General features: G+C 33.3%; 6 protein-coding genes across 12 annotated transcripts in view; 3 read left to right on the top strand and 3 right to left on the bottom strand.

Moving 5' to 3' along the window:
• Window positions 1-1406: 1406 nt before the first annotated feature.
• LOC123886939 lies at window positions 1407-1760 on the bottom strand. The gene has a single exon (XM_045936205.1). The coding sequence runs from the start codon at window positions 1758-1760 to the stop codon at window positions 1407-1409; it is 354 nt and encodes a 117-aa protein (XP_045792161.1).
• Window positions 1761-6525: 4765 nt separating this feature from the next.
• Window positions 6526-12927, top strand: LOC123884199 (septin and tuftelin-interacting protein 1 homolog 1-like). 2 transcript variants are annotated; one of them, XM_045933245.1, is made up of 3 exons: window positions 6526-6691; window positions 6877-9530; window positions 11847-12927. In XM_045933245.1, the coding sequence occupies exon 2, from the start codon at window positions 6902-6904 to the stop codon at window positions 9488-9490; it is 2589 nt and encodes an 862-aa protein (XP_045789201.1). In that variant the 5' UTR covers window positions 6526-6691; window positions 6877-6901; the 3' UTR covers window positions 9491-9530; window positions 11847-12927. The 2 variants fall into 2 exon arrangements, with proteins under 2 accessions (XP_045789201.1, XP_045789200.1); XM_045933244.1 differs by lacking the exon at window positions 11847-12927 and having other exon boundaries at window positions 6877-9795.
• A 2196-nt stretch (window positions 12928-15123) lies between these two features.
• Window positions 15124-29029, top strand: LOC123884212. Of its 2 annotated transcripts, none has more exons than XM_045933262.1 (20): window positions 15124-15328; window positions 16247-16478; window positions 18090-18171; window positions 18323-18400; window positions 18489-18548; window positions 18640-18744; window positions 18959-19069; window positions 19481-19522; window positions 19928-20041; window positions 20200-20312; window positions 20460-20584; window positions 20651-20757; window positions 20852-20894; window positions 21022-21113; window positions 26966-27014; window positions 27376-27446; window positions 27697-27816; window positions 28040-28125; window positions 28540-28585; window positions 28772-29029. In XM_045933262.1, exons 2-20 carry the CDS (start codon window positions 16402-16404, stop codon window positions 28802-28804), a joined length of 1554 nt encoding a protein of 517 aa, XP_045789218.1. In that variant the 5' UTR covers window positions 15124-15328; window positions 16247-16401; the 3' UTR covers window positions 28805-29029. The 2 variants fall into 2 exon arrangements, with proteins under 2 accessions (XP_045789218.1, XP_045789217.1); XM_045933261.1 differs by having other exon boundaries at window positions 20155-20312.
• A 7744-nt stretch (window positions 29030-36773) lies between these two features.
• LOC123885666 (chromo domain-containing protein LHP1-like) lies at window positions 36774-40677 on the top strand. Of its 4 annotated transcripts, XR_006801216.1 has the most exons (7): window positions 36774-37324; window positions 38116-38141; window positions 38244-38330; window positions 38893-39717; window positions 39805-39834; window positions 40166-40226; window positions 40362-40403. XR_006801216.1 is itself a non-coding variant. In XM_045934965.1 (6 exons), the coding sequence occupies exons 1-5, from the start codon at window positions 36983-36985 to the stop codon at window positions 39812-39814; spliced, it is 1290 nt and encodes a 429-aa protein (XP_045790921.1). In that variant the 5' UTR covers window positions 36774-36982; the 3' UTR covers window positions 39815-39834; window positions 40362-40677. The 4 variants fall into 4 exon arrangements, 3 of the variants coding, with proteins under 3 accessions (XP_045790921.1, XP_045790920.1, XP_045790923.1); XM_045934965.1 differs by lacking the exon at window positions 40166-40226 and having other exon boundaries at window positions 40362-40677; XM_045934964.1 differs by lacking the exon at window positions 39805-39834 and having other exon boundaries at window positions 36775-37324; window positions 40362-40677.
• A 2688-nt stretch (window positions 40678-43365) lies between these two features.
• On the bottom strand, window positions 43366-46125 carry LOC123885033 (NFATC2-interacting protein-like). 2 transcript variants are annotated; one of them, XM_045934257.1, is made up of 9 exons: window positions 45969-46125; window positions 45018-45167; window positions 44834-44926; window positions 44532-44681; window positions 44372-44452; window positions 44144-44293; window positions 43958-44038; window positions 43682-43831; window positions 43366-43591 (listed from the first exon to the last, which is right to left on the bottom strand). In XM_045934257.1, the coding sequence occupies exons 1-9, from the start codon at window positions 46008-46010 to the stop codon at window positions 43535-43537; spliced, it is 954 nt and encodes a 317-aa protein (XP_045790213.1). In that variant the 5' UTR covers window positions 46011-46125; the 3' UTR covers window positions 43366-43534. The 2 variants fall into 2 exon arrangements, with proteins under 2 accessions (XP_045790213.1, XP_045790212.1); XM_045934256.1 differs by having other exon boundaries at window positions 43387-43591; window positions 44834-44929; window positions 45969-46101.
• A 3187-nt stretch (window positions 46126-49312) lies between these two features.
• LOC123885002 (small ubiquitin-related modifier 1-B-like) overlaps window positions 49313-51167 on the bottom strand; it is a 2943-nt gene continuing 1088 nt past the window's right edge. The window contains exons 3-5 of the mRNA XM_045934236.1: window positions 50554-50637; window positions 49623-49772; window positions 49313-49500 (exon numbers count right to left, since the gene is read on the bottom strand). Of these exons, the coding sequence (XP_045790192.1) occupies window positions 49441-49500; window positions 49623-49772; window positions 50554-50637 (294 nt within the window). The 3' untranslated portion in view covers window positions 49313-49440. The remainder of the gene's footprint in view (window positions 49501-49622; window positions 49773-50553; window positions 50638-51167) is intronic.

The following is a 51167-nucleotide window of genomic DNA, read 5'->3' as shown; positions in this document are numbered from 1 at the left end:
ATAATATATAATTTTGTCCGGTAACTATAACTTAATGATTGTAAGCAGACAATGTAAAGCAAGTTTACACCAAATTTTATTTATTTGCCATGTCAGGTTAAAACATATAATTAACTAAATTAATAATTATAAAAATATAAATCATCTTTATCCCGCATTCCCACGTATCATGCCAGTTCCCACTACCACTCTGTTTTGTTGTTATTAATGCAAGGTCATCACTATCACCGATTAAGAACTTATCTCATGGCAAAAACTACAAGGAGGAGAGGAATTATAATCCTATGTGATCTTAAAGGATGTTTTGTGGGGGTGGCCGAAACAGAATTCAGGGGGTTGGGGTTTATGAAAATAGTTGCAGAGAAGATGTAGGAGGGAGCACCAAGCACTGCAATGATGAATGTTTGGAATTGCAGTAGTAATTATGCATGAGAAGATGATTTATAGGAGCAGTTACATATATTTTTTAATTTAATTAAATTATTTTAAAATTAATAATATGATGTGTCAAAATAAATAGTGTTAATTGGTTGCTAGTGTAATATCACCATTACATTGATGATGTATTTCCTTTGTCTAATTCATATTACAAAATGTTGTATAGATATTTGATATGTTGAGACTCATATTCAAATTTGCAACCTTAATGTTGTTATGTAGGATTTTTATCGTAAAAAGATATATATTATTATGTAAGATTTGGATCCTCTAAATATAAAGGGTTTTGGTTGTTAGGAGTCTCACTTAGTAGACTAGTCTTTTGAGTTAGGCTCTCCTCATTAAAAGCTTGGCCACATAAAGGACTATTTATATGCTAAATTAAGGTGTTTTACCGAATATTGATAGGTGAGTGAAGCCGTCGAAAAGGATGGGATAAAATCTATTGCATCATATTCCATTCGATTTCATTATTATTTTTAAAATTTAAACAAGGGAACATTATTCTAGTCCATCTTTTTTCATCTTATTCTATCAATCCAAACATCTTAAGAAGAAAAAACAATAACATACTCCCTCCGGTCCTTTTTATAAGAAACACTTTGAACAAATCACACAGACCAATAAAGCACATTTAACATAGTTATTTTCATTTAATACTCTTATAAATTTAAATTTATTCCATGTATACCCTTATTTAACTACTCTTTATTCAACTAACTTACTTATTTTTAAATTCTCTCTCATAATAAACTAGATGGCTACCCGTGCGTTGCACGGGTTCGGCGGAGCATCATGTGTATATCAATCATGAATGCAACGTGCCAATGAAATTAGTCATAAGCATACGGAAATCATTTCGGGGGAGCATCATTATATATATCAATCATGGATACTATGAGCAAAGGAAATTAGTCATAAACATATGGGAATTAGGTAATTTAATTGTAATATCATTACCAAACAAATCAAAGCTCAATTGGATCAGTCAAGTTAGAACCAACCCGGACATTTTTTTTGTTGTCGACTATCTTTCCTTTCATAAGTTTATCAAATTTAGCCTGCCGAGCAACAAAAAATGACTCCCAAATAATAGCTTCCGCAGAACAATGGCTCTTCCACTGAATGCACGTCGGAGGTATCAGACAATCATCTTTCAACTTGACATAGATATAATGACCGGGGATAGCTCCAAGACAAATAATTAGTGAAGAAGGGTTAGATGATGGGAGGCCACGCAATGGGAAAAATGTCTCAGATGCTCCTTGTTTCGTCAATTTCACGACAACTTTACCTAAAACAGTGGCTACAATATGCCCCATATCCGGAAACGTTAACCATTTTTCGATTAATACAAAACACTGTGCCTCCTAGTCTTTCTCTTTGATGGCAACAGTGCATTTGTGATATAAGTCAAACGATCCTCACCCCCATACAATTTCAAGTAGTCATTCCTATGGAGGCTCAACTCATTAATTATCCTCGCTTACAATTTCATTAATTCTGAAACGATATGATATAATATTGGTGTATGTGATATAATATTGTTCAACGCTTACAATTTCAAGTGAAGAATCACATCGAATTTTATGGAGCTTTCAAGACCCATGATATGTATAAAATTAAATTTTTGCCTAAGAGCACACTTGATTTAATTTTCTAATGTTTAGATGTGCATCTCAAATAATATAAATTAAGTTGGTCAAATTTTTTCATGAGTAGTATGTTAAGATGATGAAATTTAAAATCATTCATATAATCATTGATAATAGGATCAAGAAGTACATTGCATAATCGTTACATCCTCAGTCACATCAAATTTTGTAGTTGAGCCTTCATAGACCCGTGACATGTATAAAATTTAATAGAAATGTTTATACTTCAATCTCTACTTATAGAAAGGTTACATCCAAAAGAGCAAACAAACTTAAAAACCAAATCATAATAAGTACAATACAAAAGCGAACCACCATATTGTTGGATGGCTCATTCACATCAAATTTTGTAGTTGAGCCTTCAAAGACCCGTGACATGTATAAAATTTAATAGAAATGTTTATACTTCAACCTCTACTTATAGAAAGGTTTATAATTTTTTCACGATACTTTGACCTTCGAGTATTGATAGAGATATTCATAATTTACGTGCTACTTATAATGCGCCACTTGTAGAGTTTTTTAATTTTTGCGCGCTAGGTCAACCTCTACATATCCATAGGTGGTTGTTAAAAATGGGAAGAAAAAATTGGCCATCGATAGTTTTCATCTCTTCCTAAAAATTTAATCCTCATTGCAATCATTATGATGCACATGAAGTCTTCCTTGCATGCACTATATTGTTTTTGCTATTAATTGGTGGGTATGATATTTAGGTGTAGAAAATGTTAGATGCTAATTAAAATGTTGCATGCAATTTTATTGGGTAGATGATTTTTTTTTTCTATTTAGTATTCCACATTACATGTGTGATCATGGTTGCTTGATATGACGAAGCTTATTGTATTTTAGAATTGTTTATGGTGATACATCAATCTTTTTTCTCTATTTGAAGTTGCAAGTTTGATTTTCCTTCATGCATGATGATCTTTAGTTTGGTAAGTTGATAAAAATACAAACTTGCTACCAAAATAAAACATTTGCACTATGAGCTTCAAACTCATAGGTTTGCATCTTGAAATGTATGCATGACTATGGATCATTGTGGAAGAGGGGATGGTTCAAAGCCATGAGAGATTAGAAAGGTTAATGAGGTGGGGAGATGGAGAAAGTTAGAGAGAAGTAGTGGAGGTGGTGGTTTTGGGAAGAAGATGAAGATTTAAGGTGATGTTGGTTGTGAAAGGGAGAGAAAAAATTGATGTGTGTGTGTGCGAGAGAGAGAGAGAGAGAGAGAGAGAGAGAGAGAGTGGTGGTGATGGTGGTGGTTTTTAGAAAGAAGATGGAGATTTAATGTGATGTAGGTTGTGAAAGAGAGAGAAAATTGTTGTGTGTGGTGTGTGTGGGTGAGAGTGAGGGTGGTGGATGAAAGGTTAAGCTAGTGTGTGTATTTGATGATTGAAAAGGGTTTATATAGGGTGTTTGAAAGTGAAGATGATAGATGGATGCTAAGTGAAGCTTTTAAAACCAATGAAATTCTCACACTTGCAATGCAATGAGGACATGAGAAACATAGCAAATGGTATTATGCAAAACCATGAATGAATAGTAGAGAATGAAGTAGAAGCACTACACTTGTCACTTAGGGTGTCATTTGACTTGAAGAAGATTGAGTGATCACCAAGGCACAATTGTCACATAGTGTGATAGTTGACTTTGTGAAAGAAGTGAAATAAGTAGCAACAATTTCCAAGAAACCTACAATGACACATTGACTTTGTGAAAGCTTCTTGAGTGATTACCAAGACACAATTGTCACATAGTGTGATAGTTGACTTTGTGAAAGAAGTGAATGAAGAAGCAACAATTTCCAAGAAACATAGAATGACACATTGACTTTGTGATGAATGCAACATGGATGGATGATAAGCTATGGTGGAGGAATTCATGTTTCTTGATTGGCCATGGACACATGGATGATATGATAGACCAATATATACATCTATACATGACATAAATGGGATGATGGATACATGTTGCATATGATCATCTAAGCAATACATTACACAAGTCTTTCTATGTATACAAATGGACTATTATCATTGGGTAGAAATTGGTAGCATATAAGTGGATCAAAATGGCGAAACATGGTTGGACATTATGCATGGTTGTTGGTCACCAATTGGGCAAATCAATTAGGGTTTCATTAGGGTTTTCAAATTTGGTTCCAAACTCCACCAACCTTTAGTATAATAGGTTAGGATAGGATAGGATAGGATAAGGGCATAAGTGAAATTGAACATTTTAAAGCATTTGAAAATTGGTCAAAGTTTCTTATAAAAAGGACCAAATTTTTTGCCCTAAGTGTTCCTTTTAAAAAGGACCGGAGGGAGTAGTTTTTTTTTTTAACAAGCCAAAATGAGATATATATTAATAAAAAGCAGTCTCCCCAACACGAGGTGTACCAAGGTAGACTACAAAGAGTCAGGGAAAAAAACCATAAACAAATCATACAAGGCCCAAACAAAGCAAATGATTATACCACCAGCTATGATAGTTTGAAACTAAAGTCACACTCATCATCTTCAACCACCTATAGGAAAATAGTTTGATCTTATCCAACAATTGATGAGAAGTGCATGTTGTGCCTCTGAACAATCTATGATTTCTTTCCGTCCACACAACCCACATGCAGGCAAGCCAAATGAGCGGTAAAAAAGACCGGCGTAAAAACAATACAATAAGTATACAATCTTATCTGATAAATATAATTCATATTATAAAATGTTCTATAGATATTTGATATGTTGAGACTCATTCAAATTAGGCAAGAGCAAGTTATTCTATAGACACTTTTATTTTTCAGCTTTTTTCTCCAATATTCAATAAAAACAAAAATTTGGTAACAAAAGGAAAAAAAGAAAAAAAAAACTAGTAAAACTAAAATTGATAAAAGAGAGTCCCTACAACAACTTTAATGGATGATCACCTAAAGCAAATTTGATAAATGTACAAAAACAAACGAATCTTCTAAAGTATTTTCACATGCCACATTTTAATCCTTTGATGAATAGTTGATTGATGCAAAAAGTTACTTAACATTAATAAAACAGGAAGGATGATTTGGTGACAGAGAATGATGAGTTAGAGAGTAAAATGATAATAAATGAGTTAGAAAGTAGAATGATAAGGAGGTAAAAAACTCAATTTTTGTATGCAACAAAAATATAAGGCAACAAACACCAAATAAACCAAGTCTTGGGTGTTAGAGTTTATATCTTATATATTAGTATGTTTTTGGGTTTTTCTTTCCTCCAATTATGTTTTTTAGAAAACTTTAACCCAACTTATTTGAACTTTAAATTTGTTCTCTTCAGCTTCATCACACATTTTCCAATTCTCCATTACAAATTTATAGCAAACTCTAACACCCAAGTTGGGTTAAAGTTTCCTAAAAAAACATAATAAGATAAGCCTTTTACTGTAAAAAAAAATATAAGATATAAAATATAAAACCGAAGAAAAAAAGTATCAAAATTATTAAAAAAAATGCTATTTAAAATTGCAAGTCAACATGTTAAATCCTAGTCACTGTTGTCACATAATTTAAAATTGACCACATCAGCTAAAAATTCAAGTTAGAGATTTTTTAAAAAAATTATAGGGACTAAAATTATAAATAAATGTTTTTGTTTAAAAATAAAATAAAATTATAAATAAATGTTTGCCGTAAAATAAAAAGGTTTAAATGCAGTTTTGGCCCCTCAAGTTTCACAATTGCTTGATTTTGGCCCCCCACATTTCAATTGCTTGATTTTAACCCTCTAAGTTTCACAATTGCTTGATTTTAGCCCTCCAAGTTTCAATTGCTCGATTTTGGCCCTCCAAGTTTACCCCATTTTGCATTTGCTAGCCCCCCGTTGACTTTTTTGACTATAAATTACTTATGTGACATTTTAAAAAAATTAAAAATATGTTTTAATTAAAAAATAATAATATTTGCTTTTATAAAAATGTATTAAAAATTGTTTTTTTAATAAAAAGTTTAATAATTATTTTTTATTTAAAAAAAAGTTTACAAAGTTTTTAAAAAATAATTCATAAAATGTTTTTTTTACTTTTTTATATAACAAAATTATTTTACAAACTACATATAATAAAATAAAAATTATAATTTAGTTTGTAATAAAAAACAATTTGTAATTTATTTATTTATTTTTAAATACTTATTTAATTTTAAAATGCCACATAACCAATTTTTAATCAAAATATTCAACGGGGGGCTAGCAAATGCAAAAGGGGGTAAACTTGGGGGGCTAAAATCGAGCAATTGAAACTTGGAGGGCTAAAATCAAGCAATTGTGAAACTTAGGGGGTTAAAATCAAGCAATTAAAATGTGGGGGATCAAAATCAAGCAATTGTGAAACATGGGGGGCCAAAACTGCATTTAAGCCAAATAAAAAATATATAAATAAATGTTATTCTGGCAGAACCGTGTGACTTTCATTTACACAACAAAAAAAAAACTCTCCTTGCGACGCCGTTTCTCTCAGCCGTGTTTCTGACCTAACCAAATCACCGTTGCGCACAGAGACAACAATCCGCCGCCACACCGTCCGCCGTTCTCCACCAATCATCAGTCGTCGTCGTCTTTTTTAAGGTAATAACTCTCCCATCTCTTTATACACTACTTTCAATATTCATTATCTTTGTCAATTTTATCGCAAATTAAACCCTAACAACTTAAATCCCCAATTTTATTGCGTGCAACAAGTTCGAGTTTTTTCTTTCCACAAAGAAATTCATTTTTTCTTTTGAATTAACAATTTGTAGTTTTAATTACAGGTTTAATTTTTTGAGCTTTTAGAAGATGGATGAAGATCAAGAGATGGAGAAATTCGGAATGGAGAATGATTTCGAAGGTGGCGAATGGGTTGGTGGTGAATTCTACTATCGAAAGCGTAGAGAGAAACGACATCAAACCAAAGAGGATGTTCTCTATGGAGTTTTTGCTGATTCTGAAGATGACGATGATGATGAGTATTCTAGTAGGAAGCGAAGAAAAGACCGTGATTTTTCGAAGAAACAGGACTTCACTAAACCGGTGAATTTCGTTTCCAGTGGAAATTTTATGCCTAATCAAGATAATGTTAATGAGAATTTGAAAGAAAAAGATGAGAATGATAGTTATGTTGACGAAGATAGGCCTGGTTTAGGTGCAGGTCTTGGTTTTGGATCTGCTAGCACGTCCGGGTCTGGTTTAGGTTTTAATTCTGGTCCTGTGAATGGTTCTCATAGGAATGATGAATCTGATGATAATGATAACGGTGATGATAAGTTTTTGCCTACTGCGTTTGGGAAGAAGATTAAGGAGGGAGCAATGAGGAGGGAGAAGGAGAGATTGGAGAAGAAGAAGGGGCAGAAGCAGAAGCCTGGTCTAGGTCTGGGGGGATCTGTGGATGTTGGGACTTTCGAGACTCATACAAAAGGAATTGGAATGAAGCTGCTGGCGAAGATGGGTTATAAAGGTGGTGGTCTTGGGAAGAATCAGCAGGGTATTTTGAATCCTATTGAGGCAACATTAAGGGCTAAGAATAAAGGTCTTGGATTTGATTCATCAGAGAAGACTACAATGCCGTTGCCCACTTTGCAGACGGAAAAGAAGAATACATCGGGAGGAGATGTGCAGCCTACAGTTGGAAGATCGAGAGAACGTTCGTGGTTAAAGCAGTTGAAGAAGAAGAAAAAAGAAGAGTATGTAACTGCTGAAGAGTTGTTGGCGAGCAAGCAAGAAGAAGATTCAGAGGTTGTTCAGAAGATTTATGATATGCGGGGCCCGCAGGTACGAGTGTATACAAATTTGTCTGATTTGAATGCTGAGGAGAAAGCAAAGGAAGAGGATGTCCCAATGCCCGAGCTTCAGCATAACGTAGCACTAATAGTTCGGTTGGCTGAGGCTGACATCCAAGAGATAGATAGTGATTTGAGGAAAGAGAGGGATATAGCACTTAGCTTGAAAAAAGAAAAAGAGAACTTGGAAGCTGAGGCATCATTTCAAAAGAATCAGCTGGATAATTATGAGAAAATAATGAGTGTGCTAGACCGAGTTGGAGAAGACAACACCTTAGGAACATTAACATTGGACTCCCTTGCTCAATGCTTTAGAGACATGCACAAAAGATATCCTGACGACTATAAGTTGTGTAACTTGTCATGCATTGCTTGTTCATATGCTCTTCCTTTGTTTATCAGAGTGTTCCAAGGATGGGATCCTCTTCGAAATCCTTCTCATGGTTTGGAGTTGGTATCACAGTGGAAGGCATTGCTTCAAGGTGATGATTGTTTTGATATTTGGGACACATCGTCACCTTATACTCACTTGGTTTCAGAGGTTGTATTATCAGCTGTTAGAATATCTGGTATAAATACATGGCCTGCACGGGATCCTGAGCCGATGCTAAGGTTTTTGGAGTCATGGGAAAAGTTGCTTCCTTCTTCAGTTCTCGCTGATATATTAGACAACATAGTCATGCCAAAACTATCAAATGCAGTAGGTACTTGGGAACCACATCTTGAGACCATTCCTATCCACACATGGGTGCATCCATGGCTACCTTTGCTAGGGCACAAATTGGAGGAGATCTACCGGACGATTCGTTTCAAATTGAGTACTGTTCTTGATGCGTGGCATCCAAGTGATGGTTCTGCATATGCCATATTGTCCCCTTGGAAGACTGTATTTGATAAGGATAGTTGGCAACAACTTATGCACCGTTTTATTGTACCAAAGCTGAAGGCTGTATTTGTATCTGATGAATTTCAAGTGAACCCGGCAAGTCAGAAACTTGATCAGTTTTATTGGGTAATGAACTGGGCTTCAGCTATCCCAGCTCATCTGATGGTTGACACGATGGAAATCTTCTTTACCAAGTGGCTTACAGTTTTGTATCGTTGGTTGTGCTCAAATCCTAACTTTGAAGAAGTTACGAAATGGTATTTGGGCTGGAAAGAACTTATTCCAAAAGAACTTTTGGCAAATGAAACTATTCGATACAAGATCAATTGCGGTCTTGAAATGTTGAACCAGGCTGTTGAAGGTATGGAGGTTGTGCAACCTGGTTTGAAGGAGAAGATAAGCTATATCAGGGTAAGTGAGCAGAGGAAATTTGAGAATCAGCAGAAAGCAGCGGCCTCTGCTCAGCCTGTCAATGCAGATGGTGTGAATGAAATGAGCATGAAAGAAATCATTGAAACCTATGCTCGGGAGCATGGTTTACTGTTCAAACTTAAACCTGGTAGAATGCATAATGGCCATCAAATATATGGGTTTGGCAATGTCAGCATAATAATTGATTCTCTAAATCAAAAGGTCTATGCCCAAAATGAGGAGACATGGTCTTTAGAAACTCTTGCGCGATTGCTAGAGTTACATAATAGATCTCTTAGTAAAAGACGCTGAGTTCTGTGTTGGTTATGTGAAGTAACATCTCAGTTCTCAGGTACTCTATTTCTTTAGGGTTTTTGTATGAGTTATTTTCTCTTGATTTGTTGGCTAAGGATATTGTAGTTTTCGTATGTTTTGTCTCGATATCCAAAACGTTGTGAAATTATAGGCAGATAATACAAGCGAAATGAAGTCATGTTTTTTCTGTTAACTGTTGTTTTGGATGTGAATGTATTTAGAGATTGAGGGAAGGCCATTCTACGTCTTCTGGTTGCATTGGTTCCATAACCAGTTAATTTAAAGCTTACTGTTCCTAGAAATTGGGCAATCTTCATGTGATGTTACCTGCTGCTTTAGTTACAATATTTGTTTTTCAATAATTAAAGACAAATTTCACAGAAAATACTATCAGAAAATAATATAAGACACCCTCTTAAATGTATGGTGCTTAAATCGAAACAATGAATAACGAGAACTTATAACTGAAAGAATTTACTTAAGTTTCCTATTTCCATGCTTATTAATAAACACACTTCTATAATAGTAGAACCATACACTGAACACCAAACACAGTTAATTTTAATTATCCATTACTTCTTTTTCAAAATTCCGTGCGAAGCACGGGTCTCACACTAGTAGTAATACAATGGTATAAATAGGTAAAATCCTTATACCCTTCTTTTTGGTGAATAAAATCCTTATACCCTTGATGCAGGAACAGTTTGTTTATTATTCTGTTTTTATGCTTTTTCCTTATGAACTTTCATCTGTTTTATTGACTTTTTTTTAAATGTCTCATAACTTGCACTTGAGAGCTGGGGGTTTATTTATTACTATGCTAAATAACTAATCATCTTAGAATAAATCATCCTAGAGATTTCTGTTTAGCATCTTTTAGGCTTAATATTGTAATTTCAGATGAGATTGCTAAACCCTAACCACCCCTTTTTCATTCCACTTCAATCTGCCGTAGTTGGTAGTTCTCTTCCCAAATTGCTTCTTTCTTCCGTCTCCTGTTGCATCAATCCTCAAGCACATTTAATATGCTCACTAATCTTATGCCTTGACAAATATGTGAAGGAAACATGATGCAATTGAAAATGTAGGAATTTGATTCTGACTAAATACACTAGCAAAGCAACATCAAAAAAGTTTTATTTTCCTTACTCTTATGAGTGTTGTTAAGTATTGGCCATGATGGAGTTTTTGACAACTGCCATGGCCAATTTGTGAGGGATGGCAATGCCATGGCGTTCATGGTGGATTTTTGGCTTCCAGCCATCGATAACACCAACTTAGATTAACACCAATTCGGATTCTTATTATTGAAACATTTGAACGCCAGTCATAATTCTCCATAAAAAAGTAGTTGCTTGACTACAAAAAGTAAATGGTTGTGTGTTTCTTAGCTAGCCCTGTGCTAGAATTGCAACTCTGCAGTTTGTTATTACTATTAATAATCCTGTTACGTGCTGCTATCCATAGTAAAAGTTCTGATTTCAGAAGGATCTTAAGACCAAGGTTTTAAATTGCAGTCGAGGTTGCGGTTGTTGCGATTGCAGTCATTGCAGTTGCTGCAACGCAATCGGCTGATGCACTATTTATCCACCATTGCATAGTCTTAGTTTATTCCATAAACACTGATTTGAATGTGCTTAAAATACACGGTTGAGAGATTGTTAAAAGTAAGATTTGACACAAATTAGGATTTGAAGTTCATAAAAAAAAAATTGTGAGAAAATTTGAACGAACATTGACGAAAACGTATGATGCTGCTTCAGATGCGGTTATGATGCGACTGTACACGTGAATTAAAATCACATCGCAGTTGCGGTGCGATGCGGAGGCTACTGCATCAGCAATACTGCGGCCGCAATTGCGGACGCGGACCGCAATTTATAACCTTGCTTAAGACTACTAAATGGCCTTAAGAATGTTGTAGCTCTTAGTCAATGTGGGATATTTTTCAGTTAAAACTTGACCAAATTCTAAGAATATCCATTAAATATTTTGTTCGAGTTTTGATGAAGCTTACAATATATATTATGTGATGAATATGACGCTGTTTAATATTTGCATGGTACTAAGGAAGATGCCATTTTATGCTTCTGTTTGTCAAATGTTCTATCGTACAATTTTCATCCAATACCTATTTAAAACGATGCTGTATTTTCCATTTTTCCATGTAGCTAACCAGCTTCAATTCCTCCTGTCAATAAAATGAAATGATTAAATTAGCTCATAGAAATACTCTCCTTGTGCTTGATTGTTTACTATAGGATCCAAATTTCATATCTAGATTTTCGTATTTGATGTAGTCAGTCATCTGTGCAATACATACATGATCATTTTCGTTTTACTCGATGTGCAGGGGATTTTTTTCTTGCTTTCTTAAGTTTAGCTTCCGGACTATGTTGGTGCCACGAAAATTAGTTTGCAAGAGGTAGCCATAGGAAGGGCAATGTTCCATATAAAGTCATTAAATCCGGGAGAACTACTTGTATCCCCCACTCATTTATTGAAAATATACCTGTTTGATCCGGACGGAAAAAAAACAATTATTTTTTCTCCGGATGGATAAATCCGGAAAAACGGTGTTTTTCACATCCAGATGGGTAAATCCTGACCCTAACGGGAGCAGGTTTTAAAAACTATAGGGTGGGAAAAAAACCTCTCATACCCTTGTGCGAACTAGGCCTGTTCAAAAATCATTTATGAACCAAACTGAACCATGAACTGCGCCCAATTGCACGGTAAAAAACTGAACCATTTACCACAGTTTTATAACTGAGCCAGTTTTTTATTTAACAGTTGAAGAAACAAACAGATTTACACTTCAGTGTGGTGAACTACCAGACTCGCACCTTGCGAGAGGCACCAATGCAATTTCTAAACCGCTGGCACTCTAATAATAGTCGCTGAGTAAGTCAGTAAGATATATTTATTAGTTAAAAAATTGTTGGTGTGATGATAACACGCCAGGAGAACACTCCGGTCAAAAACTTCTCTAATGTGTGTGTGTGTGGGTTAGTTTGGAAAGCTAGAAATGCGTTTAACTTCTCCAATGTCTTGTCTGGGAGGAGGTATTGAAGAGTAGCTTCTGATGAGATATTAATCTGCATTTCTCAATGATTTGGTCTGTTGTATTGATATCAGTGCAGCTAGCAGGTTGTTTTATATCCTGAGGGGCGTTTTTCTTTTTATCGGAATCTAGTTCCATTCTTTTATCCTGGCATGTTGTTGACGGATTTTAGTCTGTCAGTTGTGTCTCGAGGTTGGAATTAGTTTTTGGTTATGATTGATTTCATACCTGCCAAACTGAAAGTGCCAAACCGAAACACAACTGATGTGCAGACAACTAAGTGGTGAATGTATATATTTTGGGGTGAAAAAACTAAACTAATTGTGTGATTAATCGTTATGAATCCGAATAACAAACGTTATTAGTAAAATTATTCTTTTTTCTAATCGAAAATCCTTTCCGCACAAATCTAATCTCTTGCTCTGTGTAAGACCACAATGAACACCAAAATTCCTGCTCAAGAGAAACGATAGAAATAAAGCAACATGAGCAGGTTTCATTGAAAACATACCTCTCATTTCTCAAGCCCCATCTTTGACATCAAGCACCATGAATGAGACTCATGTGATAAGTGAGGTGAACTAAGCAAACTAAGGAACCCCCCTAAAACAAATTTTGTTCCTAAATACAAATTTATCCTCCTACCACACCCCCTTCAAAGCTCCCCAACTGAGTTTGAGAGGTGTGACTATCACTTTTTCAATGATACAAATAAATAACAAAACAAAAACAAAAAAAAAATCTTTTTAGTGAAGAGAGAGAGATGTCTAGCCTAACATCATATCAAAACATCAAACTCCATTACCAATCTATTTCCTCCATCTCAAAATATAAGCTAAAAAATAGTTAACAAAAATATACGTAAAGTGTATAAATTATAAAATTTAAACTAAACACAAAAAAAAAAAAAAAAAAATTAATCAATTTTGGTTTAGGTTTGGAATGGAAGGAGTGCTTAGAAATATTCGTGAGAAATTAATCATTTCTGGGCACATGTCGTTTTCCTATCCAATGAATATATTTCCGTCTGTTAGAGGAAAGTAGACCCACCCCACCCACAATTTGAAAAATGGATCAGCTACGGTAGACTATTTTGTAAAGTCGTTAGATTGGACGGTTTAAATAAATGCGGTCGATAAAAACAATTTTTAAATCATGACCGTCCGGTACGATTGCATGACTACATTGAAAAATTGACTGCATGGAATTCGAATCCTACAATTTGAGAGTGTAAAAGTTTATATTTTGATAAGGTCTCCCTAACATGTGCTCTTGTCCTAATGACATATGTTAAAGAATTTTAAAAAATGAAGTTTTCTATTTAAAAATAAAATAAAAATTGACTTTGAAAAGATTCGATGTACAACTTTTAACACTAATATTCTAGTCCCTCCGAGCATATATATATATAAGAAACATTTTATTTTTTAAATTCGTTGTAAAATTTATGTATTTAGACTATATTATTGTCTAAATACATTAATTCTACGATGGATCTAAACGGTGAGGGAGTATTAAATAAGGGCACATGTTACCTTTCTTCTTTTGGGAATAATTTCTTCTCCTTTAAAATTTTCTACCAATTTTTCTCAACTTCTTGACCATTACACTCGATATAATATTTTCTTTATAGTTTTATCTCGTTTTTCTCTCTTATGTTTGATGGTTGACATAAAACAATTAAAATTAACTGAAAGAATTGTAGAGAATGTCAATTTATTATTCTTCATTTTGCATTTTCCGTAATGAGAGCATGTCAATAGGTAAATAAAGATAAATTAAATGAAGACATTGAATTCAAGTAGTTAATGAATCCCTAAAACGAATCGTTCAAGAGAATCCATAGAATTAAAAAAAAAAAAAAAAAACCTAGAAGAGGCATCAACAATTTTTTTCATTTATCATATTTTCTTAATATGTGAAATGGTCAAATAAAAAAATTTACAATGAGGACATAGAGGCTCTGTTTGGTGCAAGAAAAATAAGAATTTAGATAAAAATAGGGTTAAACAGTGACAAAATAGAGTATTCTATCATGTATTCTATGCATATCCCGTGAAAAGAAATAAAATGACATTTTAAGTTTAAAATTAAATACTTAACGTTTTTGTTTTAAATAATGACATGATAAATTATTTATTATATTTAAATGGCAAGATAACCTTTGTGACACAATTATTTTAAAATAAATTTTAAATTTTATATATTAACAAAAAATGCAAAAAATTAATTACTCATTAAATAATTTTATATATTTATTAAAAAAATTCATTAACACTATTAAATAAATATTTTTTTAATAAAAAATAAAAAGTAAATAATTATATTGTATATGTTAAATAAGCTAAGAAAATCGTATTTAATTTGTTAAAAAGTGTTAAATAATGTTTTAATACAAATTATAATAGATTTATCATATCTTGTTTATATTGTCTATCAAATGAATTGTATGGTTCAAAAAAAAAAAAAAAATCAAATGGATTGTAAATGTAAACATTAATTAATAGTGCAATATACATAGTATCATAATTAATTAGTTAGTTAGAGTATCATTAATCATTATGTTTTTTCTTTTCCTCTCTCTGAAAGAGTCTATTTTTCCAAATTTCTCTTTTCTATTTGACTCTTCCTTCATTTCCTCTCTGCCCCCATTACAACAACAACAACATCACATCTGGGTTTTTTCCTCCTCACTTTTTCTCTTACGATCTAGCTTTTTCAGCTCCAACAAGGTTGTCTTTTTTTTGTTGCCAACGTTGTACTTGCTGTCGGTGAGTCCCTGCTTTAATTATGTTTTTTGTTGTGTTGTATATTAATTTTGTTTCATTTCGATGTTGTGATTCATGTGTATCCAAAAGATTGATTTTTTCATTCTGTTATGTTTTGTGTAGCATTATAGAGTTCTTAAGCTTGTAGAAATGGAATAGGGTGGTCTTGTATTGATTCTATTGTATAACTTCTTTAGAATTTTGTGTATTCAGTGTGGTGAAATGGATTAAATTTGACAATTCTGCAAGTTTATGTGGATGTCTTAGTTTTTGTTTTTATGTGAACCGGGTATCCTCCGCTCGTAACTGCAGAGATAACTCCCTCGAGCCTTAGTGGAACTTAAATGGGGGGCAAAATCTTCCTAAAAGTTTTAACTTTGTTGTGGATGTCATAGTTTTTTTTTATGTGAATTGGGTATCCTCCGCACGTAACTGCAGAGATAACTCCCTCGAGCCTTCATGGAACTCAAATGGGGGGTAAAATCTTCCTAAAAGTTTTAACTTTGTTGTGGATGTCATAGTTTTGTTATTTATAGTATTTAACTTTGGGTTGTTTGTTTGTGTATGCCAATTAAATGATCAATGTCCTTCAATTAGCTAGTTTTTTTTTTTTTTTTGTATGCATCTATGAAACACTGACAAACAATGACATGACACTCACATGTAGACACCATTAATAATTTTAGAAAAAAAAATTATTAAATGTAACCATAGCAGCAATGACACATGTTAAACACCATACACACCTTCAATCTGAAGTGTCGGTGCTACATTCGTATAGACTGCTGCTTTGGTGTTTTCTAGTCGAATAAGAAATTATATCTACATTTTCATATGCTAAGTAGCATATTTTTAATCAAGAAATTTGTCGTTGGCCCTTTGATAAGTTGTTAACTCATTGGCATCTATTTCTTCTTGAAGCATTTCTTCGTAAGAATCGGCTCATATAGGAACACCTTGATTTGGACTTGAATAAGGGGATGATCAAAAGAGACAAAATGCAGAATTTTGTTGGAAAGAATCAACTATGATTCATTTACAGGTTGTTTTGAAGAGGACTTTGTGCAAGCCATTCTATGTCTTCTGTTAAAAGCCCTTCACAGGGGCTTAAAAACGATGATATTCTGGGTCAAGCCTCTGAAATTCTAGGCAGGTAATACATACAAAATGAAGTCGTGTTTTTCATAATGTTATCTTTCATTTTGGATGTGAATATATTTAGAGTTCGAAGGAAGGATATAGAATTGAACAATCTTTACCCTTGTAAATTTTTTACCTTAGTCTCCTGAGTAGTTTAGCAATAAAGTAATCATGTTGTCCATACTTCATTTACATTTGTAAAGGCAATGGCTTGTTGGGAGCCTTAAGAGTTAAAATACATGTTACAACATTTGTTCTTCCAGTTTAGGAGGAAATTGATCTGCGTTGAGTTTACAATGTTTCTGATATATTTTACGCTGGCCGATATTCTCTAGTGATCTCATTATAAAATTCAGTGCTATAGCAGCCGTGACATCTGCTCTTTTGGCCACTACAACTGCTACACTAACCTGCTCTGCTACCTCACCATAGCACAATTTCGAGTAACATAGACTATCTGTCCGGATTGATTTCCATATTTTCTTAAACATCTTGTTTTGTTTCTTTACTAACTTAGGATTAGGATTATATATTAGTATAAAAAAGTTACTACTTTGTCTTTTGAAATAACACCCAATATATCACTCACATAAAGATTAATATGATTTTATCATTTTAATAATTCACTTTCTTCCATGGAAACCTGTAACTTCAACACGTGTTATAGATGACAGTTGTATAACCCTATATATTTTTTCCTCCATATCCATTTGATTATTGGAACATAAACATCTCTCCTTCTCCGTATATCTGCTCATTGCATCAACATATAACATTTTTCTAGTATATTTATGCTGCAACTGTTACTTTCATATAATCGTCTTACCTTTATGACTTGATCTTCTGGTCCCTCTGCCTAATTTCTTGTTTAAGTTTGCTGCATAACAGAAACCACTCTGTCAGATTATCCATCTAATAACCTTTATGTACCTTGAATGTTCACATGCCAATTTATATGGCTTTTAGACGGCATGCTTCAAGCAATTATCTTTTTAGATGTAGCTATTACAAATACATTTTCAGAGGGTTACGCATCTTGACTCTAGTTCTTGCTGGTAAATTTGAAGCAACTAAGCAATGCATTAAATTGTCGCTGTTTCTTATACAAGTAGGATATGTTGAAAAAAATGAATATAGTATTTCAACATTTTGACGTCTTTTTGACTGTCACTGGATATCGATTTTCTGAACCGATTAAGCTAGTTATATAAAATTAAGCACTAGTTTTTTAATGTTCTGCTTTTGCATATTCAATATAATTTTTTCAATGACAAAAGCAGAAAGTCTTCACAAAGAAGAGAAGACTTTAGGGATCCTACAAAATGAAAGTGGCGATGATGTTTTTCATTAGAAAATTCTGGCCTGCAATATTTTTATTATTATTATTATTATTATTATTATTATTATTATTATTATTTAGATCTGTTGGAGATCCCACATGTACTAGTGACTGGCCAAAATAGTCCATCATTGTACGAGCTAGCTTTTAGAGCTGAGTTAGGCCTTGTCCAAATTCTAAGAAGATGGATTAAATAATCTGCTTGAGTTATGTTGAGTTGTTGATTCTTACAATCTTTTGTGTTTAAGTTGTGATGTGATTAAGTTGATACTACTTATGTTGTAGGCACAATCTTGAAAAACAACTGGCTCAAAGCAATTTCAAAGGCAAGGATGCACTTAATCACGCTCAGGACCTAGACACTATGGTAATAAAATATAATAGTATTTTTCATGTAGCACATTCTTACCTGTAATTTTTTTTCTAGATAATGCAACAATAAATTCTCGCATGTGATTTTTCCTTGGAAAATGCAAAAAACATCATACAATCCCATCAGCTTATAAGTTTATTTGCAGGAACTTTATTCACGAGCAAAGGGGCAAGAAAAAGAAATCCTCTCCCTTCGTGAACAGATTGCTGTTTCCTGTATGAAGGTATGAAGTGCACACAAGCATTATGTTATATCTGCTTCATTCTGCTTCATTGGCAGTTTAGGTAATCAACTAAATTTGACGGCTGCAGGAGTTGCAGCTTTTGAATGAGAAATGCAAACTAGAGAGGGAATTTTCGGAACTAAGAATGGTTAGTCGATGTCTTTGTAGGTTGTGCATAACTTATAGCATATGACGAATATAACTTCATTCCTAAAAGTTACATACCATATTTTTATTAGGCAATTGATGACAAGCAAAATGAAGCCATCACAGCTGCCTCTAATGATCTGGCTCGAAGGAAAGGTTATCTAGAAGAAAATTTAAAACTTGCCCATGATTTGAAGGTAAGCCTAGTTTCACGAAGATATCAACATTTTATATCTACAATGGATATTATAGTTGTGAACCAATTTCTTTAGTTACTCATTCATGATGATGTGAGGACCTTTACTTATATTTCAATACACTCGAGTGTTGATGCATCATCTCATACTCACCTGACTGTATATATCATCATGTACTTTTGGTTACTGCTATTGATATATGTCATCATTCTAGGTTGCAGAGGACGAGAGATATATATTCATGTCATCTATGCTAGGATTGCTAGCAGAGTATGGTCTGTGGCCTCGTGTTATGAATGCCTCTTCAGTGTCTAACTATGTAAAGGTATGAAAATCCAGTGCTGGATAAATGATAGATCCCTTGCTATGTATTGTAAACATGTCACCAGTTACATGAACTCTGAATTGACCTTGAATGCCAATTTTTGTTTGAGTTGACAACAACATAGTCAAGGTCAAAGAATGAGTTGAACGGTCACAAGTTATTGGTATACGGATTATTTGGTGTAGTGGGATTAGTGCATATTAATTAACAACAGAGATAAAATTGACCAAAAAAGGAAACTTGATTTTCACCGTACTAATATAGACTTTTAATCCTAACTAAATAAGTGTACAAATAACTCCTAAAGATAAGATTAAATTTCGTAGAATGAGACATGGTTCCTAACAAGACAGCATCCGTAAACAGTAAACACAAGTAGATATTCTAACGTTTTGTATGGTCCTTGTCCAGCATTTACATGATCAATTACAATGGAGGATTCGGAATTCGCATGTAAGTTTCCAACACTTCTTATATCTGCTAAATCTTCATAGTGAAATTTTTGGTGTTAAAAAATTTGAGTGAAAATGTTATCAAGCCGCATGTTCCTAGTAAAAAACAAGATGCTATACACAGAACATTGCTTATATTTTTTATTATATGTTCCCTGCTTCATCAATTTCTGGCTGTCTTACTTTATCTCAGGTGGTTTCTTTACATTATATATCGTTAGTAGTGCATTCTAGTTTTAACTACCATGAAAATTTTCATTTTTTTATTTTCTTATATATATATATATATATATATATATATTTGTATTGTTGATCTTGTACTATATTTTCTCGATTTGATAAGTCACTCTTGAAGTTAATGGTTGATTGGTTATTGCTAAAGATCGGTGAATACTTTTTCGGACAGGATAGAATTGGAGAGTTGACTTCCGGGCAAGAAGGCCATGCAGATAATGGTAATCATATTGTTGAAAGTCCGGGTTCTGCAAATTTGACAAATCAAATTCATAATGAATTCATGGTGCGGTACTATTAGCTTGTATCTTCTTGTATGCCATGTCCTTATATTATTTGTGTCTATCATAGTAGACTATCTCTCATTATTATTAATTACAATTTGAGTTTACATTTCAGTTTCAGCATAACTTTCCCCAACAAAATCTTATTGGCAATGAACAGAGTCATCAACCAATGAGCAATATGACAGGATATATGAACCCAGGTGTTAGTGGTGATGTAAATGGAGCATTCAAAAGGGCCAACTATCCGGAGATTTCTAATGCTGCTGATAGGTTGGTATTGTTAAGATCCATAATGTCTCGACAAAATTTAAATAGATTAATCTTATGATTGATCAAAAGAGAAACACTAATAAGAACTCCTCTCACTATTTCGCCATTTTTTAATATGTGTACGTATCCATGGAAAAACTTGAGCAGAGACCTATTTGATCAAATTGGTGCCCAAGAGAGAACTGGAGATAGAAATTTTGTAAATGGCAATGGCGGCAACTTGTATCAACCTTCAAACGAGCATGATGAGACCGCTTCCAACGTTTCTGAGGGTAATCTATGTTTTTCACTATAATAGATATGATACCATTTTATACTAACAAGTCACATCTTTCTAGATGGCCCTGGCATTGAGAATTTTCAAATCAGTGGTGATGCTATTCCTGGAGAAAAACTTCTTGGATGTGGTTATCCAGTCCGTCGAACTTCTCTTTGTATGTTTCAGGTAAAATTCTTTCAATCGGTATTTAAATTTTCATCCATATTAATTTCCATCTCTTCTATTACTGAAATCATCATAATTCTTGGGTTCATGTCAGTGGGTTCGGCATCTTCAGGATGGCACTAGACAGTACATTGAAGGTGGTTGAACATTTTACTTCTCGGTTTTTCTTTTTATTTTAAGTAATTATTTTCTTGTTTTTTGAGTAGAGTGGTATGATACAAGTTCAATACAATATTTATTTTACGTGCGTTTTTCTTGGTTCAGGAGCTACAAATCCTGAGTATGTAGTTACAGCTGATGATGTCGATAAATTGATAGCAGTTGAGTGTATTCCAATGGATGACAAAGGCCGTCAGGTTTGAAATAAATTAGTTATACATATCATGATCTGTCATATTTACTGCATATATTATAAAACATAATAAAAAGATGCTATACTTTAACAGAAATTTATTATTTTAATTTAGGATATGTTTGATAAAACCGAACATGTCAGCAATCTAAGTTAAATACGGATATATATTAGTTTAACCACTTGTATAATGGTTACTGAGCTCTGACACCATAATAGAACTCAGTGATGTATAAGAAACAGAAAGTGAAGTTAAAAATGAGAAAACATTTAGAGCATTTCTAATTAAGTAGCTTCTTAACTAACCAATACTTGTAACAGTACTGCTGACTCGGCACGAATCTGGTAACAGACTCTAATAACCAATATGTGAATCATTATTCACTCAAATTACATATATAGCAACAGAAAATTATGTAATGTCCTAGCTAGTGGGATAAGGATCTTTTTATATGGAATTGTTGTTTGTAGTGATTTCATCTTCTGTGTGATAGGTTCAATTCAGTATCAAAAACAATTAAAAGCAATCAACAGTAATAACAGAGGGAAATTGAGGAAATATTATTATAATATTGTCAACTAGAGTTCAAACGGGATCTAGCTGATAGTACAAAGGGAAATTTTGAAAGAAATAGTACTGAAATAAGGGAATGGCACTTCGAGAGGCCAAATCTCTCCTAGTAGTAGTGACTACAGAAAACTATGCATAAAAACAATGACAGAGAACATTCTGCTATTTAATCAATTGGATCCAGATCTATTTTCTCCTCCTTCGCTGAATAAGGAAACATTCCTACAAGGGAATGATTTGCTGTATTCTTATCCTTTTGCCCACGTTTCCTTTTATAGAATCTGTCATAACTATCAATACCTCCCCCTTCAAAATTCTCCTTGACCTCAAGGAGGAATCCAGGAAACTCTTTTCTCATTTTGTCAGCTAACTCCCAAGAGTTCTCAAATTCCGGCAATCCTTCCCATTTGATTAAAACTTCCACTTCTCCTTGGTCATTCCTTCGAGTATCTAAAGCCTCTGCTGGACCAGGTTCTAAGTGCCAATCTTCGTTCATGCAAGCAGGCAAGGGTTGAGGCTCAATGTTAGGAGTTACAGCTTTCTTCAATAATGATGCATGAAAAACTGGATGCACCTTAGTGTCTTCTGGCAACTTCAACTTATAGGCTACAGGTCCTATCTTCTGTATCACTTCATAGGGTCCATAGTATCTAGGACTTAGCTTCTGATTAAACCTCTTAGCTAATTTCTTCAATTTATATGGTTGAATTTTCAAATAAACCATATCACCTTCAGTATATTCCACCTCCCTTCTATGCTTATTTGCTTGAGCTCTCATAACGTCTTGGGCCTTCAATAACTGCTCTTGCATCTCCTTCAGCATTACATTCCTTTCAGCTGTCAATCTATTCACTTCTTCCACTGCTGACAGACTTACATCTCCCTTCACTAAGATTGGTGGTGATCTTCCATACAAGGCTTCAAATGGAGTAGTTTTTAGTGACGCATGGTAGTTGGTATTGTACCAGTACTCTGCCCAAGCCAACCACTTAGGCCACTGCTTTGGTTTCAACCCTGTCAAACATCTCAAATAAGTCTCTAAGCACCTATTCACTACCTCAGTTTGGCCATCTGTCTGAGGATGATAAGCACTACTGTACTTCAGCCGTGTTCCTGCCTGTTTGAATAATTCTGACCAGAAATGACTCAAGAAGACCTTATCCCTATCCGACACTATGGAGCTTGGAAACCCATGCAACCTTACCACTTCTCTGATAAACAATTCTGCAATATCTCGAGCAGTATAAGGGTGTTTCACTGGTAAAAAATGGGCATACTTGGTCAACCTATCAACCACTACCATAATTGTATCAATTCCTTGAACCATGGGTAAACCCCCTATGAAATCCATAGAAATATCACTCCATGTTTGTGTGGGTACTGGTAAAGGCTGTAACAGTCCACCTGGGCTTAAGGTTTGATACTTATTCCTTTGACATACTTCGCAGGCTTGCACATAGTCATGTATCTGTTTTCTCATACCTTCCCAATACACCAACTTTGAAATTTTTTTATAAGTCCTGAGAGACCCTGAATGCCCACCAATGGAGGTATCATGAAATTCATGTAATAACCAAGCAATCCTAGGTGATTGTTTTGGAATGACCACCCTACCTTCATGAAATAATCTTCCTCCTTTCAACTGATACCCTGGGTAACTCAAAGGATCACTTATCAAAGCTTGTACCATAGCTTTTAACTTAGCATCAGCTTGTACCTCAGCTTCTAGCCCCTCCCAAGCTTCACACTGAATAGTGGTGATGGCGTTATATTGCATTTGCCTAGACAAGGCATCTGCAGCATTATTTTCTTTCCCAGGTTTATATTTAATTTCAAAATCAAACCCAAGTAATTTTGAAACCCATTTCTGCTGATCCTCCCCCATAGTCCTCTGCTCAGTAATAAACTTTAAACTTTTTTGATCAGTGTGTACCTGAAAATGCCTTCCCATCAAATAGGGTCTCCATTTTTGGATTGCTATTACAATGGCCATCAACTCTCTCTCATAAACTGATTTCTGTTGAGCCTTATCAGATAGTGTCTGACTCATAAAAGATATAGGTCTACCTGCCTGCATAAGCACTGCCCCTATACCTTTACCAGAAGCATCTGTCTCCACTACAAATTCCTTAGTAAAATCTGGCATAGCTAACACTGGGAGTGTTGTCATAGCCTGCTTCAAACACTCAAAAGCCTTCTGAGCCTCATCATTCCAATTAAACCCATCTTTCTTCAACAATTGAGTTAAAGGCCAAGCTTTCTTTCCATAGTCCTTAACAAACTTTCTATAATATCCAGTCAAACCCAAAAAACCTCTCAAACCTTTGAGATCCTTGGGAACTGGCCATTTCAACATGTCCTCAATTTTCTTTGGATCAGCTGACACTCCTCTTCCCGATATGAGATGGCCCAGATATTCAACTTCATCCTGGGCAAATGAACATTTCTTTTTGTTAGCAAACAGCTGGTGTTTTCTTAAAACCAACAGAATTTCCCTCAAGTGAGTCTGATGATCTTCCTTACTCTTACTGTAAATAAGTATGTCATCAAAAAACACTAGACAAAATTTCCTCAAATAGGGTCTCAATACTTCATTCATTAAGGCCTGAAAGGTTGAAGGAGCATTGGTTAAGCCAAAAGGCATGACCAAATACTCATAGTGACCTTCATGAGTCCGAAAGGCAGTTTTAGCTATGTCTTCCTCCCTCATTCTGATTTGATGATAGCCTGATTTTAAATCTAATTTTGAGAAAATTACAGCTCCCCCCAGTTCATCCAGCAACTCTTCAATAATAGGAATAGGAAATTTGTTTGGAATAGTCACCTTATTTAAAGCCCTGTAATCAGTACAAAATCTCCACCCTCCATCCTTCTTTTTAACAAGCAAAACTGGGCTTGAAAAAGGGCTTGTACTGTGTCTCACTATCCCTGCTTGCATCATATCCTTTACTATCTTTTCAATCTCATTTTTTTGATAGAAAGGATATCTATAGGGTCTTAAATTAGGAATGGCAGCATCAGGTTTTAACTGAATAGCATGGTCATAATCTCTGATAGGAGGCAAACCTGATGGCATGTTGAACACATCGTGAAATTCTGCAATGATGTTGTCCCATTCAGCTAATTTCTCAGCATCTGAACCTTCACCACTGTTACCAGCCACAGTATGCACATAGAATCCCACTCCATCGTTGGACATAGCTTTTATCATAGCTTTCCAAGAAGCCTGCCTATTACACATAGTAGGGTCACCTTGAATTAAGTGCTTCTGACCATCCTTCATCCATTTCAAGCACAAATTTCCAAAATTAGCTTCAATATTTCCCAAGCTCGCCAACCAATCCATCCCCAACACCATTTCAGACCCTCCTAAATCCATTATAAAAAAATGTTGACTGAATTCAACATCTTGTAATTTGAATTTTAGGCCTTCGCATACTCCTTGATTTCTCACCTTTTCACCATTCCCGACTTCAATCACATAAGTGGGAGTGTTCACCACGTTCAACCCTAATTCCTCAACCAGCTTGGTAGTTATGAAGTTGCTTGTTGCTCCAGAATCAATGAGGGTCAGCACTTGTCTGTCACCAATCTGTACCCACACCTTGAAGGACTTGTTGGAAGTGAATCCTTCCTTACTTTGTAGGGATAATTTCAAGGTTTTCAATTCAGTTATCTCACTCTCATCCACCTTCTGTTCCTCGTCTACCTCCTCAATCTCCTCTTCTTCACTACTGCCCTCACACAACCTCAACTGCATATGCTTGAATTTGCATATGTGTTCCCTATTCCATTTGTCACCACATTTAAAACATAAACCCTTCTTGCTTCTCTCTTCTAGCTCAGCAGGATTTAGATTCCTACCCCTCCATTTCTCATTAGTGCCTGTACTTCTTCTTTCCACGTCCTTCTTTGCCCCACTAATTTCTCCAGGGTCTTTAAATCTAAAAGTCCCTCCTCTGTCCTTCCATCCTGACCCTCTTCTCAGCATCACCTCATTCCTCTCCTCAATCAACAGTGCACGATCCATTACTGCATCTAGATCATGACTATCATGTAGCTTTAGTTCTGCTTGAATTTCTTCCTTCAGTCCATTAATAAAAATGGAGTTCAACATGAACCTATCCTCCCTACGCAAGGGTGCTACCATCATCTCAAACTTCTCTCTATACTCCATCACAGTCCCCTTTTGTCTTAAACTTAGCAGTGGTCCTAAAGGGTTTTGAATCAACCCTGGTTGGAAACGACGAATCACTGCTTGTTTGAATTCCTCCCAAGTTCGTAACAGTGTCTGCTCCTCCCACCATTGGAACCAGTTCAGGGCCTTGTCTTCCATGGCCAGAATTACTGCATCAACTTTATCCTGGGTACGTACCCCATTCAAACGAAAGTATCGTTCGATTCGAACCAGCCACCCATACGCATCCTCTCCTTTAAACACCGGAATCTCCAAACGTCTCCTTCCTCCAAAAAATCCCGATCCATTTCCACCGTTTTGATGTCGGTGTCGTGGTCGCGATTCTCCCGAAACACCGCTATCGTCACTCCCTTCCTCATCACCATGTGGTCGTCCATGACGACGATGACGACGTGGTTGCTCTTGCAGCAACTGTCTCATCTGCTCCAACGTGACCTGAGGACGAGCTTGCAGTTCAGAAACCGCCTGACGGATCTGTTCAACCGTCGTCTCCATGTTATTCATCCTCTGTTCCAGAATGTCAACCCGATTCTCCATGATACTTCCCGTCGTCAAACCAGCCACTATGTAAATGTGAACCAAGGCTCTTGATACCAAATTGATAGGTTCAATTCAGTATCAAAAACAATTAAAAGCAATCAACAGTAATAACAGAGGGAAATTGAGGAAATATTATTATAATATTGTCAACTAGAGTTCAAACGGGATCTAGCTGATAGTACAAAGGGAAATTTTGAAAGAAATAGTACTGAAATAAGGGAATGGCACTTCGAGAGGCCAAATCTCTCCTAGTAGTAGTGACTACAGAAAACTATGCATAAAAACAATGACAGAGAACATTCTGCTATTTAATCAATTGGATCCAGATCTATTTTCTCCTCCTTCGCTGAATAAGGAAACATTCCTACAAGGGAATGATTTGCTGTATTCTTATCCTTTTGCCCACGTTTCCTTTTATAGAATCTGTCATAACTATCACTGTGCTAAAGTGATAATGAAGGAAACAGTTTGTGTTTAATAGTTCATCATTAGTCTACGAGTTATCTCAATAAGGGGCATCCTCATATTGCCTTCTCATTTTTGTCAGGGGGAGCTAGTGAGGCTTTTTGCTAATGACCAGAACAAAATAAAATGCGGTAAGTTAATTTTCTGCTTAATCTTAGAAGACTTAACTCTAACTTGGCACCTATCTCTAATATTTGTTCTAAAATCTATTGAGGTCGTGATACCACACACACACACACACAATGTTCTTAGATATCATTAAATATTTTAGAGTATCTTGTAACATGAGATGTTAAATATTAAAACTATACGGTAACTACAACCATGTCAATTTTTCTAAAGGCAGTTTTGCATGAACAACTTAGGCACACTATTGCTTATATTCACACGTGTGTGGTGCGTGGTGCGTGGTGCAATATTTGTCCCATCATTTATTTATTATTCCTCCTTCGGAGCTTTCTAATTGTGGTCGTCTATGTGATAACTTTATAGACCCGGAAATGCAGCATGAGATTGATACATACCTGTCCAAAGGAGAAGCAATTTTCAGTGTTCTACTTTTGGTAGGTCTGCTTTTAGTTGGAAAATCCTTTAAGTTCTAAGATCATATTAATATATGGGTCTTGCTAAGGAGTGTCCTTAAGGATACTGATTGAGGAATCAAGAAACGAAAAATATCCGTTGAAAAAGTGCAACATCTAAAATGTCCATTAAGTCTATACATTTCAATATCATTTCTTAAAGATACAGGATATAATCTGTTCTTTATACATCTTAATTTGCACCCTCACGTTTTGCGGTTATTTTTGACAGACGGATTCTTCTGACAATTGGGAACAAGCAACTCTATTCTTAAGACGATCAGGATACCAAATCAAAATAAGTGGCACTGAAGCTCCAGTAGTTTCTGAGAAATTCTCAAAGGACTTATCGGTATGTAATTCAAATATTTCGGGTGTAAAACACTTGTGAAACGTTCCATGAGCTTAAGTTTTTGTTGGTGCAATAGTTTGACATGTACATATATATAGAATTTTCATTTTGTGCATTATATTATTCAATAGAATACTACATTTTTCTGAGTTGATCTTAAGGTTATTGTTGTTTCTTGTGTTTAACAAGTTATGTTCCATTTTCTTTTATGGATTATCTACAGATCAAAGTTCCATGTGGTCTCTCAACACAATTTGTGTTAACATGCTCAAATGGATCTTCTCATCCTCTAAGCACATATAGCGTCCGGTAATTACATTTCCTGTGTTTCACTTTCATGTCGAATACATGCTAATTTTTTGTATTCCTTTTATTCATTTGCAAACGTTTTTTAAAATCTCATTATTAAAATTCATATACCATTGGAATTAGTCACTGTTGGAATAAGTTTATTTAAACTTTAAAGTAGCACAGGAAGCATAGAATATTAGAATTAACACATTAAATAAATAACTAATTCAATGGTGCATTATGACATGTTTTGAACTTTATATGTTTCTAATTTTCTTTTGCTCTCTGATATTCATTCTCTTCAGTGATTGTAATATTGAATTTCTTGCTTACAATTTGATTTAGAAACCCTTTACAACAAATATAAGTTTGAATATTTATCCCATTTTAAATACATGATTAACAACATATACATTACCTCTTTCTTTGTAGAATGCGAGACACACTTGTGTTAACCATGCGACTCTTCCAGAGTAAGGTAATTCTATCTTTTGCCACCAATTACTCGTACATCATTAATGTTAAGCAATTCCGATGATACAATGAAGTTTTTCTTACATGTTCTCTACAAAGTTTTTTAAAAATAAATTCTGCATAATAGTTTACCATCAGTTTCTTTAACAAAACGTTCATTTTGTTTGGACCTTCTTTTGGGGAGACACAGGTATTGGATGACAAAAGGAAAGGGAAAGCATGACCATCGACAACCAGTTGCCGCGGTTAATCCCGCACTTTTTATATGGAAAAAAAAAATACAAAACAGATGAAGCAAAAATTACAGTATTATTTTGTTTTTGTGGAATATTTGGAGTCACACTTGTTCATATAGACCAGTTGTGAAAATAATTTAGCATATAGAAGCTAAGAAAATGTAAGGTAAAGATAGCAATGACAATGTTGTAACATTTTTTCCTACCTGAAATTACATTGTAACATTCTTTTAGGTAAATTAGGGAAAGCTAAGTTAGTTAAGTGAGAGCTCTAATATTTTGTATGTACTTTTACAACTGTTGTACAATACAAGTTATTTTTGTAATGTTGTATGTATGTGCTATATAGTAGTATATGATGGACTCAATTTACATTCTATAGATGTGTTACAAGTTACAACTTATTTGTATGATTTATTTGATAGTGACAATTAATTGAATAATTGATGTATTGAATCTATAATGTAGACTAGATACATCAATTAATCAATGAATTTGAAAAAGCAAATATTCTCTTTTAGAATAGACCGAGTATAATTCTGTTTTTTAATCTTACATGTTGTAATAGGGACCAGGGAATCCATTTCCTTTAAGAATAGTCTTGCATGGTACAAGACCTATTAGACTTGTGCATATTAGCACTCGCCCCTCCTTATAAATATAAGTAGAGGTTTAGAAATTCATTGAAAAATGATGTGTGAAATAGTATGTCATCAAAGTTTGCGTGTTTATCAAAGATTTATTAGAAACATCAAAGTTTGATCGAGAATAAAAGGTTTTACAAGAAAATGATGTTTGATATAGTGTGCCATTAAAATGATGTGCAAATTTAGTGCGTCATTAAAGTCTGCTCGTCTATCAAAAGTTCTTTCGAAACATCAAATGTTGATTGAGAAACTAAAACGATAGTTAATGAAGTAGAGATTTAAATATTAAAGATGCATTGGAAAATGATGCATTGAGTAGTGTGTTATTAATGACGGTGTGTTTGTTTATCAAAAGTTGATTACAAATATTAAATTTTATATAACATGCTAAATGATACTCCATCCGGACATAAATATAAGAAGAAAAAAAATACTTGAAATTTTAGACACAAATATAAGCAAAAGTCAACTACTTTTAAACTAATTAATACTACTATTCCTAATATACCCTTATTTAATCATATCACTTTTCAAAAGTTTATGTGATTTCCAAGGCATAACTCACTTTTCAAAGGATAATATAGTAAATTTAACTCATGTTTTGCATTAAATCAAGAAAATTAACTACACTTAACTAAATTTCTTAAACACCGCGTAAACAATTATTTTTTCTTATATTTGTGTCCGGAGGGAGTAATTAATAATCCAAGTTATTGAGTTCAAGTGGTTAATGAGCTTCAACAAAGAACAAGTTGTTTGGGAGAACCGAGTTTGATTTCTTAGTAGAACAATTTATTAGCCATATTTTACTTACTTCACGGCCGAACTTTGGATTATCAAGGTCTTCTTTCCCTGTAAACCAGAGAGTTAATAAAAAAAATGATAATTAATAAATGTAAATGTCTAGAGATGCATTGGAAAACGGCATGTAGAACAATGTGCCAATAAAGCCCCCATTTTATCGAAAGTTACTTAGAAACATCAAAGATTAGATTGAGAAACTAAAAAGATAGTTAATAAATATAAAAGTTTAAAGACTACATATGTATTGTGCATTGTATCACAAAAGACTATTCTCTCTATGACAATATATAAGCAAAAATCACATTTCTAGATTCATTGCATAATTAATATATAGTACAAACTCTTTAAATTAATAATGTTAGGACCGAAGAAATTTATTAATTTAGAGAGTTATTAATTTATCGATAAATTAATAATTATTAATTTAAATAATTTTAAAGTAATTATACTGTACATACCAAACAAAAAGAAAAATTATTCTATTTAAGTCATTTATCTTATATAACACGCATATATAAATTCTTTTTATTTAAAAGGTATGAACACAATCATGAACATGATGCATATCTTCACAAGTCTTTTGGGTTTACATTTTTTTCTTAATAAAAAATATTTTAAAAAGTAATACTATCTTATGTGGTTTGTGATGACAGTCAATTATATGATGTTTTTAATGGTAAATTAGGGTAGTTCTAATAGCAATTGAAGCCCAAAAGCTAGCAAATACCTGGAAAAATGAAGATACTTGGTCTAGAAGCAAGAAGAGTGGAAAAACCATAAAAAAGGGCAAAAACGTAATAAATAGCGCAACTCATCGTACCTACGATGAGATCAGCGTGGTGCGATGAGAAGGCGGTTTAAATTGAAGAAAATCTGCAACAAATCTTTTCCATAGTACCACGATGATGACGGTTAAAGCACGCAGAAAATCTCGAGAGAATCTTCTATCGTGCCACGTTATGATCCATCGTGCCACGATGAGGCGAAAATACATGCCATCGTGGCCACGATACGTGCGATGGATGCACAGAAAAAGCCCAAACCCAGCTGAAAAAACTATAAATAGAGTCTTCCTCCTTCACTATTATTCATTCAGAAATATTGGAACATATTCAATATTCACTCTAGAGTTATGAGAACTTTAAGGAGGAGGCAAGGAGGGCCAATGAACTCTAAGGTCATTAAGGTTCTTTTCTTTTCTGTCTTTGTAATTTATTTTTCCTAGGTTAAGTGGAGTTGTTGAACTCCCTTACGAATGTTTGGTTTTGTATAATTTGGGTATAAATTCAGTTGTTCGTATTGAAACTCTTTTATTGTCTAGTTTTATATTTATTTTAATATTGATCACATTAGAATAAAATCTAACGAGCTAGTGGATATCGGATAGGAAACGAAGTTAGTTATCCCGAACGGAGGACGGTGTGCTAAGGTCCAACAAGAGACCATTAAATTCAGTATCTAAGGTCTTAGTATAGGATTAAAAGCTTAGTCTAGAATGATAAATTCTACCTGAGGCAAAGTTAGGACTAGTTTAGGCACACATGACAACTTGAGACACATTGAGCCTTAAAGGTTATGATACCAAAGTTTAAACGAAAAAGTGGAGCCGATTGGGGCTATGATATTTAAGCAGAGTAGGGCAGCCTAAACCAGGCTCTGAACGGTTTGTAATAGAAATAAAGAACGAGTGCTTCCAAACTTATTTTAGAAGACTAATCTTGTTAGAGGGGAATAAGGGAATTAACCACCAAGCAGGAGTAAGGGAGGGATTCGACCACACTTAACCACCCCGCGTGGACACACACACTTTTATTTACTTTTTATTTATTCTTCTGTCATTTACTTTCCTACAATTTACTTTTACCGCACAACTATCTCCAAACAAACAAAGCGAATGCAAAACTATCTAATTCCTAAGTGAAACTAGTAACTTTGACACAATCCGTGTGGAGAACGATAACTTATCACTTTATTACTTGGTAGCGATTCTGTGCACTTGCAGAACAACCCATCAGTTTGCCACATCATTATTTTTTCCATAAAAAATGTAAAAATAAAATAAAAATAGATATGTGCATGAAATATAAGATAAATGATTTAAATAAAGGACTAAAATATTATAAATAAATAAGATAAAGAATGTAGACTAAAAAAAAGTTTTCATCCCTTCACTAGTCAATATCATGACATGTGAGCATTAATGAAATTAAGAATTTTCTCAATTTAAAAAATATAATTTGAATAACTTTTTTTCTTTTCTATTAATACTATATATTTTAATAATTTTATTATACAATTAAATTCAGTGCAAAAACATGAAGAAAAAAAACCTAGAGAACAAAACTAATATTTTTTCTTTAATATATTATATTCATATTTTTTGAAATATTTTTTGACAAAATAATAATTATTTTAATAATACTATTTTTAACAATATTATTTATTTATTTATTTATTTAAATGATAAGATAGAGATAAAGAGCGAAAATCCATGAATGAAATTGATGATTTTTTTAATTAAAAAAATGAATATTGTAATTGGCGGGACGGAGAGGGTAAAAATTCACAAAAAGAAGAAAATTCATAATTTTTTATTTTATAAAAAATTAGTTAAAGGTAAACAATAAAAAGATGACACAAAAGGAAAAATAACAAAATAGGTTAAAATATTGTAATCAATGTTATATAAATTTACAAGTCAAATCAGAAAGGCGCATCGTTTTGTTTTTTATTTATAACTCAACTAGGTGTACCATTTAGTGTTTTTATTTTTAACACTATCATGAAGGGTGGATGTAATTGGGCGTCATCTTTTGAGACGTTGTGCTATGCTTCCGCCGTCTGCGAAAGTATAATGAATGAAGATGACCGTAAGTATGGTTCTTTCGTTGAAATGGAGAATCCTCAGCTGCGCAAAGAGGAATCTGAGAAATCAGACGTGGAAAATCCAGAAGAAGATGACACTTATAATGAAGAATCTATAAATTATAAGAGCGTCATCCAGGTAAAATTTTTTATTAATAAATTAAATATCTTATACAAGATTTTTTGAAGCATAAATTGATAAACTATGTGACTTTGTGCATTTGTCTCTAACTAATATTGTTTTTGTTTATTTTGGCATTGCAATATAGGGTGGAGGAAATATGAAGACAGACATGGATTTGCTATTGGATGCTATAGATATTGTTGAGGGAGAAGAACATGGAGCCCAAGTTACATTGTTTAGATCTGGAGAGAGTCATGTTCTCATCAAAGACAAAGCCAAAGTTCACAAAGTAAATTATTTTTTTCTTCTTTTGTGGTGAAATATTTATCTCTATGCTTTTTCATTTATCATGTTTTATTTTGTGTTTTTCTCTACATTTTTTTATTTTATTTTTTTTAGTTAATTCTCCGATTTCTAGAGGAATGACCCCCTAAAAATTCGAAGTTTGGCCACGAGGTAAGTAAAATCTGGCCAAAAAATTATTTCACCCAAAAATCAAATTCAAATCCTCTCAAATAATCTGTTCTTTAGATAAATTTATTAACCACTTAAGCCTGTTGTTAAGTCTAATACTTCCGTAAGAATTAAATAAACAGCCGCAACATTGATGTTTGGTTCAATTACTAATGGTATGTTTGGATTTGTTTTTGATGCACAACTCTCGTGTACCAAGGTATTGTCACCATGAAATTTGTTAAGCTATATCTTTTACAGATTTTTGTGTAATCGTTATTCACGCGTTCTGCGATCTTCTGGTGTGTTCGATTGGGTGAAAAGAAAAATGTAAATCGATAATGAATTTGGACTAAATCTTGTCCAAATTCATTCATCAGTTTTTGTGTTTTCTTTCCACCAAAAGTGATAAATGAATTCAGACTAACTTTAGTCCAAATTCATTCATCGATTTTTGTGGTTTCTTTCATTTCCACTCAATTAAACACACAATTTTCAAACTTGAATAACAATTTTTGGCCCCAGATTCCCGTCACTACGTATTGATTGTCGCATATAATAACAATGGATTATGTCGTGATATGTAGGTAACATTTGTCAACTTTTTTTGTTGTTACCTCACATTTTACAAAACTCTTAGCATCTTATCTTATCATCTTAAAAATTATGATTTGGGGTGTGTTTGGTAGGTCAAATAAGCTAGCTTATAGCTTATTGAACTAGCTTATAAGTTTGTTCGAAAAAAATAAATGTGTTAGGTAAAAAGTTTTTCTCATTAGCTTATGACTTTTTTTTGAGATGCTATTTCAAGTAGCGTTTAAAGTTATAGCTTATAGTTTTTTACCATTTTTTTCTTCATTTCTAACCTTTAATTTTATTATTTTTTATAAAATAAAAGACTACCCATTAAAGAGAAAAACTACCCACTATGCATGTTCTTTTATGTATTTTTATATTTATCAGTTATTTTAAAAGCTAATTTTATCAATCACTTTAATTTCAATAGGTAACTTTTCAGCTATAAGTTAGCTTATAACTTAATTTTGACAAACAGAGCCTTAGGCTCAGGCACAAGGATTATGCCAATATTTAAATAAAACTTTAACAATAGAATGAATTTTGTTTAATTGAAATGTATGACGATTTTATTTAAGTGATTAAATCCATCTTGATGAAAACATATTAAAAAACTATATGGATAAAAGTGTTATCTATATCTTCACCAAAAAAAAATGTTATGAGTCTTATAAATAAAACATACGTAAGTCTGATAAGCTAGCTTATAGCTTATTGGACTAGCTATAAGCTTGTTTGAAAAAAATTAGAAGTGTTTAGTAAAAAGCTTTTCTCACGAGCTTATAGTTTTTTTAGATGCTATTTCAAGTAGCGTTTGAGCTTATAGCTTATAGCTTTTTACAGTTTTCTCCATTTTAAATCTTTAATTTAATTTTACTATTTTTTATAAAATAAAAAATTACCCACTAAAAAAAAACTATTCACTACATATAAATGTCCTTTTATGTCCTTTCATATTTATCCATCATTTAAAAAGCTAATTTTACAAAACACTTTAATTTCAATCAGCTAGCTTTTCAGCTATCAGCTATAAGTTAGTTTTTCAGCTATCAGCTAGCTTATCAGCTATAAACTACCTTATTCCTTAATTTTAGCAAACAGAGCCATAGATAATAGCTACAAGAATATTTTAATAATAATTTACTTTATTTTTACACATAATAATTTACCATAAACAGATTTATTTATTGGATAAAGAAAATATTTATTTAATCATCCAGTCAAGTCAAACATTATTATGATATTAACACTTTAATGTTTTTTGACAATTTAATTTTAACAATAAATTAGACTTATTAATAAAAAAGGATTTAGCCCACATTTTTTAATCTAAAGAAATTATGTTCCCGTGAGCTTAGCTCAGTTGGTAGAGATATCGCATATATTATGTAGGAGTTGGAGTTCGAACCCCGGATACTCCACTTATTCACATTTAAGATGAAATTTCTAGCCACTAGACTATTATACCAAAATGTGCTTATAATTAGTGTTAAATGTAATATATTAAAATTCCACGAGACTTGAATGATTAATAGGGATGACAATGGGTAGGGTATGAGTATGGTACTATAGTATATATCTTCATATCCGCAGTTTGAAAAAATATCCGTACCTATCCCCATACCCACATGGGTAATAACCTTTGTACTTGTCCTTATACCCTATGGGTACCTAGGTGGTACTCATACCCGTCTCCGTTACCCGCAATTTTACTAAAAATAAATCAACCAATTATAAAATATCATATTGTTTTAATATCACTAATTTTTATTTTAAAGATTTTAATGTTGACTCATGAGAATTATAAACAAAAATTTTACTAACCTCGTGTTAAAGTTCATTTATTTGTTGACATATTCACATTGTGTTTGTATTATGTTATAAATAAACTTTTTTATTAAAAATGTGTAATAGTTTAATAGTGTTGTATTTTTTAAAATGGACATACACATGTAATTTTATCAACGACGTATGGGTGCGGGGTGGGGACTAAGGTACCCGTACCCGCACTCATACTCGTTCATTTTTGCGGATAATTACCCATACCCGTGTCCGTACCCAAAATACGGATTTTTACCCTACCTATTATGAGTATATTTTGCGGGTGTCCACCGAGTATGAGTCAAATTATCATCCCTAATGATTAATCTTTATGGTTAAACGCAGATAATACCTAATTTATCCGTTACCATTAAAAAATGTTATAATAAAGAAGTTTGAAACCATTAATTATTTAGAAAATATATTTATTTTTTTGGTTATTTAAAGAATGAAAAAACAAAAAACAGCTAAAATCCATAAACGTAGACGAACATTCCGAAAAAACCCACAATGTGTGTGTGTAAATAGAGAAAGGGAAAACAAAATCCTTAAAAACCGAAATAATGTTTTTTGTAAATAAAATAATAAAAGTGAGAAAAAAAGATAAATAATAAAAGTAAAAAAAACCAAAAAATTGATGTGAGAGAGAGAGTTAAATAAAACACAAGAAAGGATTTTCCATAGATTCATTCATTCACAACTCACCTTCACTCTCTCTCATACGCACTCTTGAATCCACACAAAAAAAATGAACACTTTTCCTGTTTTTGTTTCTGTTTATGTTTCTAGCTCGGAGAATACGATGATGTTTTTGTTCAAACGTTGTTGCTGAACTTTTTTTTGGTCATTTTCTTAATTTTTTTTGGGTACTTATAATGAAGGGTGAAGAAGAGATGATGAAGAAGACAACAACAACAACAACAACAACCTTGGGAGCTCCGAATGATGTTCCTGCTGTAGAAAGAAGTGATGGAAATGGAAATAGTGCTGATGATGGTGTTGAAGGTGACAAAGATTGTTCTTTTACTGAAAAGGAGAATACCCAGTTGAAAAAAGTGGGAAATGAGGAAACCCAAGTTGAAGATTCTGAAGAAGATGAATCAGATGAAGAACAACAAGAAAATGGGGTTGATGATCCTGAACTTGAAGTAAAAATTCCTTCTCTTGATGATGGGTTCTATGAAGTTGAAGTTATTCGTCGCAAGAGAATCCGAAAGGTCACATTTTTTTTTCCATCATTTAGTTTATTTTTGTTTTTGTTTTTTTGTGTGTGGTAGTTTATGACTGGTTCCACTTTTTGAGGAACAAAAATTGATTCCTGAGGTGTATAATTGATTTTGACATGTTCGTTTGTAGTCGAGTAGAATCTCGTTTAAATTGAAGCTAGAATTCGGAGCTTTATATCCTAGTATTGATTTTTAGGTTCAAATTTATGGTTTAACGGACATTTACATGAATGTATCCAAAATTCGTTTCAGCAGGCTATAATTGATTTTGACATGTTTAGTTGTACTCAAGCGTCTAAGCACAGTTCACTCGCGTTGTTATATGGGATCCGACGCATCCAGCAGAGCGTTCCCTTCTTTTCGGTGGTATCCTTCCGCAATGTGTAGAGCCTAGTGTAGTGTGGTGTAGTAGAGTCATCTATTTAAAAGGACCCTCCCTGCAGTGCGCCCCACACGGGGGTGGTGAAGGGAAGTCCCCAATTGGTAGAAAAAAACCCTCAACTCCTTGGGGTTATGAGTAAAATTGATTAACTTAAGTTAGAATTTGTAGCTTTAGATTCCAGTATTGATTTTTAGGCTCGAATTTATGGTTCAACTAACTTTTACATGAATGTATCCAAACATAAATTACTTTATCTTCAACTCACTTTTTGTCTGAATTAATTCGTTCAAAATCAATTTTTGTCGCTGTAGAACCAAACACACTTAAGTTTGATGATAATTTTTTGCTTCATTTCTGTTTTGACTGACAATGTGTGTATTTTTGTATGACAATTTTACAGGGAAAGCTGGAGTACTTTGTCAAATGGTGAGTTCCTACTTTTACTTTGTTTTGGTTTTTTCGTGGCAAATTTATAGGGCAAAATGTGATTTATTAAATGATATTTTGGTTGTTTGTAAATCATTGAAGGTTGGGATGGGATGAATCAGCAAACACTTGGGAGCCTCCGGAAAATTTAGTTGGCGTTCCGGATGTTATCGAGGCTTTCGAGGAGAGGTATGCCCTTGTTCTTATGCATAGTGTTTCGCATTTTGTTTAAGATCTTGTGCTAAATAATGAGTAAGGATGAAAAACATGTTCTAGTTTATGTTTTATATTTGTGTTGTGTTTGCTATGATTAAGAATAAATTGTGTATTTTTTAGTCAAAAAAAAAAAAAGAATAAATTGTGTATAAGCTTAGGTCAAAGACTTTGATTGTCGGAAACTGGATAGACTTAGGTCTTAGGCCTTGTTTGGATAAAATTACTTAACTAAATGTTAATAGCTTAGGCACTTTTCATATAAGTTCTTATGTATAATCTATTTTCTATAAACTTTTTTCATATAAGCTATAAGCGGTTTTCATAAGTTCTTCCAAATAGTGTGACAAGTACTTATGCTGGTAGATACTAGATAGGCTCAGGTTCTTATGTATAATCTGCGTTTGCGTTGATTATGAAAGAACTATCTATAAGCATAGGTCAAAGACATTGATTGTTAGAAACTGGGTTGACTTAATGACTGGATTTTGTATAAATTGTTTGCTTACAAATTATTTGTTTCTTTGTTGTTTTGAAGCTTTAATTCAGGAAAGCAGCGGAAGCGCAAACGCAAGGAAGTGGTTCATAGCGCTCCTCTAAAGAAGAGGGTGGAGCGTTCGGCCACTCCTTACAGCCTTAGATGCTTAAAAACTACTAAGAACAATTCACAGGAAGCTCAAAACAATTCACAGTCTGCCCCTCTTGAGGAAAAACCTATTATTCCTGCTATTCCCGACATTCCTGCATTTCCTCAGACCGTGCTGTTTGCTGATGAAGTAGAGAGTGACGGTGATGGAAGCAATCTCAAAAGAACTGATTATGCTGATGGTAGTAGGTCTGAAAATGTTCCACAAGAGGTTCCTCTAAATAACGAGGAAAAAGAGTATGATCCTAAGCTAAGCGAACTAAAAGCGGCAACAACCAATGGAAATGGCGTGGACAACCTCGCAATACCGTTTCAAGAAGCTATGGTTTCTCCTGAAAATACTCAAATGAATGATCTGCCGAATGCGGTTGGTACAGAACCGATTACTGAAAACAATGTGGTTGGCACAGAACAAGTTAAAAATGGCCCCAGCAGGTCAGCAAACAGACGGAGAAAGTCATTATCTGTGAAGAGGTTCATGAAAGATTCAAGTGCTAGTAAGCTGGATGATACACAAATACCAAATTCTGCACCGGTTGGTACAGCTGAGCCAGCAAAAACAGGTGTTACTGATAATGTGGTGGCTCCTAGTAGTCATACAATGCCGGAACCTGTTAAACCTGCATGTGATATTGTCAAGATTATAAAGCCGGTAGACTTTAAAGCTGCGGTAGCAAGCCCCATGCAGGATGTTTTGGTGACTTTTGAGGCTTTAAGGTCAGTTACTCAACTTTAACTGTAAATTTAATTTATATACCTTTGTCCGAAATTTCACAGCTGCATTTTTTCATAAAAACCTTGCAGAGATAAATAGCGTTTTACACATCTTGTAAGGTAATATTTTCTTCGAGAATTGATTTTCAGTATAGTTCTGAATACATATTGTTCATCATCAACAATGATAACATTTGGTTCATGAGCTCAATTTTAATGCTTATTTCTTGATATCATTAAGTTTATCATGCTTCTGTTAATATACAAAACCAGTCATAAGTTTGCAACATTATTTACCGCGATTCTATGAAAGTGTTGGATTTCATTTTTATCCTATAACTTTGTACCTAAACTTGTATCAATCACACCTCTTTCACGAAATTAGCTGTATTATTTGATCATCTGACAAGCCGCTTCTTGACACAAAGCTTATCTGGTTTAAACTTTATAGGTCGGATGGATCAGAAGTTACGGTCGATAATAAATATCTCAAAACATATCATCCGATCCTAGTAATCCCCCCATCTCTAACTTTGCATGGTTTATTCATAGGCTTATATCAAGATGTTTCTGTGCTGTTTTTTTGTTGTTTTTTCGTTTTTATTATTTTGCCATGAAGCTCATGTTTTGTTTTTCTTATATTTCAGCTGATTGATTACTATGAGCAACATCTGCGCTACACTCCAAAACCAAAACCAGCGTGATTGAAGAGTTATAGGAAGGAGCTTCTAGCTAGATTTTGATGTGTTCTTAGTTATTTTGTAGATGCTGGAGATAGTTAAGGGTAATGAAAGCTTTGTTTGTTAGTGATACATAGGTATTATTTTGATGACTATTTAAACTGCGGAATAGTTTGTGGCTACATACTGCAATGAATGCTGACAGGTGCTGGTTTCTTAGAGTTGGTCGAGAACAAAACTCGCTTTTGGTTTAATTTTAAAATTTCTGGAACTTGTTTATTTATTTGTCAGCATTTTGTGCTTGGTTAACATATTTTTTTTAGTACTTTGATTGGTTGATTGATCTGATACAATGTGTTTTCAAATAGAGGTGCTATAGGGTAGCGGAATATGAATATATCGTCAATGTTCCTCTATACGCTATTTATAATTTAGTACAAAGTGTTGTTAAATAGCGGCGCTTTAACATTGTTGCATAGCTGAATGTGTTTAAACTGCCATTTCCTGCGATTGACAACACTGCTTGATACTAACAGTTTAGAGAAAAAATCCTATGCATGGTGAATCTCAATGAAAGGTCATTGGTGGGGATCTTGAGTCCTTTGTCACTTGGTTCACTTAATATGAAACACAAGTGTTTGGTTTGAAAAGATTTTTCCCTCCCTTTCTCATATGCGCCATATGGAATTCCAAAAATAGCCCCTCGCAAGATACTAACGAGTGTTAAAGGGGGCATAAAATATGGAAAAACAAAGTTCGCTACTTGAACTCAATGGTGTAAAATCTGGAAAAACTGTTTGTTACTTAAAAGTGCGAAGTGAATTCACACTTTAATATTTTTGTCCCCTCACCCTTTGTTCACCCCTATAAAAATATTTTTAAAAGATTCACCGGTTAAAAGAGTTCACACTTTAAGTGACGAACTCTGTTTTTCCAAATTTTACACCCCATCAACACCCGTTGATTTTTTTTGAAAACTTGGTATCCGGTCTTAGGACCGACTAATTCAAGAGGACCAATCTCACAGTTCACTTGCGGGGGCCCCATTTAAAGCCAGAATTTTTTGCTCTGTATGAAATTAGCCCACCGAAATTGTCAACACCCGTTGATCATCTTATGAGGTGTAATTTTGGAATTCCAGAAAGCGTGTGAGAAAGAGAAAGTAACGACTCCAAGAAAAACACTCAAAGGAATGAATGGAATGATGTTATAACTACAAAATATTTTTTGACCAACTTAGTCTATACATCTACTAGTCCAATAAACTAAAACTCAATTAAATATTTTGTGGATTGACTCAACTTCTTCATCAATTGATTAATTTGAGTGCTCAACTTTTCATTTGATTGCTAGGACTAAATCATCAAGTGTTTAATACATTTATTTATACCAAGTTCATTAGTTGATTGGAATTATTCACTCTTATTAGTTGACTACCCCATCTAACTCATTTTCTCAACTATCTACCACATTTTTCCTTTTCATGTTCCTAAGTTAGTTAGCACTTTCCAACAAATTTTTACATGGCTAACTTTTTCTCTTGAATGTTAACAAAAGAAAATTCCACATTATTCTTTAAAAGTCAAAGTAAATCTAAACATACTCTTAATAAGTTTTGGTATACATTACAGTTATGAATCTAAAAAGTAATTTTTTTTTATTATAAGAATTAGAGAAAGTAATAAAATCCATTGGCATCAAGATACATTGATTTATTGTACAAAAGTTGTTTTTTTTAAAAGTACATATGTAACAAAACCCCGTTGTCATTTAGATGCTTGATTTACTAAAAAAAGTTAATTTTTTAAAGTACATTGAATATAATAAAACCCGTTGGCATCCAAATACATTGATTTACTCAAATAAAGTTATCTTTTTTAAAACACCGATATGATAATACCCGTTGGCATCTAAATACATTGATTGGTTTACTCAAAAAGTTAACTTTTTTAAAGTATTGACGTAACAAACCCCGTTGGCAGGCCGGATACCAAGTTTAAAAAAAAAAAACCTGTTGGCATTTAGATACTTTGGTTTACTAAAAAAAAAAATTTCTTAAAGTACCAATGTAACAAAACGCGTTGGCATCCAGATGACTTTATTTTTGTAACGTTGGTATTAGTATGAAATATCAATTGACTTTTTTTTATCAATAACTAAACGCAATTGTGGAATACAACTACATTTTTCATATTCACAAAGCTCGAATCTAAAATCTTATTTAATGGATTCGAGTTTAGTTTCAATTAGAATAACATAATGTTGATAAGTTTAAAGACTTTATTTTTATATTAACTTCTATTATGTGTCTAGAGAAAATCATACGATTTTTTTTTTAAAAAAAATTGATTTTGAAAAAGGTTAATTACTTCAAGAGACGTTGGGATAGCTCAACTAATTATTTTTTGTGCCACCAAATAAATAGTTTAATATAAATCATTCCATTAATATACTGTATCTACAACAATCAAACACATCATATAATTCTCAAGCCATAAATTACATTGCATGCATGCATTTATTCTTTCAACATTATAATCATATATATAGTAACATAACATGGAAGGTCCATCACCATTGTTACCATCTCTAATGTTAATAGTCTTGGGAATGATAATCTATGGTTCAAGTATGCTATCTCTTTTTGACATGTCAATATCTTTCTATCAAATGGCTTCTGAAGCTGAAGAGAAAAGTTTCACAACTTTAATCCTTGTGCTTCTTGTTCTTTTATTTTTTGTGGTTATTTACTTCCCATATTTATTTTCTTTCTTTAATTGGTCATCTTATGGTACAAAACGTAGTTATGTTAATAGCCCTAGCCATGATTATGATGAATATGGATTTGGCTTGGGAACATTGCTCTTAGTTTTGCTCTTTATTATTTTGTATTATCTTTTATAAAGTGAGATTATACTTACGGTTCCAACATAGGACCTCTCATTCATATTGTTGTAAATGATATATAATATTTTGACTGAGGCATGCTATTTGAACACAATTCTGACCGGCAAGTATTTGACATACGATCAATGCAGCAAAATAGCCTATTCCAACCAAAAAAACTAATTCCAATTCCAATCCCAAAAAATCAATGCATTAATTAGCTTATCCTAGCAAAAAACTAAATCCACTAAAAGCTAAACACATATTAGCTGAAGCACTGCTAGCATTTCATCTCCATTCTGCATTCCCAGCTGCATCAAATATATTTTTGATTCAATTAGTAAACCAACAAAGAATATGGCATGAAATGAAATAATGAATACTTGTTGGCGAACAAAAACCTCATCGGGAGTCTGATCTGCCTCGATGAGTCGCCCATTGAACAGAAAAGCAACTCCATTGAAATCAAAGCAATACCGACGACGATACACATCCATAAGATTTTTCAACCGAGTGCTTCTATTGATCCTAAAGAAAGCCTCAAACCCAACCTAAAACATACAAATTCCCCCATACAGTTGCAGCAGTGCCCGGCCGCAATGTCACATATCAAACATGGAAATAACATGAACGATCTTTAGACCAAAAAAAGGTAATATTTGTAGGAAAAGACTAACCTGGCTCGTGACCTTGAGGTTGATGCGTCTGCTCTGATCATAGACGATAGCATCTATTTCATCTCCGTCCTCCATTTGCAACTGCAGCAAAATATACTTTCAAGTCATAAACTAATAATGTAAACAAGAGTATAACTATTAACTAGTCTTGAAGTAAACGATGAATAAATGTCGGCTAACATGAACCTCATCTGGAGACTGCTCCTCCTGTATGCGATGCTCATTAAACAGAAAATCAATTGAGTTGAAATCTACAGAATGATGATCACAGTAAGCATTCATCAGCTTTTTCAGTTGAGTGCTTTTGTTAACCGAAAAGAAAATTTCATTCCCATCCTACAACATCAAGAAACCACAAATTAACAGAACTAGTATACTAACATTCGACTATAAAAAAAATTGTATGCGACAAACCTGACACTTGACCTTCAGTTTCATGCGTGCAAGTTGATCATAGAAAACAACATCTATCTCATCGCCGTTCACCAATTGCAGCTACAAAAAAATATTTTAAGTCATAAACCAAGAATATAACAGTCATAAAAAGAATGAAAAAGTCTCAGCAAACACAAACCTCGTCAGGAGTCTGCTCAGCCCGGAGGAGACGGCCGTTAAAGAGAAAAGCAACTCCATCAATATCCAACCAATATCGACGACAGTAATCATCCATAAGATTTTTCAATTGATCGCTTCTACGAACGTTGGAGAAAAACTCATTCTCAATCTACATCATTCAAAATCCACAAATTATTGAATATATAGTATACCACTAAATTCAGGTTTCCTGAGTTATAACGGTAACAAAGACTAATCGAATGACACTTTCTGTTGAATATAATAATCGAATGATTATTGATCTAACATCTAAGAACAAACCTTGCCCTTGAAATTCAGGCTGACTTTGAGGTTGACGCAAGCACTCGGATCATAGAAGATGGCATCTATTTGATCCCAATCATTCATATGCAGCTGCTACAAAATACATTTTGAAGTCATTAACCAATGATTAACAGAACAAAAGCGAAACAACAAGCGCAAATGTCAGTAAACACGAACGAACCTCAGCGAGAGAATGATCTCCCTGGAGTTGATTCCCATCAAACCAGAAAGTAACTGAGTTAAGATCTACGGAATGATGATCACAGTAAGCTTTAACGAGCATTTTCAGTTGACTGCTTCTATCAATACAAACAAAAGTTGCATTCCCATCCTACAGTATCCAAAATCCATACATTAGCATATAGGCCCTATTTAAATAAACAAGCTTATAACATAAATTACTTATCATAAATTGTTTTCATATATGCTATAAGCCGTTCCTTTAAACTATCTTGAAAAACTTATGAAAATAAGTTGAAAACAGCTTATCAAATGTCATAAGTTGTTTTCTATAAATTCTCTCCTGTCACAAAAACATCTAATCAGTTGATAAACTCAAATAAGTCATCAATACAAACCGGCCTACAATCATGCAATCTAACAAAAACAGTTAATCAGTAGATAAACTCAAATAAGTCGTTCGTCAATATAAACATGACTACAATCATTAAATCGTCTCACAAAAACAACTAATCAGTAGATAAACTCAAATAAATCGTCAATACAAACTAGCCTACAATCATTATAGTATTCAAACTACTAAAAATGAAAATAGATACACAAACAAAGATAATAATAGAAAACTTTGAAGCTTCTTACATGAGTACTTTGATTGATGGTTTGTATAAAATGTAAAAACAAATAAAATCCAAAAATAAAATGGCCAAGTTATACTTTGTTTGGATGTAAAAACAACAAAATAAAATTCTCAGTTGAAGTAACCACATTGTTAGAAACTATAAACAATAAAGGTTTAATTTTTAACCAACCCCATGAATCCAAAATCAAAATAAACCTCAATAACAACATTTGTTTTGGGTCTTGAACCTCAATAACAACATTATCCAACATAAGACATAAAAAACTAAAAAATAAAAAAGAACCATATTGAAAATGAAAGACCTAAGCAAACCTGGCCATTGACCTTGAGGATGATATGTGTGTCCTGTTTCATGTCTTCTACGTTTGTGCCAATAGCTATGTGCTGTGTGTGAAACTCTTATATATATATATATAGTAGCAGGGTTATATATATGTCATTTCCATTTTGTTTATTATGTTTTGAAACTGAAAACAGTTTTTCATTTCATGAGTGTAATGTAATGCAGGTGCTAACAAGACGGGAACATGTAGTCACATTCGCATACCCTATGTCCGTCACATTTTGCTACCGCACATTTTCCGATGCACAATTTTAATCATTAATATATTTAGTTGTGTATTATTAAAAATTATGAAAAAATTGATATTTTGATAATACTCATTGAGACAAATCTAACAAGATCTCATATGTTAATATTTTTCTTTATACATTAATAAAAAAATATGGTTAAAGTAGCTTAAATGAATAGTGTACACAATCAAATTGTGATAATTATTTTGTGATGGATAGAGTAATTTTTTATTATTTATAAAATATTTAAAAGAATAAAATAAAAAAATCAAATTTTGTGAATACAATAAAAAATATATATTTATCACGTGATCATATAAGAATGCACCACTTTCATAAGTTACTATTATAACTATTGTCTAGCTATTTTTTCGCAGAACCTCGCCTATCGTTATCGCAGTGGAGTTTAACGTAATACTCTCTTTATCCTATATATAAGAGAAAATTTACTTTTTAAATTCTACATTAAATTATTAATGAATCTAAAAAATAGATTTTTTCTTATATATAAAACCTGATGAAATAGTAAAAGTTTGTGTTTTTCCATGATGAAGTGTGTGCCTCGGGGCACGAAATACTTCCACTTCCCATCATTTCTATTCTGTAACCGATGTTGGTAGCTTGGTGCTAGCTAGGACCCACGTTTTGACAAAACTTCAAATTTTCAGTTTTTATTCCTCTAACAAATGCACAACACTTTTTATTCCTTATGTTGCACGTCTTTCTAAAACTAAATATTAGTTGATTTAGTGGTGATTGTGCTGAACTTGGTAGGAATGATCACGGTTCGATTCATCGCAATTGCATTTGGGAGGAGACTGGAATCACTTGATGCTAGAATTTTTCCCAAACTCTAGACTACTAGGATCCCCTTCCCCTAAGAACCAAAGGGTGAAAGAAAAAAAAAATTGATCATACACATTCCCATCATCAGAAAAATAAAATATAGTTCTAATAATTAGTAGATATATGTCTAAAATATTGCATTTAAAATTAAGAGTTAGTGTGGTTCTACTTAAGAATATAAAAAGGTATATTATACATTGAAAACAATAGTATTATTTATATTTAAAAATATTAACTACAAAGTTTCAAAACAACTTTTTTATTTTTAGTTTCCTTAACTAATACCTGAAACATTAGTTAACATTTTTTTAATTTATTTTAAATAAGTTACGTGTTTTTGGTACGGACGAAGTGTATTATTAAAAATATATAGATTTCTCCAACAAATAATAATAAACACACAAAAATAGTAATAAAATGAATAACTAAATCACAAATTCAAACAAAATGAGAAAAATGAAAGAGTGTGCAAGAAGATTGAAAGTCTTAGATAGATGCTTACACAAATTGGGGTCTACGTCTTAGACTGCTCTGTTCTTGATGTAGATGCAATAGGTGATGCAGACGATTTAGATGATTTTGTGAAAAGATTTTCTGATCAAAGATTAGAGCTTACTACTTTATGCTCTGATAGGAAGTAACAATACAAACTACTCTCCCTACCACAATATATATGTTATCTTCTCATACAATTAATGAAGGGTAATTTTGTAAACTAACTCATAATTTTTCTTTTCCATACAACAATCATTATATTTCTTAATATGCGTAAAAGTGTCAAAATGACATATATTATGGTATGGAGGAAGTACATACCATGCATTTTTTATTTTATTTTTATTTATTTAATAGACAGAACAATATAGAAATAAGATTCACGCATAAAAATAAGAGATTCAAAGTTCGAACTTCAACCATTGCTAGAAGTTCTATTTCAACCTGCCAAATATCAAATGGGAACGGGAGTGGTTATGGTGCATAAGCTTTTTCCTTATGCACCATGCATAAATAATGAAAATTGCTTAATGCACCCCCAAATTGCTTAGCGCCCCCCCCATATACTTAGCGCACCGCCCAAATTTTCTCGCGTGCCCCCAATTTTTTCTCTCACACCCCCAAATTTTCTCGTGCGTCCCCCAAAACCATTTTTGTTGTGGAATGGTTTCACATTAGATGTACTTATAATGCCAAAATCATTTTTACTGTCAAATGGTTTTAGAGGGTTGGAATCCAAAACTATTCTGCTTGTGGAATGGTTTTGTGTGTTATTAATGTTGGGGGTGGGGGGCGCGATAAGCAATCTGGGGGGTGCGCTAAGCAATTTGGGGGGCGCGCTAAGTAAACTGGGGGACGCGCTAAGCAAACTGGGGGTGCATTAAGCAAACTGGGGGACGCGCTAAGCAATCTGGGGATACATTAAGCAAACTGGGGGACGCGCTAAGCAATCTGGGGATGCATTAAGCAAACTGGGGGACGCGCTAAGCAATCTGGGGTATTTATGCATGGTGTGCATAAGCACCATAACTTATGCCAATGGGAACATATGATATACTACAATAATTTTGATGTGACTGCTACATTAGACCATCTTTATAAATAATCTTTTGTAAATTAATGTTAAAAAATACTACTATTAGAAACTCTATTGGAGGTCGACAATACTTGCTAAAAGCAAAAATTCACAACTCTGTCTTTATGACATCAGTTAAATACGAGTCATGTATTTTATTATTTCACTGTTCTGGTCAATCTAACATTGTATCAATTAAGTCATTATCTCTATCATTATATTATATCTTGTTAAAATTTTAAATATTTTTTAAATGTTAATAACACTTATAAAGCCAAGCTAGATTAGAGTTTAATATAACTTTGATCCTCAAAGTATAAAGAAAACATGAAAAGAGCATCAATTGAAAATATTTTTGGATTCGCACTATCTAATGTGAACTTTCAATTTTATAATGCAATGTTTTAACTTTTAAGGACTGATAAATTTCTATAATAAAGAGATCATGAAATCAACATATAGTTTATATCTTTTCATGAAATCAACTATTAGAAACCATCAAAACTAAAATTACATGTCAAAAAAAAAAAAATACAATAGCCATTCAGAGTTCATATATTCTACAGATCACAACCTCATGGAGCCAACTGATGCATATTAACTATGAGTCTGATAATCCCATCCATAATTTATACTACCTAAGATTAATTAATTAGGAAGTGCAAAGTACAGCTGCAACTGATGCATAATATTACTAGAAAATAGAAGGTACATATATTCTGCATTAACTTGCCTAGTCCAAAGTTAAACTAATTTCATCTACAATGAAGCATGGCAAGCATTTCTTCATAAACACTAAACATGTCTTCTCAGATGAAGCATGGCAAGGATTTCATCGCCATCTTCAATTCCCAGCTGCATCAAATATAATTTGGAGCAGAAAACCAAGAATTATGACAATGAGACAATCATTATTATAAGAATATAGCCAACATTTAAATGAAATAAATAATGAAGAGATGTTGACAAACACAAACCTCGTGTGGAGTCTGCTCAGCTTGGACGAGACGCCCATCAAACAAAAAACCAACTTGGCTAACATCCAGATTATATTGATAGCAATATTCATCCATAAGCTTTTTCAATGGACGGTTTCTTTGGAAGCTGTAGGAAGCTTCGTACCCAACCTACAATATCCGAAATCCCCAAATTAGGGTGATACAAGTTCAGGTTTCCAAAGCTATGACAATAACTTGATCTTTTATCATTACACGGTTGAGACAACTTTCATTCTTAATCAATTTTTGTTACAAAAGTTGTGTGATTGACCATCAAATGATATATACTATAAACAATGTTTCACAACTCAGCACCACAAATAGACACTGATTCTTAATCCACTTAGAGTGTAACATAAGTGGATGGATTAAGAACAAAAGTTGGTTCAAATGTGTAAACATTTTATAAAGGACAAACTTGACACGAAAAAAAGAAGATAAAAGACCTTTTTAAAACTTTAACTTAAGTGAAGAATTCAAATTATTTAACTTCAATTTATGAATATTCTATCAATAACACTTTCAATAGGCTTTTAGTAACAAAGTAAAATCTGGATAGAAAATCCAAAGTCAGATAAACACTGTTTTTCCTCTTTCAAAGGCAAACAAAAGCTCATCTCCTTCCAAAAAACCTACTTTCGACAACGGAACTTCTAAGTTTTAAATTTCATCCAACCCCATGAATCCAGATTCAAAATAAACCATAAACAAAGCCTCCTCAGTCCTCAACCAACATTAACTTGCTCCAAGTAGATATGGACTCAAATATCTTACAGTTAGTACTCGAATTTGAGCATTGTGGATGAAAAAACATGGATAGACCAAAGACCCTATTAAGATCAGTTATCGATAATATTGGTGAAAAGGTTACTAATAAGAAAACCCAAAAGAATGGAAGGAACAGACGAACCTGGCCTTTGACATCGATGTTGATGCATGCTCTCCAATGTTCATACAAGGCAGCATCTATTTCATCCCCATCATCTATATCCAGCTGCAGCAAAATATAATTTTCAAGTCAAAACTCAATAATATAGAGTATAACAATAATGAGTTAAATATTTGTTTAGTTATAAAATATCAGTTTAGACTCGAATACATTGATTAATTGCATTAGATAGATAATTAATGAATATAACAAAGTGTTCTTACTAATTAAAAGTCTCCACTGAACCAACCACGATTTTCAACGGCATTAACCATGATCTTTAGGTGTAAATTTTAACACAGATTATGACTAATGTATGTGATGTATATTTGAACACCTAAGAAATCACAGTTAATCACATTCAGAGAGCATGGTTAATTAGTTGTGACACCTTATTATAGAAATTAATTATCCACCGAACGCAATTAACCACCTTTTTTTGAACTTTGTTAATATGTTAACCATCTAAATTGTTGTGTAAGTTTGTTATCAAATTTGTGTGTCAAAAAGCGTTGGTGTTTTTAGTCCTTTAAAGGTTAAAGGTAGCATTCATGGAAATGTGTTTTCCAATACATTTATCATCATTTCTTCCATTT

This window comes from Trifolium pratense, linkage group LG5 (genome assembly GCF_020283565.1).
Source record: "Trifolium pratense cultivar HEN17-A07 linkage group LG5, ARS_RC_1.1, whole genome shotgun sequence".
Classification (NCBI taxonomy): Eukaryota; Viridiplantae; Streptophyta; class Magnoliopsida; order Fabales; family Fabaceae; genus Trifolium; species Trifolium pratense.
This window is presented reverse-complemented; position numbering and strand designations above follow the sequence as displayed.

Excerpts from the sequence above, each read along its gene's own strand:
- LOC123886939 (XM_045936205.1), bottom strand. The coding sequence starts at position 1,760 with ATGGGGCATATTGTAGCCACTGTTTTAGGTAAAGTTGTCGTGAAATTG.
- LOC123884199 (XM_045933245.1), top strand. The coding sequence starts at position 6,902 with ATGGATGAAGATCAAGAGATGGAGAAATTCGGAATGGAGAATGATTTC.
- LOC123884212 (XM_045933261.1), top strand. The coding sequence starts at position 16,402 with ATGTCTTCTGTTAAAAGCCCTTCACAGGGGCTTAAAAACGATGATATT. Across the intron at positions 16,479-18,089 it reads GCCTCTGAAATTCTAGGCAG|GCACAATCTTGAAAAACAAC; the intron begins GTAATACATACA and ends CTTATGTTGTAG. Across the intron at positions 21,114-26,965 it reads TGGATGACAAAGGCCGTCAG|GGGGAGCTAGTGAGGCTTTT; the intron begins GTTTGAAATAAA and ends CATTTTTGTCAG.
- LOC123885666 (XM_045934964.1), top strand. The coding sequence starts at position 36,983 with ATGAAGGGTGAAGAAGAGATGATGAAGAAGACAACAACAACAACAACA. Across the intron at positions 37,325-38,115 it reads GTCGCAAGAGAATCCGAAAG|GGAAAGCTGGAGTACTTTGT; the intron begins GTCACATTTTTT and ends ACAATTTTACAG. Across the intron at positions 38,142-38,243 it reads CTGGAGTACTTTGTCAAATG|GTTGGGATGGGATGAATCAG; the intron begins GTGAGTTCCTAC and ends AAATCATTGAAG.
- LOC123885033 (XM_045934256.1), bottom strand. The coding sequence starts at position 46,010 with ATGAAACAGGACACACATATCATCCTCAAGGTCAATGGCCAG. Across the intron at positions 44,930-45,017 it reads GAGATCATTCTCTCGCTGAG|CAGCTGCATATGAATGATTG; the intron begins GTTCGTTCGTGT and ends TGTATTTTGTAG. Across the intron at positions 43,592-43,681 it reads CAGATCAGACTCCCGATGAG|CTGGGAATGCAGAATGGAGA; the intron begins GTTTTTGTTCGC and ends TATTTGATGCAG.